The 72,089-nt window shown below is 46.1% G+C and overlaps 1 protein-coding gene across 1 annotated transcript; it reads left to right on the forward strand.

Moving 5' to 3' along the window:
- Positions 1–28,330: 28,330 nt before the first annotated feature.
- On the forward strand, positions 28,331–51,406 carry LOC136620592 (cytochrome P450 2K4-like). The gene is made up of 9 exons (XM_066595460.1): positions 28,331–28,504; positions 29,179–29,341; positions 29,410–29,559; positions 30,620–30,780; positions 31,995–32,168; positions 33,433–33,574; positions 37,151–37,335; positions 50,522–50,663; positions 51,100–51,406. The coding sequence occupies exons 1-9, from the start codon at positions 28,331–28,333 to the stop codon at positions 51,291–51,293; spliced, it is 1,485 nt and encodes a 494-aa protein (XP_066451557.1). The 3' UTR covers positions 51,294–51,406.
- Positions 51,407–72,089: the final 20,683 nt, after the last annotated feature.

Raw genomic sequence — 72,089 nt, forward strand, 5'->3', positions numbered from 1 at the left:
TAGTATAGTTGATCTTAAAGTTGGAAATTGATCCAAAGACATCTAATAGGGTAATAAGATTGGGGATTCCCGTTTCCGGTTCTGAGATGACAAACATGATGTCATCCGCAAAAGCCGCCGCACTCAGATTAACTGAGTCTCCCTCCAGTCCTCTAATATTAGGGGATAACCTCACCGCTCTCAGTAAGGGTTCTAAAGTAAGAATGAAAAGGGACGGAGAGAGCGGGCAGCCCTGGCGAGTGCCATTTCTGATGTCAAATGGGGGGGGAAAGTAAATTATTTATCTTAAGCCTTGCATATGGTTCCTTGTAAAGAGAAAAGATAGCAGAAATAAAGATGGGTGGGAAGTTGAAATGTCTCAGTACTCTCTCCATATAGATCCAGCTCACCCTATCGAACGCCTTTTCGGCGTCCGTGCCGACTAGAGCCAGTTCAATCTTGTGGGTCTGCGCGTATCTAATGGCATGAAGCAGCCTATAACAGTTATCTTTTCCCTCTCTGTTTTTAACAAAGCCCGCTTGTTCTTTATCCACTAGGCGAGGGATGATATCTTCTATCCTTTTTGCCAGTAGCTTCGCCCACATCTTAACATCAACATTAATCAGAGATATGGGCCTATAGCTACCACAGAGCTCTGGATCTTTTTTTTCCTTGTAAATAAGCGTTATGTGCGCCTCTTGCGCCTGTTTTGGGAGTTGTTTTCCTGACATGAGTGCGTTCATCACATCCTTCAGCTTGGGGGCTAGTGTGTCTTTAAATGTCTTATAGTAAACTGCTGGTAGGCCATCTGGGCCCGGGCTCTTTCCGTTGGGGCTGTTCTTAATAATTTCTTCCACTTCACTTAGGGCGATAGGTTGTAATAAGTCTAGTACCTCTGAGTCTTTCAGCTTGGGAAGGTTAGCTGAAGTAAGAAAGTGATCAATCTGTTCTCTGGTGATGTTCTGGTCTAATGATGAGTCCGCATTTTTAAGGTTGTAAAGATCCGCATAGAACCTCTGGAAGGTCTCTGCTATATCTTTTGATGAGTATTTAGCTACCCCTAAATGGTCTTTAATGGAGGATATGTGGTTCCTGGATTTGGCTTTCTTAATTAGGGAGGTCAGTAGCTTACTGGCTTTGTTTCCGTGAGCATAGAATTTGTATTGAAGATAGAGGTGTTTTTTATTATATCTGGATTCTAGCAAGCGACCTAGTTCCCTCCTCAGGTCCTCCAGTTCCTCCATGTTGTTTTTAACTAAAGAAAGTTTGTTGCGCAGTTCCAATTTCGCGATTTGGGTTAGGAGTTTGTCTATTTGGAGTTGATTTTGCTTTTTGAGCTTGGCGCCCAGTGAAATAAATAGGCCTCTTACATATGCCTTATGGGCCTCCCAAAGGATAGGGGTATCTACATCTCCTCTGTCATTGAGAAGGAAAAACTCCTCTAGCGACTCAGAGAGACGTTCTCTCTCCATGTCAGAGTCTAATAGAGAAACATTCAGCTTCCAAATCCATTCCCTGTGTTCTGCCGTGCTAAGTCTCAGATCTATATGTATAGGGGCATGGTCTGAGATAGTAATTGTCTCAATCTTTGTCCGCACTACCCTGGGCAGGATATCCTGGGAGACAAATAAATGGTCCAGTCTTTGAAACGAGTTATGGACTTGTGAGAAGTACGTGTAATCTTTTTCTGAGGGGTTGATGGTCCTCCATGCATCCACGACTCCCATCTCCCTGAGTGTTTTTTGTAGCTTTTTGGTATGTCTCTGGGAGATCCATGATCTGCCTCTGGACGAATCTAGCAGTGGGTTGAGGAACATATTAAAGTCCCCTCCTAATATAATAGGGCCCTCGGCAAATGCTTTTAATGCTCTCAGCTGTTCTAGCATCCAATTTACTTGGTTCGAGTTAGGGGCATAGATGTTTGCTATCGTTATTTTTGAGTTGTTAATCACCCCCTTTATGAAGAGTGCTCTCCCTAGCTCGTCTGAGAATTTCGCCTGCAGGGTAAAGACAATAGACTTGTGAATCATGATTGACACCCCTTTAGAGGCGGAGACTGGATGTGTGTTGTGATATCCCTGGGGAAAATTTTTCCCGGGTAGGTGGCTGTGTTTATCGGCTTTAAAATGTGTCTCCTGTAGGAGCAATATCTTGGTGTTGTATTTCTTAACTAATTGTGAGATGTTGTACCTTTTTTGAGGAGAGTTCATTCCCCGGACATTGAACGATGTGACTCTGAGCAGCTCCGCGGCATCCGGCACTCCCATCGCTGTCTGGCAGGACTAAATATTTTTTATTAGGAACTAGAAGGCAAGGATAACAGAGTCAGAAATCGGCGCACAATTCAATTATACAATAATAAACTTCTAAGATTGGGCAGGTTGCTCCGCTGCCGTCAAGCGGGACGCCTCTAACTTGTCTCCAGCTGTTTGTATATTTAAGGTTCAGGGGGGGGGGGGGGGGACAGGTTCAGGAAAGTTGAAGGGAGAAGAGGATGGGGAAAAGGGTATATCACACAATGAAAAACGAAACAATTGTAAAATTAAGTTTATAAATCAGCACTATCCGTGCTGTGTGGGATACGGATGGGCTCTGTGAACTTACAAGAGCCCAGGCGTATATTCTAGGCGGAAAAAATAGTTTTTCTGCTTTCGACGAGTAAAGTTAAACTAGGGCCTAATCGGGGTAGCACAAATAGGACATTCTCCTTGTGGGGACACTACAATCGAGAGGTATGTATCCGATAAGTCATAGTCGGCGGAGACCAATTGCGTCATCCGAACTCCTTAGTTTGGCGAACAGTCTTACTCGTGTCCCGAGGTCACGGTTTCCTCGGAACGTGCCGATGGGTCCTAGCTGGACCAACGAGTTCGTCCGACGCCCTGGAACAAAACAAAGTTAGGGAGATAACGAGTTCTCTGTCTTTTCATCTCAGGTGGTTCCTTCTAAGTTTTCCTCTCTCTGCTTCTTTCTTTGTTTGTTGCGAGGTGATTTCACGTGGGAGACTGTATGCCAGCTTTCTTGCGAGGGCAGCGTAGGCAGCGGCGGGAGCCCCGGGAGATCCGGCAGGGGGAGCCAGTTGGGGAGACTTATGGGCTCTAACCCCAAAGCATGCCAGTTGTCTTGTAAGTCCTCCGGAGATCTTATGTTAAACCTCCTTCCCTTGTAGGTAATCCCTATACCGAAAGGAAACAACCAAGCGTACTTTATATTTTTAGCTTGAAGTTCTTCCAATAGAGGTCTCAATAATCTACGCTTGGCCAGAGTAGAGGGGGAGAGGTCCTGGAAGATTCGAATCGCCACCCCATCATACTGTAGATTTCTGGAGTCACGTGCCGCATTTAAAATGGCGGCTGCATCTGGAAAAGATAACACTTTGCACACTATGTCCCTGGGGGGGTCAGATGGAGCCGGTTGTGGTCTGAGAGCTCTATGAACTCTTTCTATAACAATTTCTGCTGCTCTGTCTTCCCCCAGCAAGCTTGCAAAAATTTCCCTCATGACTTTCTGCAATGTTTCGGCTGCCCAGGCTTCTGGGAGCCCTTTAATCCGAACATTGTTGCGGCGACTCCTGTTTTCTAAGTCCTCTTGCATGAGGATCATTTTGTTTAGCTGGGAGTGCTGCTCCTTCACTACTGCTGCCAGCTCCCCCGAGTGTGTTGAAATGGTTGCCGTGGAGTTTTCAAGCTCCTCCACCCTCTTCCCCACACTCCTTACCTCCTCCTTAATTGCCGTCAGCTCCGCAAGCAGGGGCTTCATAGTTGTGGCCAAAAGTTCCCTCATAAATCCCTTTGAGAGGTGTTCGTCCTCCTCCTCCTCCGAGGACATCTCTCCCTCCCGCGCTGCTACAGAGGCTGAAGCCGCCGCCGGCGCCATCTTCCCCGCCGCATGAGGAGAGCGGGAGCTTCTTTCTTTGAGAAATCCCTGCAGATCTGTTTGTCTCCGGACCGGCCGAGGAGTCACAGCCTGATCTCCAGCCTTTTCTCTGCTGAACTTCCCCATTTCAGGTGATGTAGCTGATTTAGAATGTCCTTCTTTGTGCTTTAAAGACGGAGCGCGGGCTCTAGGCGTCCATCTCTCTCCGCGGTTAGGCTCCGCCTCCTCCCCAAGCTATTCTGACTATGACTACCCACAAACTCTTTCTATCATAAAATTAATGACCAAATAACAGAAATGATCATGGCAACAAAACTGCTGATGCAGCACGATGGAGAGATCAGGAGCGGTCAACTATACAGGCTTGATTCAACAAGCTTGACTCCATCTGTAGAATGGAGGAGATAGCAGCTAGTGAAAATAGACAACACCTAAAATTTAAACAGTGATGAAGGTCCTGGTTGCGCTAAATATCTCACAAGTTGCTCTCCTCTTTACCGTATGTTATGCAGACTCTTGTCAGCTTAACATGTAGTTGTCAATCCTTCCAAATCAATGGCTATGGGGATTGAACTCTCAACTAAAGTACAAAAGCTTATTACCTTAAAGGAGATGTCTCGAGGAAGCAGTGCATTTTTTTTTGCCCAGTCCCCCTAATTAAGCAAACATTACTAATTACCCCTGTAAATGACTTTTCTAGCTGGTTTCTACTTACAGTTCCAGCGTTTCAGCAACTTATAAAAATTTTGCCAAGATGGCCGCCGGCTCTTTTCCCTTCGCTCGCTGCAGCCCGACGTGCGCGCTCCCGAGACGCTACCAGCTGTGTCTCCATGGCAACCAGACGCCCCGCAGCCGCCGACCGGACCCCTGGAGTGAACACGGCCAACCAGTCACCCACCGCCAGGCAGAAGGTAACCGGCGCAGCGCCCCCCCCCCCCCCATCACAGCGGCAGCCCCCCCGGCCCAGCGACAGTTCCCCCGGCCTAGCGACAGCCCCCCCCCCCCGGCCCAGCGCTAGTTCCCCCGGCCTAGCGACAGCCCCCCCGGCCTAGCGATAGCCCCCCCCCCCGGCCCAGCGCTAGTTGCCCCGGCCTAGCGACAGCCCCCCCCGGCCTAGCGACAGTTCCCCCGGCCTAGCGACAGTTCCCCCCCCATCGCAGCGACAGCCCCCCCCATCGCAGCGACAGCTCCCCTCATCGCAGCGACAGCCCCCCGGCACAGCAACGACAGCCCCCCCCCCCCCCCCGGCGCAGCGGCAGCCCCCCTGGCACAGCGACGACAGCCCCCCCCCGGCGCAGCGGCAGCCCCCCCGGCCCATCACTTACCAGGACGGCAGGACAGCTGGGTGACAGGACAGCTGGGCGGCTTCTCCGGACAGCTGGGCGGCTCTGCACCTTCCTCTAACAGAGGATGGTACAGAATGGCCGCTCCAGCGCGCTCCCGAGCAGTGACAGCTCGTCTGCGCATGCGCAGAAGAGCTGTAGCGGGGAGCACACTGAAGCGGCTCGTGCTGAAAGGAGAAGACCGGACTGTGCAAGCGCGTCTAAAAAAGCAAGCTGCCAGCGAATTTAGACGGAACCATGGAGACGAGGACGCTAGCAACGGAACAGGTAAGTGGAATAACTTCTGTATGGCTCATATTTAATGCATGATGTACATTACAAAGTGCATTAATATGGCCATACAGAAGTGTATAACCCCACTTGATTTCGCGAGACAACCCCTTTAAGTTTTAGATTCCAATAGGAAACCTCACATATTTCCTATCTGGGAGTAGAAATCCTACCTGATCCTAATAATTTGCACTTTGCAACTACCCCCAAAATTTGCTATAATGAGGAAACTCTTGGAAGGATATTATATTTCATGACTATGCTGCCTAACAGGTTTAGAAGACAATTCTCTAGAAAATAGCATATTTATTTTTTATCCATGCTAGTTAAAGTAACTAAAGGGCCTTTTACACGGGATGAGTGTTGGGCAAACGATGCCCGACACTTGTCCCCATGTATACTTGCTCCCGTGTTGTTACATAGGAGCGACTATTGCTGGATCGCTGATGAGCGGCTAGCAGAGAGGCGGGGCGGCTGGACGAGAGTTCTCTCCCAGCTCTCCCTCTGCCTGCCTCCATTCACTGTATACAGTGGCTGTAATGAACAACCAGAACAATAACAATATGCAATAAATTTTTAAAACATTTCTGTAAAATTAAAACCTGCTGATTACACTGGTAAAACTGAAAAATAGCAGCACGTCTCACTTTCAAGTTATTTAACCCCTTAGTGTCCAACCTTTTTTTTCATTTAAAAAAAGAGTGTAAGTTGGTTAGAATTATCAGCCTCTAAAACCACAAATAACTGCCTCAGATTACTGTCCACATAAATGCTTCATAGTGATCAAGTACCAGACAAAACTCAACATCAACCGTTCAGTGGAGACTACGATAATCAGACCTTTATGCTAGAATTGTTGCAACAAAGGAACTTCGGAACATCAACAAGCAGAAGGGAATTGCTTGGGAAACACAAGGAATGGAAAATAGAGCATTGTAAACATCAACTTTGGTCTGATGAGTCAATATTTGAGATTTCTGGTTCTATACTCCATGTCCCTATTAGACACAGAAAAGGTGAGCAGAGTCTCTACAGGTGTACTTTGGTACCCACCGTGAAGCATGGAGGAGGTGTGATGGTGCCAGGCTGTTTTGCTGGTGACATTGTTGGTGATTTATTAAAAATTCAAGGCACGCTTAACCAGCATAACTACCACAGCATTCTGCAGCCACGTCTTCCCATCTGGTTTCTGCTTTGTGGGACCATAATTTGGTTTTCAAGAGAACAATGACCCTAAACACCTCCATGTTAGAAAAGGGATATTTGACCAAGCAGGAGAGTGATGAAGTGTTGCGTCAGTTGACTTGGCTTCCACAACCACACGACCTAAGCCCAAATTAGATTTGTGATGAGTTAGACCACACAATACAGGAAAAGCACCCAAAAATTTCTCAGCTCTTCTGAGAACTCATTTAAGTATTGAAAACTAGAGATGAGCAAGCATACTCGCTAAGGCAAAATACTCGAGCGAGTATTGCCTTTTTCGAGTACATGCACGCTCGTCTCAAAAGATTCGGGTGACGGCGGGGGTGAGCGGTGAGTTGCGGGAGTGAGCAAGGGGGAGCGGGGAGGAAAGAGAGAAAGAAAGATCCCCTAGTTCCTCCCGACTCTCCCCCGCCAGCACCCGAATCTTTTGAGACGAGCGGACATGTACTCGAAAAAGGCAATACTCACTCAAGTATTTGCCTTAGCTAGCACGCTCGCTCATCTCTATTGAAAACTTATTCCAGGCTCAAACTTCCATTCTTGGAGGAGCTGTAAAGACTGGTTTTAGAAACAGGGGCTTTACGATCAGCCAGAAAAATGTATCGATGAGCAGATAAATCCACTACAAAGATGTACTAAGGCCCTTTTACATGGGAAGATTACACTGTGCAACACAATTTTTGCAACCAATAAGCAGATAGGTGGCTAATAGTAACTCTAGAGCGCTGAATTCAAATATTAATATCTGTTTTTTTTCTGCCAGGTAAGGTTCTCCAATTATGGGGAATAATGTAATCCAATTGCAGTTGTATTTTTTAGAAATTAATCCAGTCAGCTCGCCATTAACCTTGCTTAATAAAAAGAATAACAAAAGTGATTGTGTAACTATTTCGCAATCACTGTTACACCCCGCGTGCTGACTGAACACTATAAGGGTATGTTTATGTAACATATAGGGTATGTTTCCACGTGGCGTAAACACTGCATATCATCCACTAGTAAGTTGTAATTGACGAACTATGTTTATACAGGTCATTGGTTAGACTAAATAAAATAATCAAAATCATAACCAGAGGGATAAATAACTTCAAAAGGAATTTATGAAACACCCTATGTACCCTCCAAGAACCTGGTAAATCCAACTCATAGGCAAGGGGATTAATGACTCGCGTTATGGCAAAGGGATCGATAAAACGCGGCGCAAGCTTTACTGAGGGGTAAAGTTTTTAATTCTTCGTGGACAGATAGACCTTCTGACCGACCTCAAATGGCTCCGAAACAGTGGACCTTTTACAACTATCTAGTTGCATATGACCACTTGCTTTCTCCAGGTTCCTCCAGGTTCTTGTGTACACCATTCCAGACCTCCCGCAACTCACTAGTAACGACATCAACCGCGGGACAAGCTATAGGTACTGGAATGGAAGATAGGAACCGAGGATGCCGACCGAACACACAAAATAAAGGTGACACCTCCGTCACAGAGCGGATACAATTATTTATGGCAAATTCAGCCAAGGGTAACCCTCTCGTCTACAAAAAGATGCAAGTATTGTACTAAGTTTTGATTTTTACGTTCCATTTGCCCATTCATCTGCGGATGAAACGCGGATGAGAAGGACAGAGATGTTCCCAAGTTTTTACAGAAGGCCCTCCAAAATTGGGCCACGAATTGCACCCCCCGATCCGAAACTATATTGACCGGTATTGCATGCAACCTTATAATCTCTTTAATGAAAATTCTCACTAATTCAGCGGCAGACAGTAATTTTTTCAGAGCAACAAAATGGGCCATTTTCGAGAACCTGTCAACAACTACCAAAATAGTGGGACACCCTTATGACAGAGGCAGGTCAGTGACAAAATCCATGGACATGTGCGACTATGGCCTACCAGGTACTGGCAATGGCTTTAATGGCCCCTCAAGGCTCTTACGGCGACTCTTGCCACGTGCACAAGCTGAACACCGATTTACGAACTCCTGGACCTCCCGTGTTATGCCGGGCAACCAATAGAATCAGGAACATAGCTCAAGAGTCCGCTGGACCCCCGGATGCCCTGCAAAAACGGAGGAATGAACCTGCTCCAGAACCAACAAATGCAGAGACCTCAGTACAAATAACTTCCCTGACGGAACCCCCTCCGGAGCTTCTAGCTGATATTCCTGAAGCTGAGCCGGAAGGTTCCGTGTCAGAGCTGCCACCACGACACCGGGAGGGAGGATGCCTTCCGGAGAAGAGTCAACTACCTTCGGAGTCCCGAAACTGCGGGAGAGGGCATCAGCTTTCACATTTTTGTCTCCCGGCAGGTACGTGACTGTAAAATTGAATCTCGAGAAGAAAAGCGCCCACCTGGCTTGCCATGCATTGAGCCTCTTAGCATTCTCAAGATACACTAAGTTCTTGTGATCGGTAAAGACCGTCACCTGTGTCGGGCCCCCTCCAGGAGATGACGCCACTCCTCAAATGCCCATTTTATTGCCAACAATTCCCTGTTTCCAACATCGTAGTTGCGCTCGGCACTACTGAACTTACGGGAAAAGAAGGCACATGGAATAAAACCCTGAGCGGCCCTCTACTTCCTGGGAGAGGACTGCACCGACCCTAACTTCAGAAGCGTCTATCTCCACGAAAAAAAGGGCTTCTGAGAGTCCGGCTGAGTAAGCACCGGTGCGGTGGAAAAAGCCCTCTTAAGTTGCTCAAACACCTCTATATGTCATATATGGACACATTAAGTGTCTTTTAAATACTGTATAGTGGAGTCCAATGTAAGATCGGTGTTTTGCGTTCTTGCCCTCCACGTTGTGCGGTTTATAGGTACGTAATCACGTTATCCATTCACCCTTCATTATAGGCACGCATTGACATTTCACCTACACATCCGTCCCTGTGGAATGTGGTGACGTCTTTGACGCTGAGCGTCATACGTCACACGCGCCACCCGGAAGTTCCCTTTCCATCATGGCGCCGGCCATTACATCCCGATCTCAGATGAGGAGATGATCGCCGTATGTGGAACGTTATGATTGGCTTATGGATAATGTAAGTCCCACACTTTATGTTTTTAAATCTCTATGTTAGTGATGTCGACTATACTTGAAAAAGTCGCATTTGTATTGCGACGAAACGCGTTGTATGTTTTATTAAAGGGTCCTATTGGGATCATTTCCATTACTTCTTGGACTGGTTCTGTGGAGCGCTGAGCCCCTTTTTTATTTTTTGCATCTTGCACAGTTCTATACACTAGTCGAGCCCTTGTTGGGATACAACTGGCTGTGGCTTGCTCCCCCTGTATGCACAGGGTTCAGTTTACCATCTGTTGGATTTCCATCCTTTGGATTGTTTGGATGTCTACTAGGACATGGAGGTGTTGTGTGGGGGCCCCTGTTCCTGGGAGGCTGACCCACCCACACCGGGTGAGTTCCCTGCAGTTATTTGCATTTGCGGTATTTTGAAGCTGTGTTTTTCATTGAGAGGAGCGCTGTCCTGATTTTTTCTTTGTTGTTCCCCTTAGGGATAGGACTATTCGGGACAAGATCAATCCTTCAATCCCAGTCACAGTGTGGGGGCAATCCCTCAGAAAGCTTCTTAGAGAACACATCTTGAAAATCCCATAAACAGTCTGGAATACTAATAGTATCGGTGGAGCACAACGTAACAGGCATTAGATGATCCTGACAGAACCCTCCCCACCGAACTAGCTCCAGAGAAGTCCAATTGAACTGAGGATTGTGCGTCCTTAACCATGGCAATCCTAGAACGATATCCATGGACTTCTTCTCCATGACCAGGAATGAAATCACCTCTGAATGTAATGCGCCCATAATAAACCGAAGTTCTGGTGTCCTCCAATGCACCACCCCAGAAGACAGAGGGGGTGCATCAATACTGGTAAAGTGGATTGGCAAACCTAATGTGGTAAAACTTGACAACAGTGGTCTTACGAACTACAAATGGATAAGGTTCGCAGCCGACCCAGAATCTATAAATGCCTGTCCCACCCTGTGAAAAGCCTTGTAAGACACACTACAAGGCACCAGTAATTTAGGGAGTACCTGACCTTCTAGATGACCCTCCCGACAGTCACCTAGGAGCTGAAGTTTTCCTGCTTCTTCCGTAGCTGCCCTTCCCTGGCAGGATGCGATGACCAGCCTTGCCGCAGTAAAAGCATAGTTGGTTAGTAACCAGGAAGCACCTCTGCTCTCCAGAACTCAATTGTTCCACTTCCATACCTTCGTCTCTGGAAGTTGACACTGGGTTACAGGCTGTAGGAGTCGCCAGAGACTTGACACCACGTTCTTGATGGGCCTCTAGCTTAGCATCCCTTCTAGACCTGAGTCTACGATCCACTCTGACTGCCAATTCGCTAGCCTGATTCAAGGTGGATGGTGACGGATGGGACAGCAATAAATCTTTTACAGTGTCAGATTGGCCTACCAAAACTAAATCTTTGAGCGCACAGTCGTTCCATGCAGATTTGCCAGAATACTGGCTAAAACTAGAGCAATATTCTTCTGCTAACTGGCGTCCCTGGTGTAGAACCAACAACTTACTGACTGCATAACCCACATGATCAAGTTCATCAAAAATATTCCAGAGCTCAAGAAAAAATGAATCTACCGACTGCAGACAAACGGAATCAGACAGTAAAGACTAAGCCCATGACTGAAGCCCTTCCCTGAGCAACAACATACCAATCCCCACCCGTTGAGACTCAGACGCAGAGGAACGAGGCCACAAGCAGACAAACAACTTACAAGCCTCCCGGAAGACAAAAATTTTTTTCCGGTCTCCCAAAAACACCTCGGGTAATGGGCATTTAGGTTCTGGTACTGGATCAGCGGCTACAACCAACAGCTGCCCATGATGACTGAGACGCCTCGACAGGACCTGAACTATCACAGCCAGGTCATGAATCTGACCGGTAAGCACATTGTAGGACTCCAATCACACAGGAAATCCTACCCAAAAAAAACTGCAGGAAAAATGTATTTGGGCCAGTTATTATGTTACAGTACTAGTGGGGTGCATAGGTACGCACGGCGCGGGGCTCCCTGACTCTCACCCACGCCAATGTCCCTGCCTGGAGATAGCCCTGAAGGTGGACACATCCAGGCCGCCTTCTCTGACTTTACGCTGCCTAAAGGCAGGACAGGAAGTAACCGCCGTACCTATGCCGGTGACTACTCACTAGTACTGACAGGCTAGGTGTTGCGTCCAATGAACATGCAACCTCAATAACATAAATGAAACCTCAACCGTGCAAAGAAAACACAGAATAAATGGGGGAATATTCTCCCTATACTCCCCTAGCCCGGGAAGGGGCCCTGCCTGCTCGGCAGACCTACCGCGCTGATAAGTGCTAGCCTGCACTCGTGCCTGGGCCACTGACCAGTCCCTATCTGGGAGCCCTAGCACAAAACAAAAGGAAAAAAAAACAAACAGCAAAGAACTTAGCTGATAATGAAGAGCTTCCACCACTCTGTGTTGCTCCGACGCTGTCCAACTTAGGACTGAAGTGATTGACCAGCACAGGGGTCAATGCTAGCACAGTTTAAATAGCAGCTGAGCGACTCAGCACCAGGTGCTGAATGACATCACTCTTGCCACTACCACACCCCTCAGCTCCGGGAGGAGCAAGGGCACACCCAAAACCTGGTCTGGCTTGCAAGCAGGGTGCAGACCTCAGAACGGCTGCAACAGTACCTCCCCTTCTAAAAGGGGCCCCAGGACCCTTAGGACCAGGACAACCAGGGTTTGACCTGTGAAAATTTTTTACCAGACGATCTGCATGAACATCCACTGCAGGAACCCATGACCTATCTTCTGGGCCATAACCACGCCAGTGCACCAGGTACTGCAGGGAATTCCTGACTCGACGGGTGTCCAGAATGCGACTTATTACAAGCTCCTCCTCCCCATACACTAGCACCGGAGCCGGGGGTGGTGAGTTATTCCCCGAATCGATGAATCTTTTGAGCAGAGATTTATGGAACACATTGTTACTCTTCATCATGCTGGGAATTTCTAACCGGAAGGTCACCGCGTTAATCTTCTCAATTATTTTAAATGGACTGATTAATCGCGGGCCCAGTTTAGCGGACGGTTGTTTGAGTTTTATATTTCTGGTAGACAACCACACCAAGTCTCCAACACCGAATTCCGCCCCCTCACAGCGGTGACTGTCTGCAACTCGCTTGCTGCGCCGAACGGATCGCTGTAAATTTTTCTGGACCTCCGCCCACCCGGCCTCAATATCGGAACAAAACTCATTAGCTCCTGGTACCTCCGAAACCCTCTTGGAAAGGGGGCCAAATCATGGGTGAAATCCGTAGTTACAGAAGAATGGTGAAGTCCCCGTAGCCTCCAGTGGTCTATTGTTTAGAGCAAACTCTGCTAGTGGTAAGAACTTCGACCAGTCCTCCTGATTTTCCGAGGCATAACAATGTAAATACTGCTCCAGGTTCTGATTACACCTCTCAGTTTGCCCATTGGTCTCAGGATGGTATGCCGAAGAAAACGAAAGCTGGACACCCAAACGAGAGCAGACTACTCTCCAAAAGCTAGAAACAAATTGTATGCCGCGATCGGAGACTATATTCTCTGGCAAACCATGTAGTCTAACGATGTGGCAAATGAACAAACTCGCCAACGTCTTGGCATTAGGTAAACCGGGGAGTGCCACAAAATGGCACATTTTACTAAACGGGTCCACTACCACCCACACAACTGTGTTGCCATCGGAAGGTGGTAAATCCGTAATGAAGTCCATGGACAAATGCGTCCATGGTCTCTTAGGAATAGGCAGCGACAATAACATACCGGCTGGCCGACTGCGGGATGACTTGGTTCTGGCACACACCTCACATGACGAACAAAACTGAACGCATCCCGGCGTAATGATGGCCATCAATATGTTCTAGAGAGTAACTTACGGGTATTATTAATCCCCGGATGCCCGGCCAACACCGAACTGTGAATCTCGGCCAGCACCTGTAACCGTAGATGAACAGGAACAAAAAGCTTCCCAGCCGGAAGCTTTGACGGGGCCAAATTTTGTGCTTTACAGACTTGCTCCTCTAACTCTAATGACACTGCCGACACCACCACCCCTTCAGACAGGATAGGGGCAGAAGGTTCCTATGAAACTACTGGAAGAAAACTTCTGGAAAGAGCATCGGCCTTCACATTCTTGCAGCCTGGACGATATGTAACTAAAAAATTGAACCGGGAAAAGAAAAGCGACCAGCGTGCCTGTCTGGAATTAAGTCTCTTGGCAGATTCCAGATAAGAGGCTTTTGTGATCTGTGAAAACCGTTACTTTGTGTCGCGCCCCCTCTAGAAAATGACGCCACTCCTTGAACGCCCATTTAATTGCCAGCAATTCCCTGTCCCCAATGTCATAATTTCGCTCCGAAGACGAAAATTTACGGGAGAAGAATGCACACGGGTGGAGATCTTGCAGTGTCTCCATTCCCTGAGATAGAACTGCTCCAACCCCCACCTCTGAAGCATCGACCTCAACAATAAAGGGCCTGGAAGAATCTGGCTGCACCAGCATCGGAGCAGTCGCAAAACACCTCTTCAATCTCTGAAATGACTGCATAGCTTCCGTCGACCATTTAGTAGGAAAGCACCCTTTTTTAGTCATATCAGTAAGAGGTTTAACTATCACCGAAAAATGCCTAATGAATCTACGGTAATAATTGGCGAACCCCAAGAACCTTTGTAAGGATTTCACATTTTCTGGTAGGACCCAATCCTGTACCGCTCGGACCTTCTCAGGATCCATCATGAACCCTTCATGGGTAATTATATGCCCCAAAAATGTGATCTCTTGTACAGCAAACACACACTTTTCTCTTTTGGCGAACAAACAATTCTTATGCAAAGCTTGGAGGACCTGACGAACATGAGAAACATGGGACTCGAAATCCGGAGAAAAGATCAAAATATCATCCAAGTATACTAATACAAATCTGCCCACAAATTGAGAGAGAACCTCATTGATCAAGGACTGGAGTACAGCAGGGGCATTAGTGAGACCAAAAGGCATCACCAGACTCTCAAAATGCCCCTCTGGGGTATTAAACGCAGTCTTCCACTCGTCCCCCTCCTTAATCCGGATTAAATTATATGCCCAGCGCAAGTCTAGTTTGGAAAACCAGTTGGAGCCATTCAACTGCGAAAACAGATCCGGAATAAGGGGGAGAGGGTATGGATTGCGTTTTGTGATTTTGTTCAATTCCCTAAAGTCAACACAGGGACGTAACCCGCCATCTTTTTTCTTTACAAAAAAGAAACCAGCTGCTAGTGGGGAATTAGATGGTCGTATATGATTCCTTCTCAAGCTGTCCTGGATATAATCTTTGAGCGCCTGTCTCTCAGGGGCTGATATGTTGAACATGCGACTCTTGGGGTACTTGCAGTCCGGGAGAAGTTCAATGGCACAATCCCCCTGTCTGTGCGGTGGTAATTTGTCTGCCCCCTCTTGGGAAAACACATCACAGAAGTCAGCGATAAATTCAGGCAACTCCTCTGCCTGAATGGAGGCTATATCAGCAGAAATGCAACTGGACAGAGAACCAGGGCTCCATTTGACAATGTCCCCCTTTTCCCAGTCTACTACTGGGTTGTGTAGGCGCAGCCAGGGCAACCCCAGAACTGCTTGTGTAGTGAGGGATTCTATGACATATAATGTTATACATTCCGTGTGGAACAGCCCAATCCTTAAATGGACATTAGGTACACAAAAACTCAGATTTCTCTGAGATAGTGGAGCAGCATCAATGGCGGACACAGGGATGGGAGAATCCAAAGCACTCATCTCTAAGCCTAAACGTTTGACAGTCTCCTGATGTATTAAATTAATACTAGCTCCACAATCCAAAAAAGACTCGTATGGGGCTGTTAACACTGCTACAACAAATTTCAGCGGGAAGTACCAGCCTGGAAGAGGATACCCAAGCAATCTGATGACCTAGATGAACCTTCCCTCTAACATCCAGGCCATCTAATTTTTTCCACTGAGCATTACGACGTGGGCAAAACTGAGCCATATGACCTGTATGATTACAGACAAAGCATTGGCCATTAAACTGTACCGTCCTTCTCCTCCTAACCCTGCCAGCTAGAGACCCCAGCTGCATGGGCTCTTCCATACCTGTAGGTAGGAGGTCGGGATCCGTGGACGGTTCCTGATGCCTCTCCCTGATCTGTCTCCCAACTTTAATAGCCAGAGACATGGCCTCATCTAGAATGCGAGGTACTGGATGTCCTACCAGTACGACCTTGATCTCATTGGACAGACCACAATGGAACTGGCTCTTTAAAGCAGGGTCATTCCACTGAGTTTCTGCTGCCCAACGTCGAAAATTAGTGCAATAATCTTCAACCATGGACTCTCTCTGTCGTAAACGTCTGATATTTCCCTCAGCCACCGCTATCTTATCGGGGTCATCATAAATAAGACCCAAAGCAGCAAAAAAGTTATCCACTGAGGTCAGAGCCTCAGACGTCGGGGGTAATGAAAACGCCCATGCCTGTGGCACCCCCTGCAGTCTGGACATTACAATGCCCACGTTCTGGGCGTCGTCCCTCCAAGAGATAGGACGCAGTCTGAACTAGAGCTTACAGGCCTCTCGAAAGGATCCAAATTTCTGCCTATCACCAGAAAAGCGGTCCGGTAGCTCAATTTTTGGTTAATTGCTGGGAACCTGCAGTGCAAGTTGTCGCTGTTTAATCTCTGTGACCTCCACAGCCAGCGTGCCGAGCTGGTGCGACAAAACCTCAAGGGATTCATGTTAACAGCACAGAATCTCCCTGAGTGGGTAAGGTCTGGTCAATCTGTTGCGTCCAATGAACGTGCAACCTCAATAACATAAATGAAAGGCACAACCGTGCAAAGAAAACACAAAATAAATGGGGGAATACTCTCCCTATACTCCCCTAGCCCGGGAGGGGGCCCTACCTGCTCGGCAGACCGACCGCGCTGATAAGTGCGAGCCTGCACTCGTGCCTGGGCCACTGACCAGTCCCTATCTGGGAGCCCTAGCACAAAACAAAAGGAAAAACAAAAGGAAAAACAAAACCAAACAGCAAAGAACTTAGCTGATAATGGAGAGCTTCCACCACTCTGTGTTGCTCCGACGCTGTCCAACATAGGACTGAAGTGATTGACCAGCACAGGGGTCAATGCTAGCACAGTTTAAATAGCAGCTGAGCTAGTCAGCACCAGGTGCTGAATGACATCACTCTTGCCACTACCACACCCCTCAGCTCCGGGAGGAGCAAGGGCACACCCAAAACCTGGTCTGGCTTGCAAGCAAGGTGCAGACCTCAGAACGGCTGCAATACTAGGCAGATGGAATAACCAACAGGAATGAAACCACAGAACATGGCAGAGCTGGATTGGGACAGGGTAACTTCCACTGGAGCAGGACCGAGGTCAAACACACAGAGGACGGAACCAATCACTGGCAACTATCAGCAGCTGTCAGACTATATTCAGGAGTCTCCGCCCTTAGGGCGGAGACCAATCAAGCCGGCTGACCGAGACTCCCAGCCAGCCATTATACCTCACAGAGATAGAGCACGTGCACCTCTCACAGCAGGCACACGAGCGCGCACGGCCGTGCACGCACACCGGAGCAAAGCGCCGACGTTCACTGACCCAACAATGGATGCAACATCATCCCAGGATACCGCGCCCTTGCCGCACAGGAACCCTGATCGGTCTCATGGTAACAAAAGGCTAAATAAAGGGCTTGTTGTACAGCATGAAGATGAATACCTTTGAAGACCGTTTATTGGAGAACCAAGATTACGTACAAAACCATTTTATTTGGTGAACGTACAGTAACTGTCTCTTTATACCTTGACCTGTTGGAACAATTTCTGTATCCCCAAGTAGCAGATCTGAACTTAAGATCATTTTCCAGCAAGATGGACTTCCCGTATCAGAGTATGGATGTCCATAGTTCCCTCAATAACACCTTTCCGGATTGCTAGATTGCATGCAGCAGACCAGTTTGGTTGCTGCCACATTCATGAATTATTACTCGGTTGGATTTTTTTGCTCAGGGGTTACGTGAAAGGTGGCAGATATGAATGGAATTCCCTGTATTTTTCATGGTATTAAACTGTCTACCATATTGTAAGATTAAGTAGGAATTTTGTTATCATTGTTTTTCAATGACATATTTTGTAATAAACTATACCTAATGCAATGTTGTTGGCTCTTGTGAGCATCCATTAGGGATAGCCTCTAATCTTTAACCACATGATGCAACCCTTTGTTCGTTTTCGATTTTTGGTTTCTCCTTCCAACTTTAACTCTAAGTGTGGTAAAATGGAAAAAGAACCACAAATTTGCAATATTTGGGGGAAGTGGTGTCTGGTTTTAACGGCGTATACATTGTGGTAGAAATGCATTGAAAACTTAATTTTGTGGGTCAGTATGATCAAGGCCATACAAAGTTTATATGTGTATATATCTTCTGACCACCATAACGAATTTATCTTTTTTTCGATGGTGCTGTGTTAGGGCTTCTTTTTTGCAGGATGATCTGTGATTTTTAATTGGTACCACTTTTTTCTGACAAATTTCACAGTTTAGGATAAATAATGTCTTATTTTTATAGATCAGACTTTTACGGACATGGTGATACCAAATATGTTTTGGGGGTTTTTGTTTTGATTTTTTTATTTTAAATATGGGAAAAGGGTTATTTTTATTTTTGATTGCAATCATTTTTGAAAGTAATAAAAAGCTTTTTCTTTACTTATTCTTAGTCTTTTTTTTAGTCCCTTAAGGGAACCTGCACTTGTGATCATACAATATAATGCATTACCATAGTATTGCATTATACTGTATTGTGACATGCAGTCTGTCAAGATGCATCAAAAACCACAGGCACACCTTAATAGGCAAACATTCATGGAGTCATACTGCTCCAATGCTCCAATGCCTCAGTTACACACATTTTTGATCAAAGATTACATTTATTGCAACACAGATTATGCTGTTTATCAACTTGTAAAGAATGTCGAGAAAGTTAAACTAACTGCACATTTCAGAAACTTTTGACATGTCAAAGAGATGTCAAAAGTTCTGATCAGTGGGTGTCCCGCTGCTGAGCCCCCACTGATCGCTAGAATGGGGGGCCTGCAGCATTCACCCAAGCTCTGTGCCTCTGCCTTCCCTGCTCTTTGGCTACTACAGCCAGCTGAAGATGGACTCATACAGGTCTATAGAAAGCGCCGTAGACCACTATGTGAAAAAGAGAAGGTGTGGAGCAGTAACCACTAATCTATAAACCAGTGTCTTTATTAGATGTTTTTCTCCTCCCTTCATTTTTGCATGGGAGTAAAAATGCTAAATTCTTAATTGGTATAAAAATGTGCAGCCAACCCAAAATCCAAAATACTTTTAGAGGGGGGCGGAGCCTGACCGCTGCGCTGTATGGCCGTGTGAGAGCAGAGCTCCGGCGGCAAGACACCTACAGAGGATCACAGCGGCTATCTGTAGCGCTGATATGAGAAGAGTCGGGAAGGAGAAGGGCTCGGAGCACACGGGGACCCCGCGGGCGAGCAGGGGACAGGCAGATATGCAGCGCTACTTAAAAGAAAAGAGTTCCCGCTCACCGCTGCTCCCTGTCAAGATAGCGCTGGCTCAGACCTCAGCTACAGCTCACAGTAAGGAGGGGGAGGAGGGGGCTATCTCAGACAGCGAGGATGGAGAGGCTGTGTCAAGAGGCTTTATGAAAGACCTCATTATGAAAGCCTTACACCCCATAATGACTGAGCTGGGTGAAATTAAAGAGGACATTAGGCACCTGGGACGGCGGGTGGAAGATTTGGAAACCTCAACTACCTCCATAACTACTCATGCCACCGAAATGGCGCAGGAGCACCATAATCATCTCAACAGAGCCCTATTGATGCAGGAGGATTTAGAAAATAGAAACAGGAGATGTAATATCCGCATCAAAGGGCTGCCGGAATCGTGGGCCATGGACTGCCTCCCTAAAGTGGCCAAAGAAATTTTTTCAATCCTGCTCGGCTCAGAGAGAGCAGCACCCATTACGATTGAACGGATCCATAGGGCCCTCAGACCCCTCCCGGCAAACACAGAGCCACCAAGGGACGTGATTTGTAAATTGCTGTCCTTTCAGGACGCGTTCGCCATCCTAAGGGCCGCTAGAAGTTATAGAGACTTAAAATATTCAGAGGTCCCCCTGCAAATCTTCCAGGACCTTGCCCCACTACTTTGGCCAAGCGCTGCCTCCTCCGGCCACTCCTGGACGTGCTGAAAGAAAGAGGAATCAAATATGCCTGGCTGTTCCCTTTTGGCCTGGGCATCTCGCATAAAGGCCGTAGGATCAACATCCGAGATCCGGGGTATTTGCCGGCATGCTGGCAGTTTCTGGAGATAGAGCCGGTAGGCCTCCCGTGCTGGCTTCCGCTCCCGGAGCTGCCCAATCTGCCTAAGCTCCCTTCTCCGGCAGAATGGAATACTGCCGGTCCTACAAAGTTGCCCAGGAGTAAGAAAAAGAAAAGTCGAGACACCATACCAGCAGGCGACTGAATTTCTTATCTACACACCCACCGGTTTGGTTGATTCCCATCGGAACTCCCAGTGGGGAGTTGAAGGTCTGACTGTTCCAGCCTGATTTACTTTTTGTCGGACTACCCTGGGACAGCAGTTGGTCTCGGACTAAGTCCCGAAGTTTTCAAGCCGTAGCCCCCGCCGATTCGCAAGGAGTTATTCATTGGTCTTGCTGGACTTACTGTTTGCTTTCTTTCTTCTCCGTAATTTGTTGAGGGCCTCTCCTGCCCTTCTACCCTGACTCACCTAAGTTATATCTTATTTGTTTTGTATTCTGCCTTTTAACTAGATCCTCCAGGATGTCTGTCAGGGCAGGTTTCGTGCAACTCGGTCTCTCTGCCTGGTATCGCTTGCATACCAGTTCCCCACTTTTAGTGGGTTATACCGCCTTGCACACCACCCCCACTGACTGTCCTTGGACTAATTGGTCTTTTTCATAACTAGTTTATATATTCAGTTGCTGTGTTACCCCTCCCTTGTGTGTCTTCTACCCATTCCCGGTGTCTGTCCTCTCCCCATATCTACCCACCTCACCCCTAATATTTTATATAGTACATACAGATTTACCGACATACCAGACTTTCTTTTCTCTAGGTCATTCCTGTGACATTCTATGCCTCCATCTCTACGGCCAGCTGCGGACGATTGTCTTCGCCTTTCCTCCTTTAATGTGAGAGGGATCAATTCTCCCTTCAAACGGCATAATGTAGCTCAGCTACTCAGAAAATACGGCACAAAAATCGCCTTCCTTCAAGAAACCCACTACAAGAGGGGTAAGTGCTTAGCCTTACCGGGCAAACAGTTCTCGCAGGGCTTCCACAACCCACATCCAACATCAGCCTCCAAGGGAGTTTCCATCCTGTTCCATACGTCTATTCCTTTTATATGCGAAGCGCAACATACGGATGGGAAGGGTAGGGTCATCTACTTAAGAGGGCACATCAACAATTTTAAGATTACCCTGGCCACATTATACACACCAAACTCCAGTCAGGTCTCGTGGCTGGTCGGGCAACTGGAGACCCTTAGGGAGTTCGCGGTGGGCCCCATCATTTTGGGCGGAGATTTGAACCTCACATTGAATCCTTTGTTGGATTCGTCCGTGGGACGCTCTCAGATTTCTCAAATTAAGCTGAGGCGACTGCATCGATCTCTCTCAGAGATGGGACTGGTCGACGCATGGCGCCAGTGCTCTCCCTCCGTCAAGGATTATACATACTTTTCACATGTACACGCCTCATTTCAGAGGCTAGACTACATCCTCATAGCCTCAAAGCTCCTACCTTTCCTGGTTGACTCAATCATCGCCTCTACCACTATTTCTGACCACGCCCCATTGCATGTAGATTTAAAACCACTATGCAATGCTCCTCGGGAGTGGAGATGGCGGCTGAACCCTTCCCTCTTAGACTCCGAGGAAGATAAGGCCTCGCTCTCCAAACAACTAGATGAATTCTTTAAGTTCAATACAGGAGGGGACCAGTCAGCTACTCTAGTGTGGGAAACGCACAAAGCGTTCATCAGGGGACTACTGATAGCCCTGGGCTCCAGGAAGAAAAAGAGCCAACAGAAAGACATAGACGATTTATTGAAGCAAATCACAAATTTAGAATATACCACTAAACTCTCACTCTGCAAAGAGAACCTAACTAAATTGACCACCCTTAGAAAGGAATTGAAATTATGCTTGAAATCGAGATTCAACAAAAGATGCCTCCATCTCAAGCATCTAGTTTTCGTCCAAGGTAACAGGGGTAGTAAATATATGACAGCATTGATCAAGAAAGCCCACACCAAGAATCAGATTAACGCAATAAAAACCTGCGCAGGGGCGAAAGTCACGTCCTCCTCCGACATTGCGGTGGAATTTCAGCAATTCTACTCCCAACTATATAATTTACGCCCCCAGAGAGATCGTGACGACTTCACAAAAACCAGTTGCCAGATAAAAGATTTCTTAAAAAAGCTCCACCTTCCATGTCTGGAGACAGAGTCAGCCAATGTACTCTTAGCCCCGGTATCGGAGGCGGAGGTTAACAGGGTCCTCGAATCTTCCCCTCCAGGAAGGAGCCCCGGCCCAGATGGCCTCCCTCTTATATATTATAAATCTTTCCGCACCATTCTAGTCCCGCGCTTAACGGAAATGTTTAATAATCTTCTGAAAGGCGGCTCTCTTCCAAAGCAGGCTCAAGAGGCCCACATTACCTTAATACAAAAAGAGGGCAAGGACCCGGAGATGTGTGGTAGTTACAGGCCCATCTCCCTAATAAATCTCGATGTTAAGTTATGGGCCAAACTACTCGCCAAACGTATGGAGAAATACATTCCACACCTGGTTGATAGGGAGCAGGCGGGCTTCGTGAAGGGAAGGGAGGGGAGGGACAATTGCATGCGTGTCCTACACACAATGCACTATGCGAATGTAAAAGGAATCCCACTAGCCCTAGTAAGCACCGATGCCGAAAAGGATTTTGACAGAGTCGATTGGGTATACATGAGATCTGTCTTGCTCCACTTCAACTTCCCTCCCCCCTTTGTCGAAGCCATTTTCTCCCTATATGCGGAGCCCTACGCCAGATTAAAAATAAATAATATCTTGTCTCCACCCTTCGAGATAAAAAATGTCACGTGCCAGGGGTGCCCATTGTCCCCCACCCTGTTTATACTGGCACAGAAACCCCTACTCCAGAGTGTTAGGATGGAGCAGGAGATACGGGGACTGAATGCTGAGGGCTGCACACTTTCTGCGACAGCCTTTGCAGATGACATTATTTTTCTAATCACTAACCCAGAGAGAGGTTTACCCAAACTGATTGCATGCTTGGAACATTTTGGGACCCTTTCAAATTTTAAAATCAACTTTAATAAATCAACAGTTCTGAACGTTTCTATTCCGGGAGCTCCTTGCGCGAATTTGATGTCTGGATCCCCGTTCTGGTCCAACACTGCAGTCGATTTTCTGGGGGTTAAACTGACTAGGAAGGCTGGCGATCTTTTTGCAGCGAACTTCCCCCCACTGTTAGCTAAAATCAAAACCTTGTTACAGAATTACGACGTCCCTTACATTTCCTGGTTTGGGAGAAAAAACTTAATAAAATCCTACATATTCCCTATAATTTTATACCACAGCAGATCCCTCCCGATCCAACTACCTTCCAGCCTCTTCAGTACCCTTCGCTCGATGTTCATAAAGTTCATATGGAGACAAAAGAGCCCCAGGCTGGCTTACAGCTTGATGATGAGAAGGAGAGAGGAAAGGGGAATTGGAATGCCCAATATCCATGATTTTTATATAGCCTCCCACATCAGCTACTGGCTGAGACTAACCTCACCCTCAGGTGACCCCCTCCTGTATCAGTTGGCTAATGAAATGTACGGAACCTCATTAATGGGGAATCTGTGGTTCCCCAAGAGTGCTACATATAGAAGCAGAAAGTTTAATCCCCTGTTAAAGGGACCCTGTGAGGCGTGGGACTTGCGGAGGGAGACGCTGGCTCCAACGCCCTCCCCGATCACCCCTTTAAGTTCTCTACCCGCCATCCTGGAACTACTGCCGGACCCGTGCACAAATAAGCTCTGGTCGAAATTCGGAAGCAAACCTCTCAGCGAGCTTCAGACCCTGAGACATCTGAGCCCTAAAGAGGTAGTGGGGGCCCTGTTGCCCGACCAGCCACTGACTTTTCTCCAACAAGCACAGGTGGAGGGAGTGATTGGTGATTTCGCCAAGACATTTGTCTCCACTAGACCCCTCACAGTCTTTGAGAGAGCTGTGAAAGAGAATAGGCCGTACGGCAGGAGAATTGCGTTCATTCGCAAACACTGCTTCCCTCCTTTGCCAGATGCAAAACCAGCGTTTCTCTTTTCATGGGAAAAGGAGCTACATATCACCCTGACATCTAACGAGATCCATCTAATTTTGAAGTTCGCATACGAGCTTTCTTCTTGCATCATCACACAGGAAGCTCACTATAAGCTTCTCGCTAGATGGTATAGAACCCCACAGTGGCTCTCAGATCATAAACTCTCGCCCTGCAGCAAATGCTGGAGAAGCGAAGGAGATACAGGCACCTTTCTTCACATCTGGTGTAGTTGCCCAGCCCTGAACATCTTCTGGCAAAGGATTGCAGAGTCCTTCCAAAAAATGGCCCCTAACTTCATACTCACTCCTGAGGTGTTGTTTTTGTGGAAGCCCTCGAGCAGCTTTAACCCCTTAAAGCAAAAATTGCTAGCACATGCGATTGATGCTGCCAAAGCACTTATTCCTCTTCTGTGGCTGCAACCCCCCCCCCCCCCCCTCTCTTGAGCCAATGGAAGGACAGAATGGATCAGACTTACAATCTGGAGGAACTCTCTGGTTGGTCTAAGGGTTCTCATGAAGAATTTATGGAGATTTGGGGCCCATGGAGTAACATATGCACTATGATAAGTTCTTAAGGCCCTAGAGGAGTGTGACTAAGACGTGTCCGCAATGTCTGGGAGATTGGGAGAGGCCTTCGGCGGCTGGGGTGACGCCCCCGCCGGGATCCTTCCCCCCCCCCCCTACAATTGACATTTTCTTATAGTTCCTTCCCTATTTTCCCTTACTCCCATTCCCCCCTCCCCCTTCCCCACCCGTCTGTCGATGTCTGTCTCCCTTTTTGGTTCTGTCATGCCAAGCTAGATTTGCATTACCCGGTAGGGTCATCATCCTATTTTTTAACATTAGTTCCAGTCATAAGTATCCGGTGTTTGACCCGTGCTTCTGGCACTTTGTTTATTGTATTCATATTTGTCTTAAAATCTAATAAAAATCTGGATTTGAAAAAAAGATATCACCCAGCTGACAACAAAAAAAAAAACTCTTTTGGAGGAGGACATATATAAATAGCATAAATACAGGAAAACGTGGGTGTAGGCACAACCCGTTTCTTACAGAAGCACAGGACATGATATTAAGCTCAACTTCTCCATTTTTGTGAAAAATCAACATATATGTAAACGTGCTTCAGTGTTGCATATCCTGGAGAGGCTAATCAGTGTGATAGGCCAGTAAATTCTGACTATCCAATCAGAGCTAGTATGTACTAAAGCATATCCTGTTCCGGGGTAGGGTGACAGGGTGGTAGTGCTGCATCAGCTCTGCTTGCTTCATTCTGTTTAGCAAAGGCAAGCAGCACAGGTCTACTGTCACTGTAAGTGGTAGATGACAAGTTCCAAAATACGAAACAAACACCAGAGTACAAAAATATATAAGCTTTTATTGTAACAGGTAGTAATGGAAGGAAAGTGGTTATGCGGGTGCAGATGATAAGAAAAATCACATAATGGATACAGTTTGGGTTCAGAATCCAAACTATTGTTAACTAACGGCACAAATACAATTATTTCTGTTCAGTGGAAACTTATGAACAACGCGTGTTAACCCAATAGCAGCTTGCTGCAGAACGTTTGTAAACGTAAGTCCGTCTGAAAGATAGTTCTTAAAGGGGCTGTCTGAGATGTATCATTTACATGAAATCCAGCCCCCCCCCCTCCCCCATAAAATAACAAATAGGCTTATTCTCACCTCTCCCTGCTCCCACTGTGTCTTGCGCCGCTGCTCGGTCCTGCTTCCGCTGTTTGTGTACAGACTACAGTCCCAACCGTTTTACAGGATATCACAGGCACTGCAACCGATAACAGAGATCAGCGATCGATTGCTGAGCTCTGTTATTGGCTATAGCACCTGTGACATCCGGTAAACAAGCTGGGGAAGCCTGTAAATGTGATGTCAGAGAGGAGACCCAGAGCTGTGGTGCAGGACACAGTGGGAGCAGGGAGAGTTGAGTATAAGCCTATTTGTTATTTTATGGCAGGGGGGCTGGATTTCATGTAAATTATATATCTTGGAAAATCCCTTTAAGCGAAGAGCTTAAAGTTGCTAAAGAATCTCAAAGAAAAGTTTTTGGACCATAAACAGAGAAGTTTCAGTTTCTTTCCCTAAGTGTATGCTTTACATTATGTGATTAGCAGTCCTGATTTTCTCTCAATAGTCCTTATGCATGTGTGCATACTCGTCTTTTACTGAGGCTGAACCTCACTTACAACCTCCTGGAGTATTCTGTATGGTGATATAGGTGAGGCGAATCCTGGATTTTCTTTGTGATCTCCGATTTGGTAAACTGTTAAAAAGCATGTCCCTTTTTGTGGTTGTTACAGCAGTGATCCCTCTGGTTGTAGCTTCTGTGGTTCTGTAGTATGGTCTCTTGAAGCCTTACATTCCAAGAACTGCAGACTGTAGACAGCTCTAGTTCAGGCAGTGTTATGCAACAACACAGTTCATAGGCTGCCCCTTCTATCCAGCACACAGTTCCTCTGCAACCTCCTGAGCTACTCTCCATGATTCCTGTTTCCTTCTAACACAGCTCCCTTCAGCTCAGTGCAAGTGGGGAGAGAGGCTCCTTTTTACCCAGGACATGGGGGTCAGGGTAGTGGCGGTTTCACAACCCATGAGACTATGTTTCACGTAATAGCTGCGGTTGCATTCATGCAGCAGTGGTGTAAGTAGTTTGTGTTTCGAAATAGCAAACACTCCAGCCATTCTGCGGCATAAACTTGAACTTTTTTTTGTAAGCACACTGGTGAACAATTCGTTCGGTACTTCCGGAGGGCTAATGTTTGAACATTACATATTGAACACTGTTCTATCAAAGTCTACCAAACCCGAGAGTCTGAGTTTAAAAAGTCCCAAAGTTATATCAAACTAGTCACTCTGTTAGAAGTTTTTATGCTGATCTTCGCTTCAAGGGAACAAGAGACTTCTATGAAATTCGGGTAATGTCAGATCGTGATGCCAGTACCTTTGAGGAGGGACTCTTGTTTGCAGGAGTGAAATAATTGAGACCAATCCACATAGTTCAGGATAAACTGAAGGTACACAGTTTACTCAGCTCCTGAGAAATTTACTAAACAGTTCACACTTTTCAAGTTTGCTGTTGACTGCAACATCTGCATAGACTTGCTGGAAACACACATTAGAGGCATTGATTTCTCAACTCTCTTTCTCTCTCTGTTAGGGGAGATACGACTGCAAGTTTAAGTTATCTGGGGTTGATTCAGATAGTTGTTGGTAGAGATTTTGGAGGGGCTAGGTGCAGGGTTGTCTGTACTCTCGGTCTGTCTGCTGGCTATGCAGGGACAGGTTTAACTCACACTTGAGAAGTACACTTTTCATCCAGCTTCCGCGGTATCTGCCCTGACTTTGGTTCCTTCCAACAGGGTGGAAAAAAACTCCATTCCCACTCTGAGCACTGTCGGCTCACTACTCCTTCCCGCTCCTGGTTTCCAAAGCTTTCCTCCAACTCCTGACCACTGGTAGCTGTGTGAGGTGAGGCAGCTCCTCTTGCCGCTGCCTCTCTCTACCTCCTCCTCTGACTAACTCCTCCACTTCTTGTTGTTTCCCGCTCTTTTTCCCCTCTGCTGACTCCCCTCCTTCTCCGCCCAGCTCACTTTCCCAGGCTTGACTCCACTCCTCCAATCAGGAAATTAATAACAAGCAGCCAATCAGGAGGGCTGTTGCTGAGCAGACTAACTTTAGCCCAACATTTAGGTAAAGAGTGTCTTTCTCCTAAAGAATGCCTCCTATGTCCAGCTAAGGGCTCATAGCAAGGATTCTAGGACTTATTAACCCAATTGACTAGCCTGTAGTACACTCCGGGTCACTACACTTCCATTTCATTAGGTTTTCTTTTCTTTGGGGACTGGAAAATAGCACAGTCTGCAACATTATTTTCCCATCTGAAAAATGGAATCCTGATGGAATGGAAGCGAACAGAAGCTTTTGTGTGTTTTTAAAACCCCATTAAAATCAATTGGTTAAAAAAATGGATCCAGTCTTTTCAGCAACCTAACTGAATGTTAGCTTTGCTTTTAGCTGTTGCACTTTGTATCCTTGAATCTCAAAAGTGACTTCAAAATACTCTTTTGTTGATCAATTACTTATCTTGTTTAATTATTTATTTGACCTGCAGTCATTTATAAGTATCTTTAAAGTTCAACCTCCAAGTAAATAGAGTGAACCAGCAACACAAATGGAGGTGATATCTATAATATTAGTCACGGCCGTCGTTTTCTATTTTGTACATTATTTGAATACCTGGATGAATAATAGGGATAAAAAGTTTCCTCCGGGACCCAGGAATCTGCCGCTGATTGGAAATCTGCATGTTGTGCTCTTTAAGGGACTTCATCCAACTTTAATGGAGGTGAGTGATGGTCTACTGTGTCCCATACATTTATATAGCTTAGTATTAGTATACAATTACGGTAATAGGGTGAGAAGAGCTTTTGTTTAAAGGGTCTCCCAACAACATGCTGTCCTTCTGCTCTGCTAGAACCCCCAGTGAACACCTTTTGGAAAGTGCTCAAATTCACTTATGTGCCACTGTAAGAGAAGGGAAGTATTCCACAGTTGATATCCATGAGTCTAATTTAAACTATAAGGCTAATCGCACACATAAGTATGAAAGGTCATAATTTCCTGACCACTCTAGCTCAGCAGAGCAAAACGTGCCCAAACAGTATAAAATTATTGCTGCTCAGCGAGATCTCCACCATCCAACTATAACACATTAATATAGAGCTTCCCATTTTCCCCTCCGGTCCTCAGGGATCCCTCCCCCACTTAATGACACAGTGTTACACAAACCAGTAAAATAACCCTAAACATATTAAAAAACTAAAATAGAAGAACTGCAGGGCTATACCTTGTTACAGGAAGACCGCTAATGCTGCAAGCTGCCTCCAAAACAAGCATATGAGTTTTTCCTAAAAAAAATGCACTGATGTTGAATCCTTTTCCCCTGCTGCGAGAACATAATTGTAGGACATAATTAAACATATCTATGTTCTCTAATAACTGTTGTATGTCTTTTTAAAGCTGTCAAAGACCTATGGTCCAGTGTTCAGCATTCAGATGGGCACGAAGAAGATGGTGGTGTTAGCTGGATATGATGCTATCAAAGATGCCTTGATAAACCAGGCAGAGGACTTTGAAGAACGAGCTAGAATCCCGATATTCGAGAAGATGGATAAAGGAATGGGTAATGTGTGTAGATTGTATGGGTTTCTTTTAATCATCAAAATCTGATGTCTACCTGCCTCACTCCAGGTCTATCCTTTTCTCATGGAGACAACTGGAAGTTCATGAGAAGATTCACCATCTCCACCCTAAGAGACTTTGGAATGGGCAAGACCAGCCTAGAAGAGAAGATAGCTGAGGAATCTTTACATCTCATACAGCAAATTAAAGCCTTTAAAGGTTTGTGGTAGAGAAGCTATATGCGTTAGGTATGTAAGAAGACATTGTGCCAGAAATCTACTGGACATTGATGAAGGTAAATCCCCCTGAAAAGTCTGTCTCTACATGGTTATCTTTTTTTTTCAGAAGATTTTGGCTCTGGCTCATAATTCCCAGTCATTGTTACAAGATTAAAAGGCCTGCCATTGACTTGCAGGAATGCTGACTTCCAATAGGTGATGTTGTAGAGGCATTGTTCCATCCTCTCATTTGCATATTTTCCGGAGGAGCATGGATGGCCTCAAAAATCTTCTCATAGCTTCTAGGTGCTCTCCCTAAGCAGAAACTATACCCTTCCTGACCCTTGTTTAAGCTGAAACTTTCATAGTAACTCCAGGAAAAACTTCTTTATGAGGAGCATTGAATTTTTGAACAGTAACACAAAATAATTGGGTCTACTGGATATCAAAAAAGGAATGAGGGGTATTGTTTTTGGGAATTAATTACCCTTTTTCTAATAGCAGTCCAGAAAGAAATTATACTAGCAGCTCAATAGTTATAATACCCTGTTAGGGGGAGACAGAGTCTGTACAGCCAATCCGGAAAATGAACTCCAATTCTCCAATCTCACGCAACTTCCAAAACAGATATGAATGGCAACAGAACAGCTCCGGTGCATAACACAGATGTTTATTCCATCTTCTAAAATGGTTCAAGCGACGATTCAACCATCTAATGGTCTTTATCAAGCATGAATCAAGATTTGTTGCACCAGGATGACGGAAGATCAGAATTTGGCATAAACAGTATGCATGATAAAGACGATTAGATGGTTGAAACGTCGCTTGAACCATTTTAGAAGATGGAATAAACATCTGTATTATGCACCGGAGCTGTTCTGCTGCCGTTCATATGCGTTTTGGAAGTTGTCTAATCCCAGTAAGATAACCTCTATTTACTTTAGATATATATTATGCTGAGTCTAGTGATTAACATTCAACAATGGCCAGGTCTAGAACTCTTAATGTATTTGTTTTAGGAGGATGTACATATTTTATAACCTAAATTTCTATATTTACAGGGGAGCCATTTATTACCACCATGGTGATATACTCCGCAGTTGCCAATATCATTGTCTCCATGTTACTTGGGAATCGTATGGATTATGATGATCCGGAGTTTAAGAGGCTCTTGGAGTTGGTTAATGAAAACATTATACTCCTGGGACAAAGAATGGTTTTAGTTAGGTTACTTTTTTTCATATTCATTGTATACTTCTTTTAATAAACTATATACCATTGGCCTCATAGATTTTATAGCTTGATGCACAGGATCTCCATGCCTATGGATGCTTTTGCCGGGAAATGTTGACTAGCCCTGAATGTTTGGGTTGGATTACAGTCTGTGGTGGGGAAGTAGGTGTAGAAACCAAACAGTCTGGTTAGCAAGAACAACAGTTAGAGGTAGTGGAGTAATAAGTGAAAACCCAGGTTTTGTTTGTAAGTTTGGAAACCTATACTGAATGAACATTTTATTGGAAGCCCTTTGGAGCTTCATCATGGCGTAGATTCTACTAGGTTTTATAATTGTTCTGCACTAACATTGGCCCATGTGGACAATAAGCTTCCTGTAATGACCACAAATTAGAAGGAGGTACTGACATGTTCTGAGCAGTTGACAGAAGGGTTTATCAATTTATGCTGTTTATGCCAAATTCTGATCTTTCGTCATCATGGTGCAACAAGTCTTGATTCTTCTGACCAGGCAATATTTTTTCACTGCTCAATGTGCCAATTTTTGGTCTCTTTTACCCAGTGGAGTCTTTCAGTTTTTCCTAGACAGCAATGGCACTGCAACTGTTTGTCTGATGTTATAGCCCATCTGTTGCTAATTAATAGCGAGTTGTGCATTTGAGTACCATAGTTGAAGCACCAGAATTGTATTCAGCTGCAATTTGCTTGATTGTGCATTGTCTGTTCATCAAAACGATTCTTAACATCCATCTCTGACCCCTTACATTGATTAGTTTTTCAGCCCACAAGATCCCCTCTCCTTGGATGTTTTCATTGATCACACCTAATTATCTCTTAAAAGAATGTTTCCACTACACCAGGGACCAGTGCCAGCATGCATTAAAGCCCTCTAGCTGACATCCCGCATTGAGCACAGCAATCTTAGGCTTGTGTGCAGCTGCTGGCCCATAGAAACCCATTTCATGAAGCTGAACACAGCTCTTGTTCTGTGAGTTTTTGTGAACTACATGAGATTACATGCTTGATTATATGCATCTCTTTGAATGCTTGTGGTTGAAACATTGGAACTTCGGAGAAATCCACATACTTTTAACCATACAATGTATTATAGACAGACAGCATGAGATTGGTGTTATGTACAGCAGTTAACACTTTCATGTATGGCTTCCTTCATAAATATTTTTGTTCTTTCTATCATTCCAGGTTTATAATGTTCATCCGATCTTGGGAATCTTACCAGGAAGCCACAGAAAGTTCCAGAAGAACATTGAGGAACTACGTTCATTTATTCAATGTACATTTCTGAAGCGTCTTAGAGACTTGGACATGAATGATCAGCGAGGCTTCATTGATGCATTCCTTGTCAGACAGAACATGGTACGTCATTTGTTTTGCATAGGACTGATGATAGCCCAGTCATTATACTCTTCACTGACAGAGATGCCATATTATGCAGCATACGAGGGAGACAAGTATAAGAGGAGGGTTTTACTTACATGGGTTTTCAATCTATGAAGAGGTCAGTAAAAGATGAATTTCACATTTGAGAAGATAGAGAATATGTTAGTGGGTCAAATGTTATGGCAGCCATTTAGGGAGCTTCTTTGGAAGTCCCACAAAAATACAGCAGTTTGGAGTTGTGGTTTCATGATTCTCTACCAAAGACTGACAGGCATCCAGTACAGAAGGCGGAAACATTTTTTTTTTTTTTTACAATTTTTTGCCTTCTTTATCACTACACACTGAAAGATCACTGCATTAGGAACAACTACTCAATAATGGGTTGGTCCTCCTTTTTGGGTGATCACGGCTTTCAGACATCGGGGAACAGATTTCACAAGGTGGCGGGAATCATCCATACTCAACTCAACCCATGCCCACTACAGCAGGTCCATCACTTGGTGCACATTTTGCAGATAAGTGGGAACAGCTCTCTAGCATATCCCAAACATGTTCAATGAGCTAACAGTCTGGTGAGTTTGGGGGCCAAGGCAGTGTAGAGAATTCATTTTCATGTTCCTCCAACAACTCACTAGTGATCCGTGCTTGATGACACATAGCATTATCCTATTGAAAGATAACACTGGGGTCTTGGGAGTCTTACTGAAGAAATGGGTGCAGGTGGTCAGCGAACAGGTTCCTGTAAAACTCACCATTCAAAGACTGGGGTATGATGACCAACGGTCCTAGGCCATGCCAGGAAAATGCTCTTCAGACCTGTTGAACCTCAATGATGTACACATGGGATACAGCTTTATACTGTTTATGCTAATTGCAGACCCGGCCTTCCATATATATCAGCAGAAAATGGGACATGTCAATCCGCACAACCTTCTTCCATGTGTCCAAGCTCCATTGATGTCTTTCCTGGGCCTATGTTTGAGTCATTGAGTTTTTAAATGAATAAATACATAGTTTTTATTAGTTTAAGAATTTTTCCCTACCTGATGTCAGATAAGGTGGCTGAGATTCAGATGAGGAGCACTTAAAGTTTTGCTTTTTCAAACTTTCCTTCTTAGAATCCTGACAGTTCCTTTCACAATAAATATCAAAATGTAATAACTTAGAAACATATTTGATGTTCTCTTATATATTTTTTTTAACAAAACTGTTTGTAAAACAATATTTTGGTGTATTTTAGGAGAAGGAAAATCCCCAGTCCTATTTCCACAATGAAAACCTGACTTGTTTGATAAGATCTCTGTTAAATGCAGGGATAGAGACCACGTCCACCACTCTACGCTGGTGTCTACTGATAATGATTAAATATCCGCATTATCAAGGTAATTCCATTATGATACTATTAGTGTATACTTTTGTGCAATAGGTCATATACATTGGAACCCTTTTGAGACAATTGCTCTAAATGGTAGTAAAAAATGGTCTTCTGGAGGGGTGTCCCTCTAAAAAAAATGAGAAAATATATTGGATCTTGAAGAGCTGAAAATCCATCAACAGAACTTTAATTGGGAATTAATGTATTCATTCATGGGATTATCAAGCAAGTTGTTGCTGATGGTAGAGCTGGTAAAATGCCCATCATCACCATTTTACGATCTGTCAAAACATTTATGGGCAATTGGCAAACCTGATTATTAGATACTGTAAAGCCCCATTTACGCACAATGATTATCGTTTGAATAAAGGAACGACTGAGCGAATAAACAACTGTTTTAAATAGAAATGCATAGCATTTAAATGTGCAGATAATCATCTAAAATCCTCTGCATTTCTCTCATTAGCTCAAGTAAACTCTGTATGTTGTTTGCTCAGGTGGGCGTGTGTTTACGTGAGCAATTTCTTGCCAGCAACTTTTTAATTAGTGTGAAGAAAACCCATTATCTTCTATGGGCATAAGTAAACAAGCAGTCATTGTGTTTATGCAAGGAGATTTTGTTGCAAAGATAAGAGAAGTTGTATCCTAAAGAGGAGGATATATAAAAAAAAGAGGTTGCTAGACTAAACATAGTAACGTAGTATGTTAGTCCAAAAAAAGACGTATATACCTTTTCAGCTTATTTTCCCCCAAATGATGATCCGGAGGAAGGAAAAGAAACTCCAATGAAGTAGAAGCCAATTTTCTTCAATTAAGGGAAAAAAATTTCTTCCTGATTCCAATCTGGCAATTAGAATAATCCGTCGGTCACCCTTTCTTCTAAAGACATGTATAACCTGTAATATTGTAATACACAGGAAGGGCGTCCAGGCCCCTCTTGAACTCTTTTATTGAGCTTGTCAGCACCACATTCTCAGGCAGTGACTTTCATAGTTTCACTGCTCTTACAATAAAGAACCTCCTTCTATGTTGGAGTAGAAACCTTTCATCCTCTAGACGTAGAGGGCACCCCCTTGCTACAGTCAATGTTCCGGGTATAAATAGATGATGGGAGAGATTTCTGTATTGTGCCCTAAAATATTTATACATAGTTGTTAGATCGCCCCTTAGCTGCCTTTTTTCTAATCAAAATAACTTCTTACTCCAGTTAAGCTTACAGTTTACTAAAATCCCCAAGTCCTTTTCCATATCAGTGTTCCCCATTAGTTTCCCATGTAGAGTGTAATGGTGACATGGATTTCCATGCCCATGTGCAGAACCGCACATTTATCAGTGTTAAGTCTCATTTACCACTTTTCTGCCCAAGCCACCAACCCTTTTACTGTGCAATCCTTCTACCAGGTCATTAATAAATACATTTAAAAGAATAGGGCACAATACTGCCCCCTGTGGTACCCCACTAGTAACAGTGACCCAATCAGTGCACCATAAATAACCACCCTCTGCTTTCTATCATTGAGCTAGTTACTTACCCACTTACACACATTCTCACCCAGACTAAGCATTCCAATTTTATATACCAATCTTTTATGCGGCACAATTTCAAAAGCTCTAGAAAAGTCAAGATGTACAAGATCCAGTAACTCTTCCTGGTCAAGTATAGAACTTACCTCCTCATAGAAGTGTAGCATCCGAGCAGGGGCGCGCCAAAGTGAAAAAGAACACTGGGAAGAAAGATGGTTGGCACGGGTGCCTCTGCAATCTCTCCCAGCAATGGCGGCAAGGTGCGTGGCGTGGTTGCCCCACAGCGGCACAAAGGGTTTTTCTAATTTATAGTTTCTAATCGTGGTTTGTCATGTGATGCCAGCACTTCATCCAGAACTCCAATAGTTAATGGCAAAATAACATGAGTCCTGGTAGCTTGGATTTAGTAAACTGGAAGTGCACAGTTTTACTTCAGCTTGTTTTGTAATGTAACAATAAGAACAATGGCAGTCTTGTATTAATTAGCAGAGATATTACTTTGAAGCAGAATCAATGTTAATACACAGTTGAGTTCAATATGGCACAATTTAACCTTCAACGCTTTCTCTCGTTATTTCAATCTAGAGGTTACTCAGTAGAATTCTGACAGTCCTAGTTATCTGTTAGGCTTACTGGAAGATTATAATGCAGTTAAGGAAGCGGACTTTCAGATAAGCCTCTTTACTTTCCCTGGCTTTGATTTTACCGAGTTTGTGTAGCTCACTGTTTTAGTGGAACAGGTCACAAACTTTTTCCTCCATACTGCTGCTGATGAAGAAGCTGGATAATCTTAGCTTCCTCACTCAAGAACGCAATATCTCTGCTCTTACTGTAGAACTCCTCCTGCACATCCTCCTCCTCTGACTGCCTCCTCCTGACTATTCTCTCCAACTCCTTCTCCTCTTGTCTAAAGGTCCCTTTAGACAGGATGAATATCTGGCAAATGATGCTTGACACTCGTCCCCGCACATGCTAGCTCCCGTGCTGTTGCATGGAAGCTAGTGTTGTTAGCTCACAGCAGGGAGGCTGGAGCTGAACGGCCGCTACTTACACTGAACATTTGCAGCACAATTAATGGATGGTGAGCTGATCACTCATCGTGCAGTGTAAATAGCGTCCATTCAGTATTGAACGGCCGCTATGTTAAGTCAATGGAGAGGCTCGGGAGAGAGCGAGGAGAGAAATTTCCTTCAGCTGCCCTGCCCCCCTGCTGGCTGCTCTGATACTAGCTCTCGTGTGACAGCATTGTTTGCCCGACATTCATCCTGTCTACAGGGACCCTAACTCCCCTAATTTCTATCTACACCTCCCCCTAACATCCTGTCTCACTCTGATCTTTTCTTGCTCTGGACTATCACACCATCGCCCTCCACCAATCAGTGATAGCATGATAAGCAGCCAATAAGCAGCCAGCTGTTGCCATGCAGTTTAGCTGAAGCTTGAGAAGAAAAGGAAGAACAGAAGGTGCTGTAGGTTGGAGAAACCCTACATCTCCTAGCAGCCCATAGCTAAGTGTTACAAGACAAATGATTGTTACTATTCTGGAGGACCCTCTGGCCAGTACAGAAGCTGATTAGAAGATAAAAGAGGTTATATCCTAAAGAGGGGGATATATAAAAAAAGGCTGTTTGACTAAGTTTGAGGAAATTTGGGGAAGATGGTCTGATATATATAATGGATAGTTCCTATAGAGTTCTGATTGCATGGAGGTATTGTAGAAAAGTTGATGAGATCCAGAAAGAATGAGGGAGAGAGGTGAGAAGATGGAGAAGAGTTAGGTATTTTTTTTTATTTGTATGTGTCTAAAATGTATTTTGTTTGTTGGGAATGGGGGAGATTAGGAGTTCTTTAAATTATAGCTATCTGATTAATTGTTATGTTTGGGTGGAGTAATTATCTGTTTTAGGTATATTGTGCCTATTTATGTATAAATATGTAGAAATTAAGGGTTAATTGCATTCAAAAACATGGATTCAATAAAAAATATTGTAATATAAGATGCATTTCTGCGGATTACCTGTCGGTCAGTAGCAATTTAATTTAATGTTTTTTTTCTCAGAAAAAGTGCAGGAAGAGATTTCAAAAGTAATTGGATCGGCTCAACCCAGATATAACCATCGTCTACAAATGCCCTTTACTAACGCAGTGATACATGAGACCCAGAGATTCATAGACATTGCACCGATGAGTTTGCCACATGAAACTGCGAGAGATACTAACTTTAGAGGCTACCATCTTCCAAAAGTAAGTGGACCATCTATTAACCCTTAAAGGGGTTGTCCAGCCATAGCAAGTGTATGTATATACTTTTGTTTGGCCATTACAATGCACTTTGTAATATACAATGTGCATTGTAAATGAGCCAAACAGAAGATATATACTTACCAAGAAGAGTGCCCCACCCCTATGCTTACCTTTCTGTTGTCCCTGGTTATGACAAATTTCTTTCTTCTGTCTTCTTGTCGGACGGGGACGCACTTCAGTGTCCTTGCACATGCACAGTAGGACCTGCCGGCTCAGGAAGGCATGTAACTTTTTCTACAACACTTCTGCCCTATTCAGCAATTTCTGATTGGTTGTTTGAGTTGGCTGTTTCACCAAACAACCAATCAGCTTGCTGGCATTGCTGACTAGGGCAGAAGTGTTGTGTAAAACGTTAATATGCCTCAGGACACTGCAGGGAGGGGAGAAGTGAAGGAGTGTCTCAGCGGAGGGTGAGTGTTACTTGTTTTGGGGGTGATATGACATTCCACTTGCTGGGGAGGTGGGGGGTTGTGCTGTCACATTACACCAGTGGGGGTGAGAGGGTTAGTGGGTGCTGTCACAACATTACATGGGGGGGGAGGGGCGTTTTCTGTTACATTACAGTAGCTGGGGGGGGGGTGGTGGATGTGGGGGGCGTTGTTGTCACATAATAGTAGCTGGAGGGGGGGGGCTGTCACATTATAGTAGGTGGGGGGGCTGTAACATTACACTAGCGGTGGCGGGTGCTGTCACATAGTAGCTGGGGGGGCTGTGACATTATAGGAGCTTGGGGGCGTTGTAACATTATACTAGCGGTGGGGGGTACTGTCACATTATAGTAGTGGGGGGGACAGGGGGTGCTGGGACATTATATTAGCTGGGGGGGGCTGTGACATTTCACTAGCAGTGGGGGTGGGTGGGGTGCTGTCACATTATAGGAGCTGGGGGGTAGTAACATTAAACTAGTGGTGGTGGGGTGCTCTCATATTATAGTAGTGGGGGGGGGCAGGGGGTGCTGTCACATTATAGTAGCTGGGAGGGCTGTGACATTACACTAGCGGTGGGGGTGTGGGGGGTGCTGTCACATTTTAGTAGTGTGTGGGGACTGTAACATTATACTAGCGGTGGGGGGTGCTGTCACATTATAGTAGCGGTGGGGGGGGTGCTGTCACATAGTAGTGGGGGGCAGGGGGTGCTGTCACATTGTAGTGGGGGGGGAAGGGGGTGCTGTCACATTATAGTAGCTCGGGGGGCTGTAACATTACACTAGCGGTGGGGGAGGGTACTGTCACATTATAATAGCGGGTGGGGGGCTGTAACATTACACCAGTGGTGGGTAGGATGGGAGAGGGGGGGGTTTTGTCATATTATAGTAGCAGGGGGGTGGAGGGTGGGGGGCGGGTGCTGTAACATTACACCAGCCGGTGGGGTAGGAGAGGGGGGGGTTGATGTCACAATATACTAGAGCGGGGGTTCTGTAACATAATACTACTGGGGGGCGTGCTGTAACATTACACTAGCGGGGGCATGCTGTAACATTGCACTAGCCGGGGGGTAGGAAAGGGGGGGGGGGTGTTGCTGTCACAATATGCTAGAGCGGGGGGTACTGTAACATTACACTAGCGGGGGGGGTGCTGTCACATCATACTAGCAGGGGGATGCAGTCACTGTACAATAGGGGGGTTCTGTCACATTATAGTAGTGGGGGCAGGGGGTGCTGTAACATTACACTAACGCGGGGGGGGGGTGGAAAGGGGGGATTGGGGTACTGCCAAATTAGTACTAGGGGCGAGGGGCACGGTCACATTCCACTTGCTCACAACTAGTCGCCGCAGGGGTTGCTGACAACTAGTCGCCGCCGGGGGTCAGGGTGTTGACGACTAGTCACCACCAGGGTGCTGACATCTTGTTGCCGCCGGGGGTCGAGGTGCTGACGACTAGTTGCCGCTGGGGTCCGGGTGTTGACAATTAGTCGAGGTTGGGATGCTGACAACTAGTCACTGCCGGGGGTCGGGGTGCTGACACCTAGTCGCCACCGGGGTCGGGGTGCTGACAACTAGTCGCCGCCGGGGGTCGGGGTGCTGACAACTAGTCGCCACCAGGGGTCGGGGTGCTGAAAACTAGTCGCCACCGGGGGTCGGGGTGCTGACAACTAGTCGCCACCGGGGGTCGGGGTGCTGACAACTAGTCGCCACCGAGGGTCGGGGTGCTGACAACTAGTCACCGCAGGGGGTCGGGATGCTGACAACTAGTAAAAAAAAAAAAAATTTTTTTACCCTGTGTGGCCGGACAACCCCTTTAATGACCAGGCCAAATTTTGGAAATCTGACGTGTCAATTTAACATAGAATAACTGTTCAAAGGTTTTGCATGCCCGAGTAATTCTGACAATGTTTTTTTGCCATATATTGCACTTCATTTAGGTGGTAAAAATAGAGCGATAGAATTTATATATTTTTATTAACCCCTTCCCTCACCGGGCGTAAGTGTACGTCCTAGCAGGGAGGTACTTCGCGCAACAGGATGTACATTTACACCCTGGGAATAGCGCAAGATCAGAAGAGATCCCAAGCTATCAGGCAGCAGGAGTCGGCTGTCACAATAGCTGTCCCCCCTCTGCAACAGCGGGGTTACATCGATACAGCAACCCCTGCTGTTAAACCCATTCCGTGCTGTGATCTATGTAGATTGCGGCATGTAAAGGGTTCACAGAGGGATGAATAAATAAATTTACTCCCTAAAAAGAATCCCCCACCGGCATTCCCTAAACCAAAGATAAAATTAATAATGCAAAACAGTGTGATTTTTCTGAAAACAGGGTGGTTACAGAGGCCTGGTTGGGATAGGCACATAGGGCAGTAATAGCGGGTATCCCTCCTCCTCCCATGCTTTCTGCAAACTAGACACTTTTTTGGAGGGTATCTATCGACTCCGGTGACAGGGACAGGGCATAAAAAATGGCGCTGTGTGAGCCTTCACACCTCCTCAGACTGTAATGCTGAGGTACACTGGTCTCAAATATAAGACGCTCAACGACCTGCTTTGTACATAACATGGGCATTATAGGTAGTAATCTGAATAAAGTAGATTGCTACTAGAGATGAGCGAGCGTACTCGCTAAGGCAAACTACTCGAGTGAGTAGTGCCTTATGCGAATACCTGCCCGCTCATCTCAAAAGATTCAGGTGCCGACGGGGGAGAGCTGTGAGTTGTGCGAGTGAGCAGGGGGGAGCAAGTGGGAAGAGAGTGAGAGAGATATTCTCCCCCGTTCCTCCCCACTCTCCCCCGCTGCTCCCCGCTGACATCCGAATCTTTTGAGACAAGCGGGCAGGTACTCGCATAAGGCACTACTCGCTCGAGTAGTTTGCCTTAGCAAGAACGCTCGCTTATCTCTAATTGCTACCTTTTCTGTAGCAGGCCCTGGTCTTACGCTTCACCAGGTATGGCTGAAGCACCAGGTCAGAGAGGTCTACATCCCCCCTAAATGTTTTATAGTCTGTGACGCAGACAGGCTTTCTTTGTTCTGTGGTAGCCCCCCTCTCCCTTATTCAGACTGCACTGTCTGCATGCATGGTGGAGAGCACATAGACCTCCTTTTTATCGTGCCATTTCACTGGGAGCAGTCGGCTACTTGCGAGTGTGTATGACTCCACCTTTCCACTCGCCTGGACACCAGCGGTTGTTTCAATCCCACTCTGTTCTTCCTTAGTGTTCCGCAGGCCCCTGTGTTTGCATCATATAGGGCTTTATATAATTGGATACTCGTATAATAATGGTCTGTATAGACATGGTACTCTTTGTGCAGGAATGGGGACATTATTTCTCATACAATTTTTTTATTTGTGCCTATGTTCTCTAAACAAATTGGGAGATCAAGTTGGCGGTCCCTGCCTTCATAAATAAAGTAATCGCAGGTGTAGCCAGTAGCGCTCTCGCATACAGTGTATAGTATTACGCCATACCTGGCATGTTTAGAGGGGATAAACTGCCGAAAAGGAAAGACGGCCCTTGAAACTCATCATCATCAAACAGGTTTTTATCGTCTGTATATCAATTTTTAAAGGACTCTTAGAGAAGGGAGATCAGTTTATTCAATCAGTCATGGGCAGGCTAATCTCTTGGTGGGACTTCGGAATTATCTGCTAAATATAAGAAACGCTGCCGACTTTCATAGCGGGCTCGGGGCATAACTGATGCAAACACAGGGGTGACATGCACAGCACTGGTAGACCAGTACGAGCAGATTGAAGATTTTTTTTAACTAAACCCATTAACAAAATTATTCCTCCAATTTTCTATTTTTATTTGTGGGATACTTGTGCGGATCCATTGTCTGGAATTCACAGGTGGGGTGCTCTGCACTAAACTGTCCAGCATAGATGTTTGTCAGCTAGACAAATAAGTCCAAGACCTAGCCATTGATGATCAAATAAAAAAAAATCAATTTGTCGCAACAAATGGCGGGATTTGGGGGGAAAATAAATCACTAGAACCCCACATTGCGGGAGGCATCGTAGTACTTGGGTCTGATGACTCTAGAGCTGCTGCAACCTCCATGGAGCTAGAGGTAGAAGCCGAGTCATAACTGCACAAATTTGCCTCCGACACAGTTTCAGTTTTGCTAGAACTGCTGGAACAAAGCAGTCTGTAGGCCGGCTCGGCAATGTTCCTTCTGCGTGACATTTTAGTACAAACTTTTTTTTTCAAAAATGAAAAAAAAAAAAAAAGAAAACTAAGCAGCGGTTACCATAATAATGGAATGATGTCTGCACAGCGTTACACTCCACCAAACAGAAAAAAAAATTAGCAAGACAAAAATTACAGGTGCGGTCTTCACCCACACTTGGGTTGCCTCAGAAAAATTGCACACCCAGATTCTAACATGGCCTGGCATGCACAACGCTGAGGCACCTCAAGAAAAGAAAAACGTTCTCCTTCTAAAGGCCCATTTAGGCAGAGCGATGATCGCTCAAAGATGTCTCAAACGACAGTTTGAGTGGCAGCTTTGAGCAATCATTTTGCATAAACTATTAAAGGGGTTGTCCCGTGGCAGCAAGTGGGTCTATACACTTCTGTATGGCCATATTAATGCACTTTGTAATGTACATTGTGCATTAATTATGAGCCATACAGAAGTTATAAAAAGTTTTTTACTTACCTGCTCCGTTGCTAGCGTCCTCGTTCCCATGGAGCCGACTAATTTTCGCCCTCCGATGGCCAAATTAGCCGCGCTTGCGCAGTCCGGGTCTTCTGCTCTCTTCAATGGAGCCGCTCGTGCAGAATGCCGTCTCCGTGTAGCTCCGCCCCGTCACGTGCCGATTCCAGCCAATCAGGAGGCTGGAATCGGCAATGGACCGCACAGAAGAGCTGCGGTCCACGGAGGAAGAGGATCCCGGCGGCCATCTTCACCGGTAAGTATAGAAGTCACCGGAGCGCGGGGATTCAGGTAAGCGCTCCGGTAAGCTTTCTTTAGGTCCCTGCATCGGGGTTGTCTCGCGCCGACCGGGAGGGGGTTGAAAAAAAAAAAAAAACGTTTCGGCGCGGGACAACCCCTTTGAGTAGCTACTTAAGAGCAATTAAGTGTGCAAATGAAGCCTTAGCTGAAAGCAGTTAGTAGCCCAGGGCTCTTATCTGCTTTCAGTTCCTTTGTTCTCCAGCTGGAAACAATGCTATCAGCACTCCCCGTAGAGAACTCATGATAAGGCTGAATGACGATTTTTAGGCTGGCCTGAATTTACCGATCAGCTAGTAGTGCACGAAAAGTGCACGATGGCTGTGCGTTTAGACACAATGATGATCTCTCAAACGATCAATTTTAAGCGATTCTAAGCGATTTTTGAGTGATCATCGCTTTGTGTAAATGGGCCTTAACTTTCACTCTCTAATTCTGCACAGTACAAGAAGAACGTGTTCTGCCCTTCCTCCCAGAAAATGCTCTGTGTGGGGAGAGAAGAATACGGCACTAGTCCTGTGCTTTATTCCCAGAATAAATACCCTGCATGGCTGTGATAGGATTATCACAGCCATCTATGTCTCCAGGGGCCAAAGAGAATGATAGATTCTATGTACAAAGCTGTATTTGGCAGCTCTGCACATAGGTTTAGTGCACCTGCCCCGGCATTATTTTTGGGAAAGTCAGGGAGGGTGAAGGGGGTACATGTCGGCAGAGGACATCAGGGAACATTCCATCTCCATTCCTTTTTTTTTTAACTTTGCGCTAGGTTGCTATTATCGCTGATAATAGCGATTTTGTGCCTGGGTACTGCAAACTGCATCCACCCAATGTTTACTCTCTGCTCTCTGCTGCCTTTGGTAGCAGAGAGCAGAGAATTTTCAAATTTCACAAACTTCTATCTGCTAATGCGCATGCCCGCACCATTTTGCCAGCGGGCGCAGGCATAGCGCATGGAGATGGGACGTCGGGAACAAAGACGTCGGCAGGGGACTGCAGCAGACTTCAAGTAAGCCATTTCAGCCCGCAAAGAGTTCGAATTACTATGGGGAGCTGAAACGCTCACCCTTCATGCTCCGCCATGTACTTTTATTCAGTCGCTGATATCTGTTAACCCCTTAGGCCTCCTTCCCACGAACGGATTTCCGCCGCGTAATTCGCGGCGAAAATCCGCTGCGTTGCCCGCAGCTATTAGGTTCTATTGAACCTAATAGCACAATGCTCACGATGCGTAATTCCACCGCGGAATTACGCACCGCGATTTCTCCCGTCCTCACCCGCAGCATGCTCTATTTTCTGCGGGTGAGGACGGGCTGTACGCACTGACGGCTTCCATTGCAGTCAATGGAAGCCGTCCGTTCACGCTATCTCCCGCTGTAACCAGCGGGAGATAGCGTGAAAAAACGCTTTCCCGCCCACCGCCGCGCGTCATATGACGCCATATGACGCGGCCGGCCGCGTCACGTGACACGGCCGGCCGTGCACGTGACACGGCCGGTGACGCGGCGTCGGTGGGCGGTGACGGGCGGTGACGCGGCGGCGGTGGGCGGGGAAGCGATTTCACGCTATCTCCCGCAGGTAAGTATAGGGGCTCTGGGGGGCGCCGTGACGGGCTTCACTGCGTAATATTACGCGGCGGACCCCGTCACGCTCGTGGGAAGGAGGCCTTAGTGACGAAGCCTGTTTGCGCCTTAGTGACGGAGCCAAATTTTGAAAATCTGACATGTGTCACTTAACATAGCATAACTCCGTAAAGGCTTTACATATCCAAGTGATTCTGACAGCGTTTTTTTCGTCACTTGTTGTACTTCATATAGGTGGAAAAAAAAATAGACTGATAGAATTTATGAATATTTATTAAAAGTGCCAATATTGGGAAAAGTTTGAAAAAATTGTCATTTTTTTCACATTTTCAACTGTAATTACGCAAATATGTGCAAACATACTGTACAAATTTTTGCTAAGGTATATATTTCCATCAGTTTACTTTATTCTGAATGCACATTTGAAAAACTTTCTTGTTTTTTTTAACAATTTAGTAGATGTACAAATTTAACATTACTTTTCAGCATTTTGAGGAACGCTTTGTTTTCCTGCACCAAACCAAGATTGGAAAGGCTTATGAGTGTCAGAATAATAGATACCCCAACAAATGACCCTAATTTAAAAACTACACCCCTTAATGTATGCACTGAGGGGTCATAAGTATTTTGAACCCACAGTTTTTTTTCAGGAGTTAATGCAATTTTTGAAAATATGTCATTTTAACAACATATTTTTTTTTCTATAGTGCACATGAAGGAGTGACACCCCATAATGGACACCCCTGTTTGTCCTGTTTTCAGAAATATACCCATTGTGGCCCTAATATTATGCTTGTATGCACAATGGGGCCCTAAATGAAAGGAGTAGTCGGTGGCTATTGGAGCAGAAATTTTCTTTGAAGGCCTTTTAGGCCCCATTGCACACTTGTAGAGTTTTTTGAGCGGCCAAAACCATAGAAAACCCCCACAAATTTTGAAGACTAGACCCCTTAACTAATTGATCTAGGGGTGTACTGACCATTTTGATCCCACAGTTTTTGAATGAATTCAAGCAAAGCAGAAGGAAAAAAATGTGATTTTCATTTTTTTTTGGCAATTCTGTCATTTTAAAAACAGCTTTTTTTCTTCAGCACACACATGAATGAAGACTTGCACCCCAAAATGGATACCCCTGTTTCTCCCGTGTTCAGAGACATACCCATTGTGGCCCTAATCGTATGTTTGGATGCACGAAGGGACCCAAAATCAAAGGAGTAGTCGGTGGCTTTACGAACAGAAATTTTGCTGGAAGGCCTTTTATGCCCCATTGCCCACTTGTAGAGCTTTTGAGTGACCAAAACCATAGAAAACCCACAAAATGACCCCATTTTGAAAACTAGACCCCTTAACGAATTGATATAGGGGTGTACTGACCATTTTGACCCCACAGTTTTTGAATGAATTCAAGCAAAGCAAAAGGAAAAAATTATGAGTTTTGTTTTTTGGCAATTCTGTCATTTTAAAAACAGCTTTTTTTGTACAGCACACACGTGAATGAAGACTTACACCCAAAAATAGATACCCCTGTTTCCCCCGTGTTCAGAAATACACCCATTGTGGCCCCAATCTTATGTCTGGATGCACAATGGGGCCCAAAAAGAAAGGAGTAATCGGTGGCTTTCAGAACAGACATTGTGCATGAAGGTGATTTAGGCCCCATTGCCCACTTGTAGAGCCCTTGAGCGACCAAAACCGTAGAGAACCCCCACAAATGACCCCATTTTGAAAACTAGACCCCTTAACAAATTTATCTAGGGGTGTACTGCGTATTTTGACTGCACAGTATTTGAATGAATCTAAGCAAAGCAGAAGGATAAAATTGTGATTTTCGTTTTTTGGCAATTCTGTCAATTTAAAAACAGTCTTTTTTGTACAGTGTACATAGGAATGAAGACTTTCACCCCAAAATGGATATCCCCCGTTTGTCCCGTGTTCAGAAACATACCCATTGTGGCCCTAATCTACTTACAGGACACATGGCTAGGCCTATAATGCAGGGAACACACGTTGGATTTCAGGGCACAATTGAATAAATTCCAGGCCCCATTACTCACTTACTTGTGCGGGAAAAAAAAAATTGACTCCCTAAAAATCCCCCCCCCCCCCCCCCCCGCACACACACATTCCGCGCCATTTTTGGCATTCCCTCAAATCTTAGATAAAAGTAATAATGTGAACTGTGTGTTTTTTTTTTTTTCGAAGACATGGGTAATTAGGGCGGCCTGGTTGGGATGGGTACATCGGGCAATAAAACCGGGTACCCACCCTCCTCTCATGCTTTTTGTGGGGTACATCTGACCTCAGTGCCAAGGATGGGGTGTAAGGCTGGGTTCACACTGGAAGGATTTGCCGTGGAAATTCCGTCTGGAATTTCGCTGCGGCAAATCCGCCTGCGGCCGCTAATCCTGGGCTTAGCTAGCCATGTGGATAAGATTTCTCAGAAATCTCATCCACATAGGACGGCAAAACCGTCCCGCTTCTTTCTCTGTGTCCGGGCTCTCCTCTATGGAAGCACCGGCCGCAGCGGAGAAGCAAGCGGCCAGGCCGCTTCAAATCTCGGGGCTAAGTGCCGCACGTTTTGAAGCAGCGGATTCCCGGCAGAAATCTTGCGGTTCTACACTTGGGCCAGACCGCGAGATTTCCGCCCGAAATCTGCCCAATGTGAGCCCAGCCTGAAAAGTGGCGCTGAGTCTCTTTTGCAGAGGTGCGGCGGTCTCACACAGAAGGCACTCAACAAGCTGCTCCTGGAACTGCAAGAAGGCGAGCGTTCCCGGAGCTTCTTGTAAATTACGGATTACAGGTAGCGATCTGAATAACGCCAGGTTCACATGGCCGTAAGTGGAATCTGCTTGCGGAGGCCCGCAGCGGATCCCAGCTGTGAGCCCTGCCATGGCGCTGCATACGGACACCTAATGTACTGCGCATAACTGCGCACTCACACAGGCAGTCATGCACAGTACATTTTTTTTTTGTTTGCATTTCCCGCACCGTCGCTTAGCGATGACGCGGGTACCCGCAGCCCGTACACAATGTAGTTGCGTATGGGCTGCCGGTATATCCACGACCATGGAGCACAATAGGCTCTATGCTGCGGATATCTGCGGTAAAATAGAACCTGCTGTGTTCTCTTTTCTGCAAATGAATTACGCAATTCCAACCCACTAATGTGAGGGGAATTGTGTAATCCAATGCGATTGATCTGCGTATTACCGCGGATCAGACACTAGCGGAATCCGTAATTCCTATCCTGTCATGTGAGACCGGCCTAAGGTAGATTGCTACCTTTTTATCACGTGACCAGGGACCACACAACGCTCCAGGCTCTCGGCGACCGGTGGTTGCCAGGAGCAAGGAGACTTTAGGTTTCCTGGGCTCCCCGCCTCCTGCGCATGTGTCCAGCATTTTGGCGGCGGTTGCATGCACAGAATGTAGGGAAGGTCCATGGAAGAGGAACCCGTTCTGTCAGGGTTCAAATACGGAGGCCTCCATTAAAAAGGTTCATCTCTTCTCACCGATCGCATTGGTGAGGGGAGATGAAACCAACTTTTTTTTAACTTTTACGTGATCGCCATTATCCATTGGATAACAGTGAACACGTGATCAGGAACCGCTCACCACGGCCTCCCGTGCAATCTCCAGGCTCTTGGCTACGTTTTGTAGCCAAGAGCAGGGAGATTTTAAATTATCCTGGCAATCCACGGCTTTTGCGCATGCGCCTGTCGCTTTGGCGACGGCCGCGTGCGCAGAAGCAGTGGTAAGGTCCGGGGATAAATCAGGGGGCCTTAGGTACGTAATTTCATCCTCCCTCATGGATATGATCTGTGAGGGAAGATGAAATGTAAGCGTTTGAAACTTTTTTTTTTACTTTTTCAAGCTTTTTTTTTTTTTTTTTTTTACTTTTTTACACTTTAAATGATCACTGTTATCCATTGGATAACAGTGATCATGTCTCTGGTGACATCCCTCTGCTCCTGGCTACACATGGCAGCTAGGAGCAGAGAGATTTTAAATTTCCTGGGTCCTGGGCCCCTCTGTGCACGCGCCTGATGATTGACATCGGGCGCGCATGCGCAGAACAGGACTCAGGTCCCGGAAGACCGAGACACTGCTGAGGTCCGGGGGTGAGTATTTTCACCTCCCCTCATGGATCCGATCCATGAGAGGAAGTGAAATTAACTTTATTTTTACTTTTTTAAAAACTTTTTTGCAATCGCCGCTATCCACTGGATAGTGGCGATCGCGGGCCCGGGGACCACTCTCCGCGGCCCCCAGGGGCATCTCCTGGTTCACGGCTAACTTCAGAAGCTGGGAGCCAGGAGATTTAAAATTCACCCGGGTTTTCAGTCTTCTGCGCATGCGCGTGATGTTATTCGTCTAGCGCGCATGTGCAGAAGAGCCGCGCCGGGTCCCGGAGGACGCCTTCACAGCGGCAGACATCGGGGAAGCCAGGTGAGTACTTTCAGCTGCCCTGATGGATCCGATCTATCAGGGCAGCTGAATCTTTAACTTTTTAAACTTTTTTTTTTTACTTTATTGCGATCGGCGCTATCCATTCGCCGATCGCAATGCTGGGGGGGGGACTGTCCACAGCCCGGGATGACAGCTCCATGCTGCCGGCTACCTGCGGGCACCGACAGCATGGAGCTGTCACGTCCAGAGCCTGAGGGGCATTAATCCTAAAAGGATGCATAATTCTACGTCCTCTAGGATTAAAGCCCACTCAGGCAGGACGTAGTTTCCCGATGGGGCCGTCACTAAGGGGTTAAATATCGGCAATCAAAAGATTGAGGACTGCAAACCATGGCCCTCAGAGTGTGCTCCAGACTCCCCCTTACCTGCAGTAGGTGATAGTCTAGAGCTGTGACAGACCCCACAGTGAGGTCCATCAATTGATGGCAGTGTGGAATAAAGCCGAGCTAGTGAGGCATGTCAAAAAGCATTTTAGCGGTCACAAAGGGGTTAGGCTGGAGCATCATAAATGATCAAGTCAAAAGTAAACTGTTTTACAGTAAGATCTACCGATCACTGGTTTCAATAATCCTTAACCCTTTCCAATCCAATTTGTATCCTGCTTTTCCTAGGGGGCTTACTCTTTTTCTGCTGTTATAAAACGGTGCTATCTGCTGGCTAAAGCCAGTACTGCATGAAGTGACACGTTGGATAGCCTCAGACAGTAGAGAGGCTGGCAATATACAGTAAGAGAACCCAGATGGATGTCTTCCACCATCAGGGCTGTATAGCCTTAAATTATAATGTCTTTAGACGTAAGACAGTGGATTGGAAGGGGTTAAAGGTTTTCAGTCACAAATAAAAGATTTTTAGTCATCATTCAAAGCTGACCAGGTTCAAAACTGGATAAAAAGCAACAGACAAAAGGCACCTTTACACGTGACGATATCGCCTGTATTCGCTTGAAACTGCTTACCTGTTGGAGTTACTGAATGTTTTAACGAACCCTGTTTACGGTTATTGGTGATGGTCAGCCAGAACCTGGGACAGCTGTTGGACGCTAATGTGTCTAACAATCACCTCCTGTAAAGATACCCTTAGAATTGAGTGAGGAAGAAGGTAGGAACCTTGAAAGAGACTCATATAAAGATATTACCCACACTACAGTTCTTTCTTTCTAAGAATCTGTTGGACTCATTGGGTGTGAATTATTTTTCATTGGATCTACCATCTAAAATATGATGTAAGTAAAAACATTCCATAGTTAGATAGTCATAGATGTTTGATGGCTCCCTAAGGCGCATATACAGTAGGTTCTGCAATCCTTTATGAGGGTAGCTATATAGGCCTAACAATACGGCAGATGTACACTAAAGATTCTACCAATTTTACGATTGGGAAGGACTTATTATTAGTTGAATAGTATGACTTACATGAGATAATAGTCATTGCCAGCAACATTACATGTATGAAAGATCTCCAATTCTTCTCTTTAGCCATCTTTGTTCTTGCGTCTTCCTTCCCTGATTCGGAGTCTTTAGAGTTTGAAAGTGCATATTTGGTCCCTCATTGACCTATTGTTACTGTAGAAAATCTGGATATGGAAAGTCTATCTATCCTTGAGGTTACCATCTAAATATAAATAAAAAAATCTATAGTCTAAGAGCTATATATCGCTCATGCCCATTATGCCTTTTTTGTAGGGTACACACACAATTCCACTGTTGACAACCGTTCTACGTGACAAGAAACGATTTAAAGCTCCTGATGAATTTGACCCGAGTAATTTCCTTAACTCAGAGGGGCAGTTTATGAAGAATGAAGCCTTCATGGTATTTTCAGCAGGTATCAATGTCATACATTTCCTTAGTTGTTGGCACAAATAGGTGTCAATACTGATATGGAAATCTGGTGGTTAGCAGATGTAGGATTCACATAGTAAGGACCAGATGTTTCATGGGAAACCTAACTATCAAAGGGTTTTATCACAATTGACTCTTATCAGCTATCAATAGTCTTATCAGTGCCAAGACCCACACAACTGCCAAGAAAGGGGATCCCGTCTCATCATCTTCTTACTGGGGGACTTCTGGAGAAAGCCAACTGCTTGTACTGAATTTTGGCTGCAGAATATTCTGCATGGCAAACTTACATTTATTTCTCATGCCATCTCATATCTATCCAGCTGTTTATCTACAGTATCTATCTATTACAAAAACCTGCATAATTTCTGTAGTTTTTATACTATTATTTTTGCACTTACTTTTACCCTATTTTGCAGGCCGTAGGATATGCCCAGGAGAAAATTTGGCAAGAATGGAGCTTTTTATTTTTTTTACCAGCCTCTTACAGAATTTCACATTCCGCCTACCTCCTGGGGTCAGTGAGGTGAATCTAACCTCACGTGTTGGACTTACTTTGGCTCCACTTCCTCAAAAAGTTTGTGCTGTTCCACGAATCCAAGAAGATGGATAAAAGTACTGTATAGAACAAGCATGTGAGAGACTCTATGAGAATAACATAATCTATAGAAGGGGTGCACTGCTCCGTAATCTGTAATGTAGAGTCTTGACACAAAATATGGTATCGGGTAGACAATATAATCTATGCAATGTTAAAGGATAAAGACACCTGAATTTTTTTTTACTGTTTATATGTTTCCTAATTGCAAAATAAAAACAATATAGTCCGTATATTATATTCTTTAATAAGATTTCCTATGGTTTTATGCTATAGAATCTGTAATTCCTTCACACAGCTGGTTGTCCTGCTGTTTCTGAAATAGATCAGATTACACTTTGCTCCTAGCTTTGTCCTTCTTTTTCTCTCTGCTCTAACCCTCCCATCTCTCAGTGTTAGAGATACAGATGTAAAAGCGCTAAAGTGAATGTTTTTGACACACTTAGTTTATTTGAATTTACTTTGTATTGTAATGGCTGTATTACACAAATAGTATTGGAGCCTTCATTGTGATGTACATCTGTATAAATATATATTAGTGCTGTTATAACTGTTGTATCAGGAAGCGGGAGAAGGTTACACACTACAGATCAGCGTCTGAAGAGGAATGAAAGCATCCAAGTCTTCAGGAAAGGCAGATCACACATGCTAAATTAAATCAGACTGTAGATAGTGGATGTCTACAATGGTTGGGTGTGAACCACACACAATGTATCTTTGTACAGAGAGAGATAAAACAACACACAGCAGATTTAGAGAGAGGGAGAATCACACACTCCTCAATATCAATGTCTTGGGCAGCATCATAAACCCCCTAGTTTCAGACTTTTCTCATGTGGATATGTTGTAAGCGGTCGCAGGTGGTGATGGTGCAACATAGGTTCATGGTTTATTTTATTAAAAAAAACCTTAACTAAACTAACTGGTGACAAGGGCTTTGGCTCCATAGGATGACACGAGTACTTTTAAAGTGAAAAAAAGTTACGAGTGATATAATGCCCACTCGTAACCTATATTTCTGTATTCCAGACCATGCAGGTTAAATGCACCATAGGTGCTGGAGTACATCTCTTCTCCTTCCTCAAGGTGACAAGGCACTTGGATACCATAATTACTATCAACCATACTTCTATTGCTGCACAATCATAATTACACTCTCTATTACCTTAGGTTTGTGCATATCACCCTCCTGGCCTAATGCACCACAGATGCCAGAGTACGTCACAAAATTTCAGAGTTCCTCATCACTGCAGCCTGACACACACCATAGGTGCGCATGCATATCTCAAGTAGACTTTGTTTCATCTGCATCTATCGTAATATCATATTGGCGTGTAGCGTTGCGATTCCCCCCTTTTCCTTCATCACATCATGCTTTACACATTGCATTAATGAACATCATATAACTCTCTTTGTATAAAGCTCATATAATTGCCATTCTATCAACCTCTCAATTAATGGCCGCCCCAGCATAACTACAACCTCATCGAGGAGACACTCCCACAGTCCATGAATGTCCATCACTGTCAGTGTCCCTATAGTGTGTGCACACTGTCGCATTGGGCCGGTCTTATATCTCCTGCAGCCGTCATCATTTATAAGTCCATGGTGCAGTCATCTTCTTTGAAGACCATGTCTCCGGATGGTAGGGAGACTCTGGTCATCTCTCTTCCATGGCTGCCGCATGTACTTTGCACATCTGCTGCTGGCCCTCTTATAGCCCAGGCTCTGTGTAGCTCTGTGTAATTTTATGGAAACTGGCTTAAGGTCAATATGGTCACCTTGTTGTTGGTGGGTACCTCCCCTTTGAGAAGAGAGACTCCTGCTCCATTCACATGGTCTGTGTTTTGTTTGTGGACCCTTAGACATTGTGCCCTTCATTGCTGTTTCTTAGCTGCAGCTAACTATATTCTTGTGCGGCTGCCCCGGGACAACACCCTAGCCATCTCACTTCCACGGCTGCCGCCATGTAATTTGCACATCTGTCGCTGGCCCTTTTACAGCCCTGTCTGTGTGTGTGTGCGCTATGTTCCTCACACTATGGGTGTATTTTTGGGGTTCATGGGTGTCACATAGCAGGGGGAAGAGGAGAGGGGGGAAAAGGGAAGGCTCTTAGATTGTGGAGTGACTAGTACCCAACTTTCCGAGACACTGCATGTCAACTGGACAAGCGACCATCACCTACAGCCACAACTCTACAGCAATTTGCCTGACCCTGCATTGTAAATCAACTTGTCCTTCACTGGAGAAGTGGAGAGAGGGGAAGGGACGATAACTATCGATCCTGCCTCCATCCTCAAACATTCTGCAGTATTGTAAGCTGGCAGTCATTAGAATACAGGCTGATTTGTATCCAGCTTTCTCACAGGCCTGTGCACACATGCGAAGCGGAAGCTCAAATCACCCACCTGATCCATTCTAATGCACTCCAGAGTTCTACACTATGCATACAAAACGCTGCTATCAGCGATTTTGCAACGGTAAATTGGAACCCGATTTATGACTTATTAAAACAAACATTGGAGACTATGGTTTCGTGTTGAGATGGATGAGGTTCACTAATTAATTTAAAGTTTACTGAAAAATACAAAAATGATGTTACAAGATAATCGGCAAGAGACTTACATTTAATACTAGCTGATATGCCCGGCTTCGCCCGAGTTAATTTGGTACTGGTGTTTATCTGGTGTTCACATGGAAAATCTTATGAAGTCGTGGTTACTTTAGAGATACCGAGGAAAAAAATATATTCCCCCTTTTGCATGGTTCTTTGCGTTACCCAGGAAACACCATGTGGAGGTAACCATGCGACGTTTCATTTATATAAAACTAGCTTACCCGTCACACGTTGCTGCGAAGACAGACATACATACATACATTCGTTTTTATATATATGAATAACAACCAATCACAGCGCAGCTTTCATGTTACCTCAGTGGTATAATATATAACAACCAATCACAGCGCAGCTTTCATGTTACCTTAGCAGTATAATATATAACAACCAATCACAGCGCAGCTTTCATGTTACCTCAGCAGTAAGAGAAATAACAACTAATCACAGCACAACTTTTATTCTGCCTCAGCAATATAAAAAATAGCAACCAATCACAGTGCAGCACTCATTTTACCTCAGCGGTATAATATATAGCAACCAATCACAGCACAGCGTTCATGTAACCTCAGTAGTATAAGAAGTAGCAACCAATTACAGCACAACTTTCATGTTGCCTCAGCAGTATAATATATAGCAACCAATCACAGCACAGCTTTCATTTTACCTCAGCATTCTCAATATCCAGCAATTGTCTTGTGAAACGTTCGGCGGATGCATCATTTTCTGGTTGAACACTCATCCCGTTGCTCGTAATGCCTTTTGCTTTCGTGCTTGAGATGGAAATCAAACGATCTTTGTCTGGGGGGGCTTAACTGTCGACGATGCTCGCACGCGTGCCACTTATCGTAGGATAGATGTACTATGCCATTTATCTTCCCAGGAGTGCACTCAACAACTTGCCAAAGTTTCATGGCGATTGGATGAATGGTATAGTAATGCATAAAGGACAGACAGACAGACATACATTCATTTTTATATATATAGATGACATCAGGAAGTGAGAGAATTAGATTCTGTACATAAAATTTGGACGCTAATTCTTTTGCGCTTGGAATTGAATAATCGAGTTGGGACCCATTAACTTTTCCTATTTATGACATAATCAATGCTCGTGCCAAATTTCAAATTTCTATGACATTGGAAAGTGAGAGAATTAGATTCCGTACGTAAAATTTGGATGCTAATTCTTTTGCGCTTAGAATTAAATAATTGAGTTGGGACCCATTAGATTTTCCTATTTATGACATAATCAATGCTTGTGCCAAATTTCAAGTTTGGATCACATTGGGAAGTGAGAAAATTAGATTCTGTACGTAAAATTTGGATGCTAATTCTTTTGCGCTTAGAAGTGAACAATCGAGTTGGGACCTATTAACTTTTCCTATTTATGACATTATCAATGCTCGTGCCAAATTTCAAGTTTTTATTACATTGGGAAGTGAGAGAATTAGATTCCGTACGTAAAATTTGGACGCTAATTCTTTGGCGCTTAGACTTGAATAATCGAGTTGGGACCCATTAACTTTTCCTATTTATGACAATCAATGCCCGTGCCAAATTTCAAGTTTCTATGGCATTGGGAGTGAGAGAATTAGATTCCGTACGTAAAATTTGGACGCTAATTATTTTGCGCTTAGAATTAAATAATCGAGTTGGGGCCCATTAGCTTTTCATATTTATGATGCAATCAATGCCCGTGCCAAATCTCAAGTTTCTATTACATCAAGAAGTGAGAATTAGATTTTGTACGTAAAATGTGGACCCTAACTCTTTTGCGCTTAGAATTCAACAATCGAGTTGGGACCCATTAACTTTTCTTATTTATGACATAATCATGGTTCGTGCCAAATTTCAAGTTTCTATGACATTGGGAAGTTGGAGAATTAGATTTCGTATGTAAAATGTGGACCCTAATTCTTTTGCGCTTAGAATTGAACAATCGAGTTGGGACCCATTAACTTTTCCTATTTATTATATAATCAATGCTCGTGCCAAATTTCAAGTTTCTATGACATTGGGAAGTTGGAGAATTAGATTCCGTACGTAAAATTTAGATACTAATTCTTTTGCGCTTAGAATTGAATAATCGAGTTGGGACCCATTAACTTTTCCTATTTATGACACAATCAATGCTCGTGCCAAATTTCAACTTTCTATTACACCAAGAAGTGAGAGATTTAGAATTTGTACATAAAATTTTGACGCTAATTCTTTTGCGCTATAATTAAATAATCGAGTTGGGACTAGAGATGAGCGAACGTACTCGTCCGAGCTTGATATTCGTGCGAATATTAGGGTGTTCGGGATGCTCGTTACTCGTAACGAGTACCACGCGGTGTTCTGGTTACTTTCAGTTTCCTATCTGAGACGTTAGCGCGCTTTTCTGGCCAATTGAAAGACAGGGAAGGCATTACAACTTCCCCCTGTGACGTTCAAGCCCTATACCACCCCCCTGCTGTGAGTGGCTGGGGCGATCAGATGTCACCCGAGTATAAAAGTCGGCCCCTCCCGCGGCTCGCCTCAGATGTCTTGTGAGTTAGTGAGGGACAGTGCTGCTGGTGCCTGAGCTGCTGTAGGGAGAGCGTTAGGAGTTAGTGTAGGCTTCAAGAACCCCAAAGGTCCTTCTTAGGGCCACATCTACCTGTGTGCAGGCTGCTGCTAGCAGTGGGTTTTTGTTTTTTTTTCTCAAAATCGGCAGTGCAGAGCATTGCACCCGGCATTAGGGACAGAAGTGGTGCTTAGGCAGGGAGAGTGTTAGGAGTGAGTGTAGCCTTCAAGAACCTCAACGGTCCTTTCTAGGGCCACATTTAACTGTGTGGAGTACTGTGCAGGCTGCTGTTAGCAGTGTTGCATTTTTTTTTTTCTAAAAATCGTCTGTGCAGAGCATTGCACCCTCCATTGATACTACAGGGACAGAATTGTGTAGGCAGGGCCACAACACAGTTATTGTTCATTGAATATCCGCAGTGGGGCCCTGCCTTTGCAAAAAGGCAGGGAAAAAATTATATTCGGCCTGCCTGTGTCAGTCCTAAGGTCTCCGTGTACGTGTGTGCTGCGTGGAGAACGTACAAAAATCAAACGCAACCAGCTACGGTTTACTGCAGGCTTGCGCCATTGTCTTTCCTGACTGGCAAATACCTGCTCTGCCAGAGTTAATAACTCTGCTACACTAAAGTTGTGTGACACTTTTTCAGGGCCACACCACAGTTATTAAACGTATTGTTCATTGAATATCCGCAGTGGGGCCCTCCCTTTGCAAATTTGCGAAAAAATTATATTTGGCCTGCCTGTGTCAGTCCTAAGGTCTCCGTGTACGTGTGTGCTGCGTGGAGAATGTACAAAAATCAAACGCAACCAGCTACGGTTTACTGCAGGCTTGCGCCATTGTCTTTCCTGACTGGCAAATACCTGCTCTGCCAGAGTTAATAACTCTGCTACACTAAAGTTGTTTGACACTTTTTCAGGGCCACACCACAATTATAAAAGTTATTGTTCATTGAATATACGCAGTAGGGCCTTCCCTTTGCAAAAAAGCGAAAAAATTATATTTGGCCTGCAGGCTTGCGCCAATTTATTTCCTGCCTGGGAAATCAAATCACTGGTAATACAGCATGCTGAGGGGTAGGGGCAGGCCTATAGGACGTGGACGCGGCCGAGGACGCGGAGGGCCAAGTGAGGGTGTGGGCACAGGCCGAGCCAGTGCGGTGGCCAGGGGTAGAGGCAGGGCCAGACCGAATAATCCACCAACTGTTTCCCAAAGCGCCCCCTCGCGCCATGCCACCCTGCACAGGTCAAGGTGCTCTACTGTGTGGCAGTTTTTCACAGAGACGCCTGACGACCGACGAACAGTGGTGTGCAACCTTTGTCGCGCCAAGATCAGCTGGGGAGGCACCACCAACAGCATGCGCAGGCATATGATGGCCAAGCACCCCACAAGGTGGGACGATGCCCGTTCACCGCCTCCGGTTTGCACCACTGCCTCTCCCCCTGTGCCCCAACCTGCCACTGAGATCCAACCCCCCTCTGAGGACACAGGCACTACCGTCTCCTGGCCTGCACCCACACCCTCACCTCCGCTGTCCTCGGCCCCATCCAGCAATGTCTCTCAGCGCAGCGTCCAGACGTCGCTAGTGCCACTGTTTGAGCGCAAGCGCAAGTACGACGCCACGCACCCGCACGCTCAAGCGTTAAACGTGCACATTGCAAAATTGATCAGCCTTGAGATGCTGCCGTATAGGCTTGTGGAAACGGAGGCTTTCAAAAGCATGATGACGGCGGCTGCCCCGCGCTACTCGGTTCCCAGTCGCCACTACTTTTCCCGATGTGCCGTCCCAGCCCTGCACGACCACGTCTCCCGCAACATTGTACGCGCCCTCACCAACGCGGTTACTGCCAAGGTCCACTTAACAACGGACACGTGGACAAGCACAGGCGGGCAGGGCCACTATATCTCCCTGACGGCACATTGGGTGAATTTAGTGGAGGCTGGGACAGAGTCAGAGCCTGGGACCGCTCACGTCCTACCCACCCCCAGAATTGCGGGCCACAGCTCGGTGGTGGTATCTGCGGCGGTGTATGCTTCCTCCACTAAAGCACCTTCCTCCTCCTCCTCCAACGCAACCTCTGTCTCGCAATCAAGATGTGTCAGCAGCACGTCGCCAGCAGTCGGTGTCACGCGGCGTGGCAGCACAGCGGTGGGCAAGCGTCAGCAGGCCGTGCTGAAACTACTCAGCTTAGGAGAGAAGAGGCACACGGCCCACGTACTGCTGCAGGGTCTGACAGAGCAGACCGACCACTGGCTTGCGCCGCTGAGCCTCCAACCGGGCATGGTCGTGTGTGACAACGGCCGTAACCTGGTGGCGGCTCTGCAGCTCGGCAGCCTCACGCACGTGCCATGCCTGGCCCATGTCTTTAATTTGGTGGTTCAGCGCTTTCTGAAAAGCTACCCACACTTGTCATACCTGCTCGGAAAGGTGCGCCAGCTCTGCGCACATTTCCGCAAATCCCACACGCACGCTGCCACCCTGCGGACACTGCAACATAGGTTTAATCTGCCAGGGCACCGACTGCTGTGCGACGTGCCCACACAGTGGAACTCTACGCTCCACATGTTGGCCAGACTCTATGAGCAGCGTAGAGCTATAGTGGAATACCAACTCCAACTTGCGCGGCGCAGTGGGAGTCAGCCACCTCAATTATTTACAGAAGAGTGGCCCTGGTTGGCAGCCATCTGCCAGGTCCTTGGAAAATTTGAGGAGTCTACCCAGGTGGTGAGCGGCGATGCTGGAATCATTAGCGTCACCATTCCTCTGCTATGCATCTTGAGAAGTTCCCTGCAAAGCATAAAGGCAGACGCTTTGCGCTCGGAAACAGAGCCGGGGTGAAGACAGTATGTCGCTGGATAGTCAGAGCACCCGCCTGTCTATATCTCAGCGCGTTGAGGAGGAGGAGGAGGAGCATGAGGAGGATGAGGAGGAGGGGGAAGAGACAGCTTGGCCCACTGGTGAGGGTACACATGCTGCTGGGCTGTCATCCTTTCAGCGTGTATGGCCTGAGGAGGAGGAAGAGGAGGAGGAGGAGGATCCTGAAAGTGATCTTCCTAGTGAAGACAGCCATATGTTGCGTACAGGTACCCTGGCACACATGGCTGACTTCATGTTAGGATGCCTTTCTCGTGACCCTCGCGTTACACGCATTCTGGCCACTACGGATTACTGGGTGTACACACTGCTCGATCCACGGTATAAGGAGAGCCTTTGCACTCTCATATCCCCGAAGAGGAAAGGGGTTCGAGAATGATGCTATACCACAGAGCGCTGGTGGACAAACTGATGGTAAACTTCCCATCCGACAGCGCTAGTGGCAGAAGGCGCATTTCCGAGGGCAAGGTAGCAGGGGAGGCGCAGAGATCAGGCAGCATGTACAGCGCAGGCAGGGGAACATTCTCCAAGGCCTTTGCCAGCTTTATGGCTCCCCAGCAAGACTGTGTCACCGCTCCCCAGTCAAGGCTGAGTCGGCGGGAGCACTGTAAAAGGATGGTGAGGGAGTACGTAGCCGATCGCACGACAGTCCTCCGTGACGCCTCTGCCCCCTACAACTACTGGGTGTCGAAGCTGGACACGTGGCCTGAACTCGCGCTGTATGCCCTGGAGGTGCTTGCTTGTCCTGCGGCTAGCGTCTTGTCAGAGAGTGTGTTTAGTGTGGCTGGGGGAATCATCACGGACAAGCGTACCCACCTGTCAACCGACAGTGCCGACAGGCTTACACTCATCAAGATGAACAAAGCCTGGATTTCCCCAGACTTCTCTTCTCCACCAGCGGACAGCAGCGATATCTAAGCAATACGTAGGCTGCACCCGCGGATGGTAGCATTGTTCTCTATCACCATCAAAAACGGGGACCTTTTTGCTTCATCAATCTGTGTATAATTCCTCCTCCTCCTCCTGCTCCTCCTCCTAAAACCTCACGTAATCACGCCGAACGGGCAATTTTTCTTAGGCCTACAAGGCTCAGTCATATAATTTTTCTAAGCAATTTTTATATGTTTCAATGCTCTTAAAAGCGTTGGAACTTTAACTTGAACCAATTTTTCGTTAAACTGGGCTGCCTCCAGGCCTAGTTACCACTTAAGCCACATTAACCAAAGCGATTAATGGGTTTCACCTGCCCTCTTGGTTGGCCATGGCCAATTTTTTGGATGTACATTAGTACTGTTGATACAGCAATTTTTGTGGGCCCTCGCCTACAGTGTAATCAAATGAATTTTTAGCCCACCTGCATTACAGCTGACGTTACATCCGCTGTGTGGGCAATGCAATGGGATATTTTTATGTACCGCCGGTGGGTTCCAGGGAGCCACCCATGCTGTAGGTGCACACGGAGTTTAACCTACATCTGTCCACTTGTAAAGAACCCCAGTCTGACTGGGGCATGCAGTGTGGGCCGAAGCCCACCTGTATTAAGCACAACATTACTACCTCAGCTGTGTTGGGCAATGCAATGGGATATTTCTATGTACCACCGGTGGCTTCCTGGCACCCACCCATTCTGTGGGTCCACAGGGAATTATAAATGCATCTGTTTCCACTTGTAAAGAACCCCAGTCTGACTGGGGCATGCAGTGTGGGCCGAAGCCCACCTGCATTAAACATGACATTACTACCTCAGCTGTGATGGGCACTGCAATGGGATATTTTTATGTACCGCCGGTGGGTTCCAGGGAGCCACCCATGCTGTCGGTCCACAGGGACTTCACAATAGGGAGTTGTACCTGCCTGTGTCTTTGAATTAAAAACCGCGGTCTGACTGGGGCATGCAGACACCTTGACAGAATGAATAGTGTGTGGAACATAGGTTCCCCATTGCTATGCCCACGTGTGCAGCTCCTGATGGCGGTGGCACAGGATTCTATTTCTCATTGCTTCTGTACAGCATTGTGGGCTATCGCCCCACCCCTTTTAAAGAGGGTCGCTGCCTAGCCGTGCCAACCCTCTGCAGTGTGTGCCTGCGGTTCCTCCTCATGGCAGACGCACTTCTAAATAGACATGAGTGTGGCGTGGCATGAGGGCAGCTGAAGGCTGCGCAGGGACACTTTGGTGTGCGCTGTGGGGGGGAGGGGGGGCAGTTGGGCAGCATGTAAGCCAGGAAAAGTGGCAGTGGAGTGTCATGCAGGCAGTGATTGTGCTTTGTTGGAGGTAGTGTGGTGCTTAGCTAAGGTATGCATTGCTAATGAGGGCTTTTCAGAAGTAAAAGTTTTTGGGAGGGGGGGGGCCTACTCTTGCCGCTATTGTGGCTTAATAGTGGGACCTGTGAACTTGAGATGCAGCCCAACATGTAGCCCCTCGCCTGCCCTATCCGTTGCTGTGTCGTTCCCATCACTTTCATGAATTGCCCAGATTTTCACACATGAAAACCTTAGCGAGCATCGGCGAAATACAAAAATGCTCGGGTCGCCTATTTGACTTCAATGGGGTTCGTTACTCGAAACGAACCCTCGAGCATCGCGATAATTTCGTCCCGAGTAACGAGCACCCGAGCATTTTGGTGCTCGCTCATCTCTAGTTGGGACCCATTACCTTTTCCTATTTTGGACATAATATATGCTCTTAGCAAATTTTATGTTTCTACGACATCGGGAAGTTGGAGAATTAGTGGCGAGTCAGTCAGTGAATCAGTGAGTTAGTCAGTGAGGGCTTTCGTATATATATACTGTATATAGATAGATAGATAGATAGATAGATAGATAGATAGATAGATAGATAGATAGATAGATAGATAGATATAGATTTGATCACCCCTTAGCTGTCTTTTCTCCAGGGTAAATAATCCTAGTTTGGATAGTCTCTCTGGGTATTCCAGTCCTCTCATTCCATTTATTAATTTAGTTGGCCTTCTTTGAACCCCTTCAAGCACTACAACATCTTTTCTGAGCACCGGTGTCCAGAACTGTACACAGTATTCCATGTGGGCCTAACAAGTGCCTTATATAGTGGAAGAATGTGAATGTCCCGGGAATTTTATAGTCCTACTGTGTGTTGGGGATTTGTATCCTGCCCGCAGTGAGTACATGTGAGCAAGTATTGCAGCTCCTTGCATTGCAGGGATAGGTTCCTTTTTTTGTGTGTTAGAGGGCAATGTGCTTCTTATTATAAGGTTCCTCAAAGTTGGAGGTTACCTTTAGCACAGAAGGGGAGGGTCCGGGAATATGATTTTCAGACGGTCATCCTTGTGTAGGGTATGATTGAGTTTCTTTATGGTTTTCCTTAGTACCTTCAGCTGTGAATTGTAGGTCACCACTAGAGCTACATGACCGTTTTCTTTCTTCTCTGTGTATTGAAGTAATTGATTTCTGGGTATCCTGGTCGCTCTCGTCATTTGGTCATCAATAGAGATGAGTGAGCACGCTCGGATAAAGCAGTTACTCGAGCGAGCATCGCTCTTCTCGAGTAACTGCTTACTGGCTCTCCAAAATCGTCTTTGAGTACCATGGAGAAATATCTCAACAGGGATAGACCACTAGACTCCCTGTTTGTAAGCCTCAGTGCTTAGCTTTCTCTACCCAATGTCCCTTGACTCTAGACTCAAATTTAAACCATTCCATGGGGGAAAGAAGTTTAAATTACCTATTGAAGCCCTCACATGCAGGGACATAGCTAAAGGCTCATGGGCCCGGGTGCAAAAGTTTGTCTTGGGGCCTCACAAGTTCTCTTATGCCTCTGCGTTAAGGGGTTAACTTGAAGCTCCTGGGCCCCAATGCAAAACCTGTAACAGGGCCCCCAACTATAATGCTTTATTCATAGTACTGGGCTCCATATATGGAGAACAGAGCCCTTATGGGCTCCTGGGCCTAGGTGCAACTGTATCCCCTGCATTCCGTATAGTTACACCAGTGCTCACGTTTCTCCCAAATCTAAACATTGGAGGGTGGAGCAAACAGGGTATTAACTATGTTTCAGATCTTTGGATGGAAAAAATATAATTCCTTTTAGAGGGCTAAGAGAAAAATTCAATTTAGATGTTAAAGGGGTTGTCTCACGGCAAACCTCAAAATTTTACCTTACCTCATTCCCCCTGTCACCCCCCTGGCATAAAATAGCAAAGTAAAGTGGTTTTTAAGCCACTTGCTACTTACCGATCCGACGAAATAAGGACTTTAAAAAATCTTCTCCCAAGATGGCCGCCGGTCCTTTCCCAGGGATGCACTGAGGTTTTCTCCCATGGTGCACCGCGGGTCTTCTCCCATGGTGCACCATGGGCTCTGTGCGTTCCATTGCCGATTCCAGCCTCCTGATTGGCTGGAATCGGCACACGTGATGGGGCGGAGCTACGTGATGACGCGTAGAAGGGGCGGAGCCAGAACGCCGCTCGTGCCTGGACCAAGCAGAAGGGGAGAAGACCGCACAGCGCAAGCGCATCTAAAAAAGCAAGAAGACATCAGAATTAGACGGATCCATGGCGACGGGGACGCTAGCAACGGAGCAGGTAAGTGAATAACTTCTGTATGGCCAATATTTAATGCACGATGTACATTACAAAGTGCATTAATATGGCCATACAGAAGTGTATAACCCCACTTGCTGCCGTGAGACAACCCCTTTAATGACTTCTACTCCTACTGCCAGATACAATCCTTCCTATATAGCTCCCACCTAGAGGAATGCACTGTTCTCAATGAAGTGATTTCCTTTCTCTCCAAGTGTCTGAGTTCACAAAAATCTCTTACTAGAACATTTTAGAATGTCCTCTCTGGGGACATTGAAGAATCAAAAAGGATCAGCTTAATAAATTGGAAGAGAAATTTGAGGGGGGGGGGGGTCTCTCCCACAATGGGTGACTGCCTTTAAATGAGCTAACGAGGCTACTTTGTCTGCTAACCTCCTACAAACCCACTATAGGGTCCTAACCAGGTTGTACTGTGAAGATTAGCAAGAAGCTTTCCTACAGCAAGCACAGAGTGCTGGAGAAATTGTGGTCAAGAGGGCACATTGTACCACATTTTCTGGGACTGCCCTCAATTACAATCATTCTGGAGGGAAGTATTCTGGTACATTGAAAACACATGATACAGCATTTTTCCATACTTAGTGTTAGCATATTAATTCATAATTTCTGTAACAACTCATTCTAGTTTAAGGTGATTGAGAATTAGGTATTGAGCCAATTCAAATATGATACATGTTAATGCAAATGGCTCAATCTCTCATTTTTCTTTACATTTATGTTTTCCTATGTCTGTGCATAACAATGTGATGGTATAGCTAAAAATTTGTAAAACTAATAAAAAATATTTTGGTAAAATAGGCTCATGGGTTTCTGCAAGAAGTTGGTTGTATTTCACACCAGTGATTTGAGGATACCTTCTACCCATTCTGAGATTTTTTTCAGTGAGGGTTCCCACACCTAAGATAATTGGCCTCCCTGGGTGTAGTTTGGGAACCATGTAGAATACACCAACCCCCCATTATGTCCAAAGGTTTTGTGGAGCCCCCAGACAGGTTCCTGATGACCCTTCTTACTGAGAACAATCACACTTTGCTCTACTGTCTAACACTGTACTAAACATTTTTTGTTTTAGTCAATAACTGTAAATATGTTAAACAAGCTAAAACATAAGAACATCAGGGCTACACCTTATTATAGGAAAATTGCTGATCCTGCAAACTACCTCCATACAGGGATTTGAGTCTCTCCTAAGAAAATGCACTAATTCTGAACTATTTTTCCACTGCTGTGCAGAACATAATTGTAGCACATAATTACACATAACAATGTTCTCTAATAACTGTTGTATGTGTTTTTAAGCTATCAAAGACCTATGGTCCAGTGTTTAGCATTCAGATGGGCATGAAGAAGATGGTGGTGTTAGCTGGATATGATGCTGTCAAGGATGCCCTGATAAACCAGGCAGAGGACTTTGAGGAGCAAGCTCGAGTCCCAATATTTGAGAAGATGGATAAAAGAATGGGTAATGTGTGTAGATTGTATGGGTTTCTTTCTATTAGCAAAATCTGATGTCTACCTGTCCCGCTCCAGGTCTTTCCTTTTCTCATGGTGATAACTGAAAGGGCATGAAAAGATTCACCATCTCCAACCTAAAAGAATTTGGAATGGGCAAGAACAGCATAGAGGAGAAGATAGCTGAGGAGTGTTCACATCTCATACAGCAGACTAAAGCCTTTAAAGGTTAGTGGCAGAGAAGAAATGTATGTTAGGTATTAGATGGAGGCCAATCACCCTGAAACAGTCTGTTTTGTGCATGGTTATCTCTTTCTCCTGGAGAAGGCTCTGGCTTTGGCTCAGATTCTCAGTCATTTTTACAAGGCTTGTTAAAAGTTTGACATTGACTTGTAGGAAAGCTGCCTTCCAATATGTAGCACTGTAGAGGCATTGTTCCATCTTCCATTTGTATATTTCCCAGAGGAGCTTGGGTGGCCTTACACCTTTCCCTCACCCTTTCTAGGTGCTCTCCCTAAGGAAAAACTATAACCTTCCTGACCCTTCAGAGAAGGAAACTTTCCTAGTAACTCCAGGAAATACTTCTTTATGGGAAACATTGAATATTTGTACAGTAATCCATAATGAGTTTTAGCTAAAATGCTGGATATGACCAGGGGACATGAGGGGCACTGTCTTTGGAATAAGAAACCTTTTTCTAATCCCAATAGGATAAACCCTTTAAGAAATATTTACTTTAGGTATATGTTACACTCTGTCAAGTGATTAGCCGTGGATAACTACCTGGTCTATAACCAGTTAATATATTTGTTTTAGGAGGATGTACATATCTTATAACTTAATTTACATATTTACAGGGGAGCCATTTGATAACACCATGGTGATATACTCCACAGTTGCCAATATCATTGTCTACATGTTACTTGGGAATCGTATGGATTATGATGATCCGGAGTTCAAGAGGGTCTTGGAGTTGCTTAATTAAAATATTAATCTTTTGGGAAAGAGAATGGTTTTAATTAAGGTACTTTTCACATATTCATTGTATTCTTCTTTTAATAACCTACTGTATATAACAAGTGATTCACAGGATGTCCATGCCTATGGATGCTTCTGCAGGAAATGTCGACTAGCCCTGAATGTTAGGGTTGGGTTACAGTCTATGGGGGAGTTGGTGCAGTAACCAGACAGTGTAGTTAGCAAGAAGAAAAGGTAGAGAAATTAGAATACGTGAAGACAGAGGTTTTGTTTCTACATGTAACATAGTTCGGAAACCTATGTAAGCCGTGTACCGGGGTGGGCTCCCCAGGATACAGCGAAGTCACAGACAAGGAAAACGTCTGACACCAGTTCAGGTGCAAACCGAATTTTACTAAATCCCTGTGGCCCATGTGACCACAAACTATAGGTAACCCGACAAAACTCACATACACTCAGCCAGATGGCTGAGGCCCTTGTGCTGTACAGCGCTGTACTCCCCAAAGGGCGCTACTATAATAGACTATGCTTTTACCTAATGGGCCGGCCTAAATAATCCTGCCCCTTGTTACCTATTAATACCGCTACTAAGGAACAAAGGAAAGGGAGAGTGATCTGAGTACCGGCGGTGCAGCACAACAGCTTACAAACTTACCCACACTAACTATCCGCCCAGACCCAATACAATAAGGGACACGTATAAAGAACAGCGGCTATATAGCCAGGTGAATGTTCTCCAGAAGGTTCTTACTGACGGCTGAAGTGTGGCCTGACACGGTCCATAACCCTACCGAATCTAACTACAGGCCAAAATGCAGTCCCAAGTAACTTGGCGCCAAAATTTGGTATCTTGCGTGCACGTAGACCGGTCTGCTCTTTGATCAGCCAAAAAGTCTGGACGGATGAGGGGCTCCCCCAGAAAAGTGTGCAGTACCGCAGAGAGCCGTTACTCACTTTCTCAGTGGAATCCAGTATTGTCCACACAATATCCAGTCTCGCTCCGGTTGTTCAGCAACATCCCCGGCAGCAAGTCTTCTCCCATCCAGCGAGCATCTGCTCAAAATCTGAATCCGCTGCAGCTCTGGTCCCTTCAGGATACGACCTCCTTCCCTCTTCCATAGCTCCACTCAGATGGCTTCCTCGACCAACTGACACCTCACAGTGTACGCACGCTTTTAATTTTTCTCTCCTCCCGTGCGCACGCTATAACCAGGCAACGGGTGCTCCAATCACAGGCTACCATGGTCCTGTCACCTCACAGCTTGACCAAAAGCTTTTCTGCAGAACAGCGACCTCTTGTGGACAAATAATAAAACACACAGTAGTGGACTATTTACAGTAACAAGAACAATGTACACATATTGGAGGCTGTCTCACCCTCTCACATGCCACCCCACTAGAGGTTAACGCCCCCGGCAACCTTCCCCAAACAAACTCGTCCTGCGCATAGCACAGTGGAGGTACGCCAGCGTTGGACCTAGTCGTCCTATGCAGAGTCGTAGAGTCGAGGGAGTTGGGCGCAGTCACTGAAGGATGCACTGCAGATTGTGTAGCTCCTTCCCTGGGTGTCGGATTTGTCTGAACTGGAACCTCCGCCGGGATAGGGACTGAGATGACCCAGCTTTCCTCTTCTAAGGGAGGTTCCCTAGTACTCATGGCGGGGGTAGACTCCTCCTTCTCAGCTGTGGCCTCTTCAAAGTTACAACGTCTTAACATATTACGGTGCAAATTCCACAAGGGTCCCCCAGTTCCTACTGGCTCTACTTCATAAACTGGTATGTCAGGATCTACCCTTCGCTTCACCATATACGGAATTGCCTCCCATCGCCCATCCAACTTTCCAGATGGCCTCTTGGCCCTGACTAACACTCGGTCACCCGGAGTAAACTCATCTCTCTGCACTGGTCTTGAGTTTGGATGCACCACTTGCCTCAGGCGTTCTCCCACAACCCTGTGCACCGCTCTCAACCGACGGCGGTGTTCTTGTACCCATGTGGTAGTATTCCTCGGGGGTGGCCCCATCAGGTCGGGCATGTGGAGATCCTCAATCCCCTCGCCTGCTCTCCCGAACATCAGCATATGTGGAGAGTAACCTGTGGTGTTGTGTACCCTGTTATAAGCCCACATCAGCTCGGGCAAATACTCTGGCCAATGAGCCTTTTGGCTATCCTCCAAAGTTCTCAGCATCTGGATCAAGGTGCGTTTGAACCGTTCGCACACCCCATTCCCTTGGGGGTGGTATGGGGTCGTGCGGGAACGTTCAATCCCATAGAGCTGATACAACTCGCCCATCAGAGTACCCTGGAAACAAGCCCCTTGATCGGAATGAATTCTCTGTGGACACCCAAACACCTGTATAAAATGTTTATAAACTGCTTTTGCAGCCGATTCTGACGTTTGATCTCTGGTGGGTATGGCCACCGCATATTTAGTGAAATGGTCTGTCATGACTAAACAGTAGGAATGTCCTGAGGTAGAGTACACAATCTGCACATAGTCAATCATCAAAATCTCTAGGGGGGCAGATGTACTGATAGTTTGTATAGGAGCCCGTTCCTCGGGACCCTTACTCAGTCCACAGGGCCGACACTTGAGACAGGCCTCAGTCACCATGTCTCCCAAGTCAGGGCAATACACCAATCGCTGGAGCCATTTGTATGTCTTATCGCTCCCAAAATGGGCACCCCTGTCATGGGCCTCCCGGGCTGCTGCCGGCCCCAGCAACATGGGAATGACAATCTGTTGTCGGTACTGCAACTCTGACTGTAGGTATATGGTCTTGCACAGGACCCCCTGGACAGCGCTCTATTTATCCCACTGTCTTAGCAGCCTTTGACCCTCTGGAGTTAAGCTGGCCCACTCTTCAGGCCGAGGCCATATTTTGCTCTGGACCCACTGCTTCACTTTCTTTAGGTCCGGCAGCTGTTTTGGACTCTCTCCCAATCTGCTAACATCTTTCCCAACACCATCGGCATTCCCGAAGCCACCCCACTTGAATGTGTTATGTTCTGGAAGGTGGGCGCCCTGCCAAGATCCAGGATTTCGATGTCCTCTAACTCCTCATCACCACTCTGGGTCGGAAATCCTACTGGAACTTGGGAAAGCGCATCCGCGCTGCGATTTTCTCTCCCCGACCAGAACCGGATACGATATTGGTACTTGGAGAGTCGAGCCATCCATCTCTGTTCAAGAGCCCCTAGCTTGGCGTTCTCCAAGTGCGCTAACGGGTTATTGTCCATCATCACAGACACTTTGGCACCCGTCAGGTACTCCGCAAACTTTTCGGTCATGGCCCACACCAGTGCCAAAAGTTCCAACTTAAAAGAGCTATAGTTGTCGGGATTGCGCTCCGACTCCCTTAAAGATCGGCTGCCATAAGCAATCACTCTTTCACGTCCGTCTTGAATTTGAGTCAGCACTGCCCCCAGACCATGGAGGCTTCCGTCAGTGTACAACAAGAACGGGGTGTCAAACCGTGCATATGCCAGGATCGGGGCACTGGTTAGAACCTTCTTTATCGCCTCAAAAGCCTCTTGTTGCCGTGACCCCCACTCAATGGGGTGATTCTTGGGTCCTCCAGCCGTGCATCTCAGCAGCTCATTTAGCGGACTAGCCAGGTGAGCAAACTTGGGTATGAACCTTTGGTAATACCCGGCTAACCCCAGAAAAGCCTGCACCTCTCGTAGGGTCTTTGGTCGGGGCCACTGTTGGACGGCCTCCACCTTACTGGTAGTCGGATGCACCCCTTCTGGGGTAACCACATGCCCAAAGTACTCTATCTGCTGCTTGAACAGTTGGCACTTTTTAGGCTTGACTTTAAGCCCATGGTCTCGCAGCCGTCCTAGGACCTGTCGCAGCTTCTGAAGATGGTCTTCAAAAGAGGTCCCAAACACTACCACATCGTCCAAGTAGATCAATACCGACTCAAAGTTGAGGTCGCCCAGACAATGCTCCATCAACCGCTGAAATGTCCCCGGGGCATTAGTCAGGCCGAACGGCATCCTGTTAAACTCATAGAGTCCCATGGGTAGAATGAAGGCTGTTTTCGCCTTGTCCTTTTCGGCCACGGGCACTTGCCAATACCCGCTGGCCAGATCGAGAGTTGAAAAGAACTTGGCATGACCTAGGGAGGACAGTGACTCTTCAATCTGCGGAAGAGGGTAGGCATCCCGAATGGTCTGTGCATTTAGCTTCCGGTAGTCTACACAGAATCGAAGACCCCTGTCTTTCTTCCGCCCCAGGACCACTGGGGCAGCCCAAGGGCTCTGACTCTCCTGTATCACTCGGGTTTCCAACATGCTGACCACCATCTCTTTCACTTCCTGGTAAATCTTGGATGGGATCTTTCTGTACCGCTCCCTGATTGGCGTGGCATCGCCGGTAGGGATTTCGTGTTCGATACCAGAAGCACACCCGAAGTCCTCATCATTCCTCGAGAATGCCTCCTGGAATTCCCACAGAGTCTCCTCCAGAAGCGTCTGTTGCCCCGGAGTCAGGGACCGGAGATCCACCCCCATCAGGGCCATAATCACTCGACCATTCCACTCCGGCGTCGGGGCCTCTTTTTGCTTGACCTCTACTGCAAAGGTCCAGGCTGACCTTCTATCTGGCTGTAGTGTGAAGCCTCTCTGCCGAAGGATGTCCCCTTCAGACACATAAACTTCGGCCAACAAGGTATTTCCAGGAACAGTCAACTCACTGTCCGAAACATTGATGCAGCGTACTGGCACACATCCATCCTTAACAGTGGCAAGAGCCCGAGCTACCAGGGGACGGGCTGACTTTTCCCCTTGGGGGGCGGGCTCGATTAAAACCTCCAGCCCATTCAGCTTCCTCCCAGCTCCTACCGGCAGCATCAAGATTTGTTCCTGTCGTGGAGGGATCTTCATCGGGGCCCTCAGTGGTACCTTCATGCACCCAATAGCCTTATCGGACATGGTGCTCTTTTGCAGACTGTAGCTCCTCACCATATGCTGCAAAACCTTCTGAGTCGGCCGATGTGAGGTGGCCCGCTGCCAGTATTTAGGCCCTTCCTTGGCATAAAGATGTTGGTCTAGGTCTCTCAGCACGTTCATTCCCAGCGTTACATCTAACCCTTTCCTCGAGGGGTTATCCACCAGTACAACCCCCTTCCTTCCAATATCCTGCCCAAATAGGCGGACCCGCATCCAGACTATGCCTCATACATTCATCTCCCCGTTATTTGAAGCCGCCAATCTGATGACACTCCCATCTTCCGGCTCTATCATGTGGCCAAAGTGTCTCTCAAAGAACTCCAGAGGCATCAGGGTGCACTCCGACCCAGTATCAACTAGGCAGTGTACTTTCTTGCCTTCCATCTCCGCTTCCATAACAGGGCTGTTAGCATACAGATTGCGATCATCGCGTACAGGACTTAGACCTTGATGAACCTCCGCAGTTCGCCCTGTTACTGCGGCGGTCGGGAGTTTAATGGCGGCTCAGGCTCCACCTGCATCGGGCACTCTCTGGCGATATAGCCATACTGTTGGCAGTACCAGCAGAGGGGTCCCCGCGATCTCCGAACACTAGAAGGACCTCTGTTGGTGGGTCCACGCACCTGGCTTACCCTTGATGGAGCCAGGTGGGGTGGTGGGACCATTTCTGGAGCCTGAGGTGACCCCGCTTTCATCTGGGACACTTCTACTCGGAGTTCCCTCAACTCTGTCCGCAGGGCCTGGACTATATCCTTCAGGGACTCAGAGTCTTCCGGACCCGATCGACCTCTGGTCCCTCCGGTACTA

This window comes from Eleutherodactylus coqui, chromosome 1 (genome assembly GCF_035609145.1).
Source record: "Eleutherodactylus coqui strain aEleCoq1 chromosome 1, aEleCoq1.hap1, whole genome shotgun sequence".
NCBI classification, from domain to species: Eukaryota; Metazoa; Chordata; class Amphibia; order Anura; family Eleutherodactylidae; genus Eleutherodactylus; species Eleutherodactylus coqui.

What these genes read in the sequence shown, in the direction of transcription:
- LOC136620592 (XM_066595460.1), top strand. Translation starts at nt 28,331, where the DNA reads ATGGAGGTGATATCTATAATATTAGTCACGGCCGTCGTTTTCTATTTT. An exon ending in GCAAATTAAAGCCTTTAAAG is followed by an intron (nt 29,560 to 30,619) that starts GTTTGTGGTAGA and finishes CTATATTTACAG; the next exon opens with GGGAGCCATTTATTACCACC. An exon ending in GAGGCTACCATCTTCCAAAA is followed by an intron (nt 37,336 to 50,521) that starts GTAAGTGGACCA and finishes CCTTTTTTGTAG; the next exon opens with GGTACACACACAATTCCACT.